Source organism: Centroberyx affinis, unplaced genomic scaffold, assembly GCF_046629955.1.
Source record: "Centroberyx affinis isolate AG114_WGS23_722 - 3 ecotype Tasmania unplaced genomic scaffold, CSIRO-AGI_Caff_v1 ptg004658l_1, whole genome shotgun sequence".
NCBI lineage: Eukaryota > Metazoa > Chordata > Actinopteri > Beryciformes > Berycidae > Centroberyx > Centroberyx affinis.
In genome coordinates, this window is record NW_027282252.1 from 7731 (window position 1) to 79819 (window position 72089).

Genomic DNA, 72089 nt, shown 5'->3' on the forward strand with positions numbered 1-72089 from the left:
AACTGAATGTTTTCATTACACAGGTTATGTGTACACTTTGTGTGCATGTGTGTGTATGTGGTGTCTGTCCTGCCTTGTTCCTGCAGTGTGTGTCCTCCTGCCAGCTCTTCTTCTTTGTTCTCTGCTGTGCGCTGTCGGCGCGCCATCAACTCACATTAACTACAAACATACATTTTCATTTCTTGCTATGATCATGCTAATCCTGCCCAAGCACAGATTCATGAAATGAATACAATAATTTGAAAAGTGTGTATGTGTGTGCAGGGGGGGGGTGCTGTCCCCCCCACCCCCCATCCAACCACCCCCTGCTTTAATATTGTACTGTATACACTTGTTCAAGATGCACCATTTGCTGCAATGCAGGTAGAATGGGAGGAAGAGGAGGGGGAACAATGTGAGACACACATTCGTATGCACGCACACATACACACACACACACACACACACACACACACACACACACATAACTATAGCTACCTGTCAATCTCTGCCCACAGGTGCCTCCCTAGTGTGCCAAGACTGCTGAGAGATTGAGAAAAAGCGGGAGGAGGGAGAGAGGAGGTGAAGAGACAGACACAGGGGGAGAGAGAGACAAGGAGGGGGAGAGAGGCTTTGTCCTACTGTGATAAACCACACACACACTGTTAGACAAGACTGATTCAACATAGAAAGTGTGTGTGTGTGTGAGTGCGCCTGTGTGTGTTGAAAATTGATACAGATGAATACAAAGCCACCACATCTCATTCTCCCTCCCACTCACGTTATAAACAGAGCTTGAAGCCATGATGCTCAAAGCCCAGCGCCCATAGCAACACCTCTCTTCTGATGCCTGTGGGTTCAGATCTTCAGTGTTGTTGTTAAAAGTGCATCGAGTCTGAAATTTACTGATTCTGAATCAAGAATCTGTCACTTTTGGAATTTTGTGTTTACTGAAATTACCTTTAAGCATCACTATGTGAGGAATAATAACCAACAAAGTGTGCGTTAAATAAATTGAATGGAAGACAAAGGGACCAAATCCATATAACAGAAGAATATTATAATGCTTATACCATGGCCACTTATTTTTGATTAATTATTAGATTAAATATCTGGAGTATTCATTACTATTTTGGAGAAATTGCATTCAAAATGAAAACCTTTAGTAAACATTATCTCTGTTTCTCTGGTAATATCCAGTATCACCAGAAGGCAATATCTACCAATGTAACCAAAAAACTATTGTATTTTCATAAAAAGCATTAATTTCTGCTTTTTTACGCCCTTAAAAAACCTTATTCTCATAACTTTCATCAGCTTGATGCTATTTAGAACTATTTAACTATGAATTATAGAAGATTATAGAGGTCAAAGATGTATATCAGCCTAAACAGCTGGGTAAACTGAGTTTAACAACACCTCACATTTAACATTTTCTTATTTTCTGGGTAAATGCATGCTTTCCACAACTGTATCTGTTGTTCAACCTCTTTTTCTATCACACACACACACATACACACACACACACACACACACACGCACACACACACCTGCCACCAGACTCCTCCTATCCACACACTCCTATCCATGCACTCTTTCTGCCTCTTTTTCATACAGTATATACACAAAAACACTTACGCAAGCACAAAAATATATACACACACACACACACACAAATATGTACATTCAAACACATACACACTCACTCTCACACAAACACACAGAAACACATGTATGTGTAAATTGCCTCAGTGACACAGGTAATTATCGAGTTCCAAATATAATTGACATTATCAACAGGATTATACATGTTTTACAGGCAGTTAACACAGTCTTTACATCCATCTCTCCTGTTATCAATTTACTCTAAGTCTTTCACATCCTGTCATCCTGTTGGAGATATTGGCGTCAAATATAAACCTAACAGCACGTGAAAAGGAGTTGGATTAGGTGGAATAAATTATCAGGAGGTGTGGTAGGGGCTGCTTCACTCATGGCCAATCAAATCAGCTCTTCTCATTCCCTTTAAAAGCAGTGCACTCCCCACCATGGAGAGGAGAGTCCAGACCCAAATATGAACGTACCGTTCCCCAAATATGCTGATAAAATCCCTTCTTTATGCTGAATTCATTCATTCATTCATTCATTCATTCATTCATTCATTCCATTTATGGAGATACTGAAATCTCTGTCAGCATGTTTTCCATGTGTAATAATGGGCACTGAAAGTTTTATGTTGGAAGACAATGATTCACACAATAATCACATGTGCAGCTACAACTAACTTTGTAGAAGCCTACAATAAAATGTATTTTGTCGGTTGCCTGTGTGATTAAGAAGGTTGCATTCAGTTAGTCGAGTGCAGAACAATGCAACTATTGCTAATACTACAATTAATGAAGGCGTTTGCATGTGCATCAAATGACAACTCCCCATAATAATCCTGTTTACATGATTGAAGTATTTATTTCGATTATCCAGAGAGTATTGTGACATTTTTTTTCCCTAAAAAAAAGTGTCCCACCACTATCAAATTTAACCGAAACAATTACAGCCATGCATTCTGCTCTACCTCTTCTTACTGTCTGTTGCAGCCATAGGCCTTTCCTCTGCTGCAAATGCAAATGCCGTGCTTCAGGTGCTACTTTTGGGAAACCTTATGGAGAAAAGGAGTTGACGCATGCAGTCGTGGCATCCCCAGCAACCAGCTGTTTTTGGATCAGGACACGGAGCGAGGACTGGTGGGAACGGGAGGTCCTGAGAGAGTTCAGTGAGGTAGAGCGGAGAGAGAGAACTGTAGAATGGAGCTGTGTGATCAGTGTGTCCAGAGTGTCTTCAGGATGTACTCCACAGATGTTACTGTGATTATGCTTAATTAAGAGCATAATCACATAGTTGCATCCTATCATGCATTCCCCATGTTCCCTTATGTGTGAAAGACTGGAGTAAGAGGGGAAACATCATGTCTGTAGCTGTGTGTAGCTAACCAGACAGTTTGTTTTTCAACCAGTGACAGCAGCAGAGTGTGTGATGGCATGTTGAGTGTGTGTCCAGCTGTGACGATACAGAAGACAAACACGCGTGCCAAAAAGACACGCTGAGGGTGCGGCTGGCAAATTCAAAACTCATGCGTGAAAAGGTTAAGATAATTCATTCATTCCACTTTTACACGTGATATGAGCCAAAGACCTGATGCACTCACACACACACACACACACACACATATTCATATGTGTAACCATGAAAAGACAGCAGAGATTAATTTGAACCAACAAAATATGACACAATATCTCAGTGTGCGGTCCAAGTGTGTGTGTGTGTGTGTGTGTGTGTGTGTGTGTGTGTGTGTGTGTGTGTGTGTAGTAGGTGGAGACCCAGGGGGTGTTTGAGTACAGCAGATATGGAACAGGGCATTAATTGAGCTTCAAACTAAAGGGAATAGAGGGAGCTGGGAGGGGGGGGAGCAGAGAGGAAGATGGAGAGAAAGATGGAAAGAGTGTGTGTGTGTGTGTGTGTGTGAGAGAGAGAGAGAGAGAGAGAGAGAGAGAGAGGGAGAAAGAGAGAGAGAGGGAGGGAGACAGAGACAGATGACGTGTGAGAAAAAGGGGGGCTGAGAGAGAAAGGAAGAAAGAAAGAAAGAAAGAAAGAAAGGAAGAGGAGAGACAGACAGATGCAGAGAGAGAGAGAGAAAGAGAGAGAGAATCATGCTGAAGGGAATAACAGAGAGACGCTCATTAAAACTGATTATTAAAGCAGTAACACTGAGGAGCAGCACTCAAGCGTAGCCACAACATCCCAAATGAGTGTGTGTGTGTGTGTGTGTGTGTGTGTGTGTTTGTGTACATGTGTTACAATGTTACTATAAACAGATATCCACTGAAGTATTACAGTAGTCGAGTACACATACAATACAAGCTGGTTTTCATAAATTTAACATTTATCCCGTTCCCACATTGTTTCCATGCAGTGACCTTTCCTCATGTCTGTCCTGTGTGTGTGTGTGTGTGTGTGTGTGTGAATGAACAGTGCATACGCTGCTTTTTACCCAGATGTTGGGATTTAGAGAAACAAACTTGAGAATGTGTGTACCTGTACGGAAACTTTGACCACATTTTGGACACACTGAGAAATGATAACTCCAATGCAAAGCAATGGAATAAAGTAAAATGTTCTGACACTTTTAATTAATTCTTTATACTGCATATCAAATTCTAACCATATCTCTGAGGGACATCCAGGCCTTAAAGGATAAGGCCTGGATACTATCCATATCCGATACTAGCCATAGAACTCCATTGTATTAAAAAAATGGTTAAAAACACGTCAAAGAGCCGTGCCGTTGCTCTGGCAGCGTATTTCATCATCACAATGCACCGGGCCAGCCGACTTTTTCCTCAAACAACTTAATAAGCCGGCTGTAAAGACGTTTTCCATCGTAGGAAAGTAGTTCCGTAGCTCCCCGGCGTAATGAAGAATTTTTTCCCATTTGAATTTGATTTGGTAATGACTACAATAACCAATTTTTAAAATTGAAACTATGTCTTTGTGAGCTGTATTTAAAGGTTTTTAGCTTACAATTGGAGCCAATGACTTCCGGGTAGAAGGCTAAAAAGGGAACATGGGAAGTCGCAAAGTAATGGGAGTAGAGCAAACGCATTGTTGATTTTTCATAGGATTTGTTGATGGTAACCTAACCTAGGACCTATTTTTCATGGCTAGGACTAACACAAGCCAGGAAGACATAGTTGTGGGAATCAAACGGATGTTTTATTTACTTCGAATGGTCTCTCTTGGTGAGGGGGTCGATGATGATGAGCACACAGTGCAGACGTTTTTGAATGGGGACAGATGTGTTTCTTTTTACAGCGACATGCATGCAGAAATATCCCCGGTGCAAGCACCCGAAGCTAACATGGGCATGGCTAATGTTAGCTAACTAACAGATGTGTTTTAATGGAGACGTGGACCCCTGGGTGTGGAGGATTAATTTACGCACGACGAACACAGACACACGCTTTTTACAGGTCTGGTACCATGTTAATACATAGGAATTACTATTGAATTGTAGAAAATAGGCACACTTCACTTTACAGGTCCGGTACCATGTAAATACAACAACTGTGTAATAGTGTTTTTTTTGTTAACATCAAATTAGAAATAGTTCATATGTTGTTGGGGACCTGTAAAATGAAGGGTTACCCAGATTAATAGTTTAATATTACTCTTAAGCTTAGCTTAAAGCTGCACTAGGCAAGATTTTAATGTAAAAATACAGTCATGTTATTAGCCTAAATCACAAAGTGGCCCATTGATTGATCTTATGGATTTCTGGTGCTGGCTGTACTTCTCTGCCCACATGAAGTGATGAATCCAAACTTATGAGTGAAATACAAAGTTTCTCCTAAACAGCAGTAAGCAGGAGGAAGCTGAATATTTTGTCTCTCTTGTGCCTTTGGTTTCCTTTGGTATAAAACATCACATGTGCATGTTCACAAAGTGTCGGGTGGCATAGACACTTTGTGTATCCTTAAATCATGTTGACCCACTATACTGTATGTCAATCTTGAATAAATCATAACATTTAAAATGTGTGCATGTACATGTATGTGTATACATGTCGTAGCTATAGGTCATCTACAGTATTGATTAGTATGTACCATCTGCACTCCAACATGCCCCACTCATTCATTAACAACCCAAGGTATCAGCACCATATCATTATTCATCACCAAACCACATTCATCTTCCTCCTTGTGTACATAAGCCCATCCTGCTCTTGTCCTTTCCTCCTCCTCATCTTTCTTCTATTCCCTCCCTCCCCTCCTCTTTGCATTCTCTCTATTCCAATTGACCCTTTGCTCACGTTTGAATCCCTGGCGCCGGTTGTTAACTCGGACGAGCCGTCGTGAGACACACCTGGAATTGATAGGAAGCTTATGGTATTTGCTGTCATAAAGCAAGGCAAAAAAACCCCATTATTGGCTCAGGTAGAGGAACGGCCGATGTGCTGTTTAGGATTAAATCCACCAGAAAAATCTCACAAGAATGATTTGTATAATTTATAAGTGGAGGGAAATAGAATTCACCATCCACTGTTAATTAAAGACACACTTAGACCAAATGTTATGGTTTCTAAGGTTGGTTGATATTTGAGAAATCTGAGTGCAGCATGCATTCACAGGAATTATATGGAATGAGTGATGAGTGTGCATATGTCAATACAATGACAACAACAGATGGAATGAACAAACAAAAACACAAACACAGGCCTAGGTTTTTAGCTGTGTGGCCCAGTTTAGTTCGAGTTTTGTTGTTAAATCAGAATAAAAAATACAAGAAAAAACATCTGGAAAAGAAAAAAAGAAGAAAAAAATCTGGGTTGCATGTGTAAAAAACTATTTGTATGTGTAAAAAACTAAAAACATATTTTACTCTTGTGTAATCCAGCATATTATGCTGATTTTGAATAGGAATGATCAATTTTATATTCTACCCATATACCTCCCTCTCTTTTTCCTGTTTCATTCCTCTCTGCTCCTCTCTTTCAGTGCTTATACCTCTCATCACATTTCCTTAGATTCCGTTATTTTTTTTCTTTGTCTCCTCTCCAAATTTCAAGAAATGCACCAAATTTCCTGGCAAATAAACTCTTTGATCAACTTGAGCATTTTTGGACAAGACATTTGTACAGTATCATTGTTCCTTCTGTGTGCTTAGTATTTACTGCACTACTGCTAAAGTAAATACTGGACACACACAGCCTGTTGAGACTATTACTGTACCAGTCTTCTTGTTGAACAATGGTAAACTGATCAAAGAGCTAAAAAAATCAGCCAAAAAGTTAGTGTCCTTTTAATCAAACGCACAAGTATTCCCCATGATGACTAACCAGTAATGACTAAACACCATCTCACACACACACACACACACACACACACACACAGCCCCTGTACAATGGCAAATTCAAAAGGACGGTAAAAAATTGAGGATCTTGTCAGGATGAATCTGAAAAAATCTGTACGCTTTAAGTCCTGAAAAAAGGTGCAGACAGACAGCAACAAAAGCTTTTAGCGGAGAGATGAGCACAATATGACGGTGAAGGGAATAGAAAACAGGAATGCCATGCATAGACACCCTCACCCCCTCTCCCTCCCCCCCTCCCCCAACCGCCCCGTCGCTCCTTCTCATCTGTCCATCCCCTCTCCTCCTTTTCTCTTTCTCTCTCCCATCCCCATCTCTCTGTTGAAAGGTTAGTAAATGTCAGATGGGAGTTGTCATCATCTTCAATGGCGTCATCTTTCTTCATAGAAACACTGTCGGCGTGTGTGTGTGTGTGTGTGTGTGCGCGTGTGTGCATGAGTAGGTTGAAGGGAATACAATTGAACAGAATGAAATAGAATAGGATATTGAAAATGGGAAATTACTGCTTGCAACAAAGGGCGGACACACACACACACACACACATGCGAGCACACCTACAGGCACACACACACACATGCTGAGAAGGATTTGAAAAGGGTTTTTGAAAATGTATATGGTTTCACAGTGCACAATGCCCTCTCTCTTTCTTCCTCTACTTTCTCATTTACTTTCTCTCTCCCTCTCTCTCTGTGTTCATCATGTTATGTAAAAGATATCTCAGACCTTCAATAGACAACTTAGCATCACTAAGGCCACCTTCGGTTTATCTAGTGCCCACACACACACACACACACACACACACACATTCTATCCGTCTCAGCGCTGCGTCTTCATCACAGCCTGTATTTGCCTCTCTATATATTTTATGACTAATAGAAGGAACGGGCCTTTGTGGCGATGACAAATCCCCACACTCAGACAGTTTTACAGCCCCTAAAGAGCCCCTTGACAAACGGCTGGGCTGTAAACCCAATATTCTAATGCTGCATGTTATTGTAATGGCGTGTGCGTGCGTTAGCGTAATGGCCTGTGTGTGTGTGTGCGTGTGTGTGTGTCTGTGATGAGCATGAGTGAGTGTTTAGGTCAGGTTAACTATTGCCAATTATAGAAGCGCTTTCGCTTCAAAAACAAATGTGGGTACAGGCGCACGCATACACACACACACACACACACACAGACTAGTTTATATGGATGTGCTTATGTTAATACACACACATACTGTACACATACGCATACACACACAGTGACAGAGAGACTCATTCATATAGATATAGATGCTCGTTGGAGGCCACAAATGCAGCGTGCACACAGAGATGATAATCACATTTTATGAGTGTGTTTTGAAACGGTCAGCTAGCTTCTGTATGAGAAATCGGGAATCTAAATGAGGAATCTGTTATAGCAAATGAAAGTCTAACAACATAGCATGTCCTTAATAATACTGTGTTTACACCTACAGCACTGTGCTGGTCTGTGGATCCTCCAGACCTGAAGGAGAACGGTTGCTTCACTCTGATCTGAAGTACCTTGAAATACACTGCTCCGTTTCTCTCTTGGTTGTCACAGAATTGCCATAACAATCTCAATCCTGAATGTATTTATTATTAACATATCAATTTGAGGCATAATTGTAACAATTCTTAAAAAAAAGTTTGATTGCAAGACTTTGAGAATGTAAAAAAAATGCCTCCACTCCTGTCAGTGGCAGCGGCACATTATAGTTTCGATGTGAATCATGGATCGGGCCTTTCCTGGTCGGGCTTGATAAATCATGAGTGAAGGGAGTCCACTGGTACATCGATAAGGCCTCGGGGCCCACCTCAGGCTCCGTCTCACACTGTATACGCCTCACACCTTTCTTCCCCCCCCCCCCCTTTACTCGTCCGTAATCCCCCAACGGTTTACACGCTCTTATTTCCCCCGAGGGCCGGCGGAGCGGCGAGCCACTGCGGGAATGCATTAAATTCAAGTGTTGTTGACGCACGCTCAAACGGAAAGCAATAACCTGCGCCGGGTCATTTTTTTTTCTTTCCCCCCTTTCCTTTCATTTTCCGAGGTCGAACAGAATTGCCTTTCGGTGCTAGTGTGATTATGTTCCGTTTAACATGGGAATTATGAGAATTACACACATAAGTGTAGTGTAGCATGCCTCGACAAGATTAAAAACAGCTGCGCTGGGAGGGAGAGAGACGCGGAGGACGGGAGGGAGGGAGAGAGAGAGAGAGAGAGAGAGATCCAGACAGAGAAGATAGAGAGATGTGTAACTTTACGGCTTTTAATAATACCTAGCCTTAAACTTTCTGAGCATGAGCTACAGTATTAGGATGAGGATCATCAATCCTGTGTGCTGCACCAACTGACCGCTGGCTATTTAAAACAGCTTGAAAACCCCTAAAACCCAATGGCCGATGTGTTCAAGTTCCTATTTATTTTCTCAGCACTTTGCCTCAAGTCTGTTGTTAGTAGTACATATTTTATGCTAACAAGGACGCTTCCCACCACATGCGGCCGCTAAAGACCCCCTGCATAGGCCAGAGACAGCATTAAAGGAATTAAGCTCTATTGTTTGTGCTAGATCTTACAAGAAACGTCGGCCTGCACCGAAAAGCCCATCCAGGAATTTGCACATTTGCAACCCCGACGTGTGACTTGCAGTTTTTTAGTCTTCGCAGCGCATCATCAGAGATGTCGAACCATGTAAATTTTCTGGCAATTATTCAGAAAAGCTGTCTGGGAGAAATCACTTGCGCTACTTTGTGTGTGAAAAGCCTGGAGGGAGAAGGTAAAAGACGGCATCAGCGAAAGGGGAATCCCCGGTAGGCAGTAAAATGCGACACGACGGTCGGGCCTGAGCCTCGTCCCCGCTGGGCCGGGCCGGACCGGGCCGGACCGGGTCGCCCCTCGCCGGGCCGCCCCTCGCCCCGCAGCTCCGCAGGGAGCAGGTGAATTAAATGGATTGTGGGGAAAAAAAGCCTCTAATAACCTCACTATCCTCAATCTGATTTGGACTAACTTAATTATCCGAATCAGGAAAAAGAGCGTTTCCCCCCCCCCCCCCGCCGCCGGCACGAGACAGTTCATTAAAGACCCGCTACCGCTTTGTTGCCCCGGCAACTCCCGGGAATCGATGCGTAATGCGCTTTTTGTTTATGGAGACAGAAGAAAGAGGGGAGGAGAGAGGACAAACTAATTGAGCTGCTCCAATTATTATCTTGATGGCCCAGTGGCCCGCTTGATGTCAAGCGACTGGAGTGGACAGATCCGTCCCGCGAGCAATTATAGGTGCGTTTTCCGAGGCGGGATTGTCGGAGGAAGGGATTGTGGGTAATTGCACCCGTCGGCCCAACCTCCTGAGCGTTGACAGAGTGGTGTTGCAAACCCATCAACAACAAAAAAAAAAAAATGAAACCCCTTTTCTTTACCTCTCGTCCCCTCTCCTGTATAGACAGCCAATAGAATCTAATGGCAGGTATAATTGAATTCAGAGTCGTCACACTGACACACACACACACTCACTCACACTCACACACACACACACACAGACTGAGCGGCCCTCTCGGCTCTGAGCCTCTGAGTCAAAATAAACAGCGCTAATGCGGCGCCTCACACACAGTAATTACAAGCCAATCTGCGGCGTTTCGCTCATTTTCCCTTTTAATTGCTCCTCTCTCTTTCCATCAATCCCTTCTTCTCCTCCTCCTTCCTCTCCTCCCCCCCCCCCCCCCCCCGGTCTGTCGCTCCTCTCCGCCATACTGTATTTGAAGAATTAGCCGCGCTAACGTGAGCCCTAATTGGCTGTCACCGCGTGCTCTAAAATGTGAAGCCACTTCCTCGATATAATCATGTTTACACGCGAGCGCCGGGTGCCAGACTGCTGGGCCTGTCTCTATTGAGCTTGTTTAGGGAGTAATTTACTGTAAAATTGGCTATGATAGTCAGTCACGGAGAGGGAGACGAAGAGAGAGAGGGACTAGCTCAGCGTAAAATGGGTGTTGTTGGGAGACAATGATTTGCTCAGTGTGCAGTTTTTTTTTTTTTTTCTTCTCCTCCCTTTAAGTTGTTGCGGGGAAGGACCGGAGTCTCTTCTCCTGCAGCAGCATCGACAGGACAGAGTCTCATTATCTCTCGCTCTTATCTTAATCAGCCCAATAAAAATTAATGCGGGCTTTAACAGCGGATTTACAAATAAACGGGAATTAGCCCACTAACAAATCACAGAAGATGGATTACAGAAAGTCCGGGGCCGGGAAACGTGCAACATAATCATTTTGCGGGTACATTTGTTTACACACATTCTCTTTCTGCTCCTTCAATTTATCACACTAATTGGAGGAGATAAAAACACGGCCATTTCAGAAAAGAACAAATCAAGATGCAAAAAAAAAACACACACACAGGCCCATAATTCATCCGTCGGCACGCATCCATTCAGTTTAAAAGACATTGATGGAAAAACGATCAAACGGAAGACTCCCACCTTCTCTTTCACTTCTAAAAGTATAGGCTTACTTTTTCCACGGGTGTCAAAAATATATATATATATATTATTTTTCTCTTTCAGATTAAAAAAGCATCTTGATTTGGAAGCGCGGTGACCGGAGGGCAACTCTCCCAGGAGCATATTCCTTATTTACCGGCCCTGTTAATTCCCATTCCCAGCACAGCGAGGGTTGGAGGGCCACTTGAGAAGTCTGCGCACTATGAAGTAGACCTGACATTTTTCTCCTCTAATTGTGTTTTCTTCTCCCTTTGCTGGATTATGTGTGTGTGTGTGTGTGTGTGTGTGTGTGTTTATGTCTTTGTCTGTGTGTGTGTGTGTGCGTGTTGTTTGTGTGTGGCTGTACAGTATGTGTGTAACTGTGAGTGCGTGTGTCTGTCTGTTTGCGAGTGTGTGTGTGTGTGTGTGCATACTTATTCATCTCTCTGTGTGTGTACAGCAACAGTGTGTATGTTTTTGCCAATTAGGCACTCAATGACAGGACATGTGGTGAAGCAGCTAGCTAGGCTATTCATGGATCAGCAGTTATGGGAGGAAATTTCAAAATACCAACTGGATACACACACACACACACACACACACACACACACACACACACACACTCACAGCAATTTAGAATGCTCAGGGTAGGATGCAGATCTTAGTGTCTCAGACAGCAGGATGCTGTCTGACGATGCATCATGTCTTGACACAGTTGTCCTCCACTTGTGTCCAAGTTCAGTTGTGCCTTGGGATTTACAAATTTCAAAAGTTTGCAAAATTGACGTCAAAGAAAATTCATACTTTTAGGACGTTAAAATCAAAGTCAGGGTGCTAAAGTTGATTTTGGCTCATCTGGGCCCCATGCACACAAACATTCCATCCCCATCATTTGGTGATCCATGGAATTGTGTTGTTTTTCATTAAAGTGTGCCTCAACACCAAAAAGCAACGTTTGGTGCCGAGACAACGCAGCCCACGACAACATGGCAGCAGGTCCTGACAGCATCGCCCTAGGGTGCTCAGAGCATGTGCCAGTCAGTCAGCAGGGGTGCACCAGCACCTCTTCAAACCTGTCCCCCCAGATTGGAGAGATTGGAGCCAGGTCGCGGTGCCGGACGACCCAGTGACTGACACCTCACACTGCGGTCCTGCTGAACCTCGAATCCCCCGGTGAACGACACCCTGGACTCCCTCTAATTTGCATGCCAGGCCCACATGGGTGTGGATGATCATCCACCTAAGTAATTCCCACCTGAAGAGGCCGGCAAGCACGGTGACAATGAGGTACTTTGATTTCTCCGGTGCTTTTAACACCATCCAGCTCCGCCTGCTCAAGGATGAGCTCAAAGCAGTGCAGGTGGACAAAGCCAATGTCTCCACAGGGATCCCTTGTCATCAACATAATTCATCAATGTCATTGGAGGAACAGAATTATTACTGGGAACAGAAAGGAATTGTTTCAACCCTCCGCTCTTAGAAAATAAAGTGCAGAGTTGTACCTTTGGTCACTGTACCTTGGCAGGTGAGAGCAATGCCACTGGAACTCTGAAGCAGACCAAACAACTGCACTGAACCACCTGAAAATCTCAGCCCTCTTCTAAGGTAACTGTGGTGCTGTTTATTCAGAGTGAGAACATAATCATAATAGGTTCCCACATTCACTTGGACATCGAATTCAATGACTTTCAAGGTCTCATTTGGTTAGACTCAAAATTATCATGTTTTGGGGTGACACACGACAATTAGACATCATAGAGGCCTTCAGAGTTTACCCATGATCTTGTCAATCAAGAAACCCTGCTCAAATCATTCTAAAACTGAACACAGTTCTCCTCTTGATGTGAAGTGTCTAGGTCTAGGTCTAGAGAGCTGATTGATCAAGTCCTTTCAAGGTCATCCACTCAAAAGGCCTTTTTTTCAAATTCCGAAACTTTAAAGGAACTCTGTACCAATTACATTGAACAGCTCCAAAACATAGAGCTTTACGAGTATGCTGCTCATTGACCATCGCTCCATACGGTGTGATGGGACATCTAATGTAGTCTCTCTTCTCTATGTGTCGAGTATTTACTTACTTTACTGTGGTATGTGCTAATGCAGTAGCAAACTGCATATATTTAACAAATGGAAAGAATAATCTTGAAATCACTGTAGTGCACTAAATACGACAGAGGGAACGCTACTCAAAAAGCTTACTGACCAAAAGATCGACGCACTCCTTTAACTGGGGAAAGGAGGAAAATACAGAGGGGGAAATGAGAGAGAGAGAGATAATATTGGAATCTAAGGAAATGTGATGAGGGAGGAGTAGAGAGGGATGAAAGAAGAAATAGAGAGGAGGGGATTGGGTTCAATAGAATGATGATCACTCTTCTTCAGTGTCAGCATCTAGCTCAAGAGTAAAATATCTGTTTCATATTGAACATGTTGGGGGTTTTTTTTGCTTTACTTTTTCAGTGATTAAAACAACTCATCCAACCCAGGACAGTGTGTGTGTGTGTGTGTGTGTGTGTGTGTGTGTGTGTGTTGTAATGGTCACTTACTGTACCGAATGTAGACTAAGTCACCTCCACCTCGATCAATCATTATCCTAGCCCTCCTCTCCTGAAGGGATGCCATATGGCCTCTCTCTACCTCTCTCCTCTCCTTCTCTGCCCATCTCTCCCTCTCTCTCTCTCTCTCTCTCTGTCCTGCTCAATTTCTCTCCTACTCTCGCTTTCTCTCCTTCCCTCTCTTTTCCTCCTCTCCTCTCACCCTCTGGTTAATCGCTCTCTCTCTCTGCCTCTCTGTTTCTCTAACTCTCTCTCTCTCTCTCTCTCTCTTTCTCTCTCACACACACACACACACACACACACTGCCCAGCTTGCCCTCCTGCCACCAATCTTCCAGAGCCAGAGTGTACGTGAGTGAAAGCTTTGCCAGCATAGAGAGGAGATGGAAAGCCATGGCTGGCATGATCTCTCTCTTTCTCTCTCTCTCTCTCTCTCTCCCTCTCTCTCTCTCTCTCTCTCTCTCACTTTCTTCCTATCTGTCTCCCTCTCCTTCCCCTTGCCCTGCTATCCCTACCCACCTGTTTCTCTCACTCCGTTCAGTCTGCCTCATTGGCATGGCTGCTGGATGAACAGCACTGCCAAAGCACCTATAAGCACATGGAATAAAATAATGAAACAAATAACAAGTACATGACAATAAAAATCTTCTCCGCTTGTATAACTGCGAGTCTGTGTGTTCTGCTCTTCCTTGTTAATGAAGGATCTGAGTGTTCAGTGTGTGGAGTAGTAGTGCGATGAAGCTGTTTACATGCTTCTATGAAGTGACACCTCCCCTAATAATCTGATTTACATGTGACATGTGCTCATTGCAAGTATTCAAACAGAAATAACAAAAAAGCAGACCATGACACATTATACAAACTACACATGTACAACTTCATCCCATTTAAAGAAATGGAATGAAGGTGCAAACATGTTCTGACTGGTCTCTGTCAATGGAAATAAAGTCCTGCAAAGAGTACTGCACATTAACTTCAACTAGCATAATCATACTAACAGTATGGTGTTTCCATGGGTCTTAATCGCAAATTTGTGTGCATGTAAACATGGTCGGTGACGGTTTCTATGTTCTATGTGGATGGGGCTAGTATCTCTCTCTCTCTCTCTCTCTCTCTCCCTCCCTCTCTCTCTCTCTCTCGCTCAGTCGGCCCACCAGACTGGGCGCCTGTCCAAGCGACACACCTGCTGGATGCCACAAAACACATTAGTCTGGAACGAGAAGCTTTCACTGCAACCCTCTACTCCTCTCTCTCTCCACTCCACTCTCATTTCCCTCTCCACTCCTCTCTTCGTGAAACCCGTCTCACCGTGTTTTTGCCTCTTCCGTCTCTCCTCCTCTCCTCCTCGTCTCTCTTCTCTCCTCTCGCTCCTCCTCTTATTTCTCCTCCTCTCACCTCTCTTCTCCTCTTTTGTCCTCCCTTCAACTGTCCTTTCCTCATTTTCCCTCTCCGCCTTTTCTTCCTTCTCCACTCTTCTTCCCTCTCAAGGTTGTTGAATCCACCACTCGTTTCTTTTTCATATGAATAAATGTCAGTTTTGCTACTCCTTACAGCCCAACTGATACCACAAAACAGTGATTCAACCCATACCCAGTTCACAAAAGCTTTTATATTTGCTCTTCTAAACACCCAGTACCAAGTGGGTCTTTTCTGCAAGAGTAGATAATGCGTTTTACCTTTATGGAAGCAGCAACAGCAGTTTGTTTGGAATAAATAGAAGAAGAGAAAAGACAGAGGCTCAAACTTCATCATCAGAACATCCGAGGAAAAAGGAAACAGATTAATCGCTCAGAGGAAGTCAAGCTCGCTAAAAAGGAAAGCGACTGTCTCCGAGCCAGAAGTAGAGTGAACATGGGCATTGCCTTTCCAAGATGAAAAGCACTCCAATGATGAAAGGGGACTGAGGAGCGATGCAGATGTGGCTCTTTTCCTTTTGGACTGCAACGTCTCGCTATTGTTTATTAGCCACAGTCTAACATCCAGGCCCCGATTCACTGAGACTGCATGGTGGGGGAGAATGCAGATATTAGTCATTTGGAAGAAAGAATACTCCATGTATCTCTGGACCTCGCTGCTGCTTTTGGCTCTGTGCTGTATAACTTATTGTGGGAGGATTTTTTTGTCAGAGATCTCAAGTTATTAAAAGTCTGGTCAGGGCGTATTTTCAAGATATGATGTGCTTCACAACAGTGTTTACTACAGCATGGCAGCATCTGGAGATAGGCATCATGGCAGGGTAAACACTTTCCCCTGCAGCTTTTCACTATGGCAACAGAGGTAATTATTGGGGCATCAGAATGGGTGGTAGGTGGGGAAAGGCTGCAGGGAGGGCCGCGCCTCACACCCATCAGGACAAATATGGATGGCACGATAACTTAAACCGGGCTAGGATGAAAGTTAAGCCAAGTAAGTCTAGGCGGATCTCTATTGTTAAGAGGGAAACTTCTGCCAAAAGCTTAGGGAGGTGGTGTGATGAGAGCCTAAATGACAAGGGGCAGATTCAGGAGATAAGGCAGTATATGAGTATTCACTATAGTATATTGAAGTAAGTTACCACTGTATATTGTGATACAGTGTGTAGAAAATATAACTGCAGTACAGTGTTATGAAATTAACTATAGTTTCACACAGTATCTACCATAGGCACAGTTACTGTGGTATTCCAAAAACGGCTCTGTCTTTCATTTAATTAAATTTGACTGGATTGAAAATATCAAACTCAACATATAACGTCACTTACAAAATATAAAAACTGAAGTAACTCATCAAATAGATAACAGGTAAAATCAATAGAATAGATAAATACAGTTATGGAATACACTCCGTAACACATAAATCATGTTATACTATACACCAAAGTTGCAAGTACAGTATATCAGCCATGTAACTGTCAACTGTAAACTATAGTACAATAATTTAGGGTTATCTAAACGCAAACAAATAATACTCTCTATAATTTAATATTCATGATGTGCCCCCCCCTTATACAGTTGAGTGATAGCTCAGTGGGTTAAAAGTATCAACATAGGTCTATTACAGTTACCACATAGTTTTATAGAACGTGTTTGATATATTCATATAATGTAGCCTGGATATGACTGTGTCTGTGGTCGCTCTGAGGCGAGATCTGAAATTCTGTCATTCCATTATTTGCAGTTGCTTCACTAGTCTCTCCAGAACAGCCCATGCTTGTTTGTTTGGGGGTTTGGGAGCTGCTGTCAGTCCAGTGGCGTCAAAACTACCGGCGACACTGCTGGGAAGTGGTGCAGAACACCAAGGCAACTACTGCTTATCACCAAACGTGTCGCAGAAATCAAGAAAAACAGGAATATCGCGGATTATCACTTTATTTACGAGTGGAATGACGTTGATAAAGAGAGGAAGGGAAAGGGAATGAGAAAACAAACAGAAGACAGCTGAAGGAGGAAGACTGGGAAGCACAAGGAGGAGAGGAGGAGGAGGAGGAGGAGACGTGAAGAAGGGGAGGGAAGGACGAAAGAGGGAGAGGGAAAGAAATGTGAGTAAAGGAGACAAAGGAGAAGAGGTGAACACATGCAAAAGACAGGAGGGAGCAGAGGAAAAAGGAGAGGAAGGAAGAAGACAAATGGACGACCATAGATGTATAAATCTAGTTTAGTTGGTGCTGCCGCTCGGTGCAAACTAAGTTTACATTCCCTGCTTTGCCACATGAGATAGGTGCTAATAAAGTGGCAAATCATCATGTCAGTGTATATTCAACTACTTTGGTCATGTGGTGCTGGGGAGACAGTTTTATATCCAGTGTGTAGCAGGCAGAGTAACCGTGTGTACTAACCCTAATCTCACAAGTGGATGTCACTTGGTTGTTGAATGGATTCAACCAATCAAAAGTGGGAGCTTCTACATGTAAACCAGGTACGCCTGAGCCTCCAGAGTCAAATCCTAATAAACTCTGGGTCCCTAACCTCTACAGCAACCAACTGGACCACATGGGTTCAGGTTAAATTGGGCTGAATTTCTCAATTACTTACAAATTGGCTTTGGTCCAGACTCAATTTAAAAAATATCTTAAAATATTATAATTAGAATTATTATTAGGAAACTATTATCAATTTTCTGCTTTAAGGTTATTGGGTTTACAAATGCTTTTTGTGTGTGTGTGTGTGTGTGTGTGTGTGTGTGTGTGTGTGTGTGTGTGTGTGTGTGTCAGGCTCTTTAGATGAATGGTACATGTTTGATATTTCTTCCCTTGGTTTGGATGTGTCTGCTTACATCAGTGGCTCTAAACCTTTACGCCTCGCAGCTGCTAAATTTTTAAAGGATGCTTGCACACATCCTTTTTACATGGGCACCCATGCACAGAATGTCAAACTGTGGCACAGAATAATGATTTTTATTTTCCCTTGTTTTTTTTTTTTTTATACCGTTTCACTTAATAGATTATTGTAGGAATGCTGGAGGCTACAAAAATATTCAAAAGGACTGTAAATATTCAAGCGGCTGCAAATATTACATTACATACATACAAACTCACCATTTCCTAAATAAGTAAACACCATATTAGACAAGTACACCGTGTTTGTGCTCTGAAACTGTGAGACTTGAACATCTGTTTGCTTTAACACATGCACACAGTGATGCAGAGACACACAGGTTGCAAAATAATCAATTAATAAACATGTACACTGTATGCTCTCCTACTGTGACACTTGGGTTTACACATCATTATCTTCAACACCATCACTGTGGCATGCAGTCTCTCAAGGGCAGGGACAGACATCTGAAAAGGGAAAACACCATGTGAGGGAATTAATAGATTGGTTTTTTTTGCCCCTCAAGGTCAAGGACAGTTCTATTGAATTGAACTGATAAAATGAAAATGGATCTGTTTAATTGGAAAACAGTAGAATGAAGTTGCAAAAAACTTACCTTTCCATCTGCAATTACTTGAATCTATTTGGTAAATACACAAAACTGATATCCTGAAAAAAAAACTAGATTGGAGTTTAAAGGTCATATTGTCAATAAAGCATTAGCCATACACAAAAGAAGTATGTTTGATGATTGAATGGTTCAATGAATCATAACACCAGACACTTACAGTAAGTCAGTTGCATTATTCTAAAAGCTCCAGCATCCTCCAGCTCAGTAACTGCTCAACCATTGACTTTTTGCACGTTTCACTGTCCATCAATCTATCCGCTCATCTATTTTCCAGCCACCTTTTTCCAGGAAAGAACCATGGTTGCAGATTTGGAAGTGCTGACCTTCATCCCGACCGGATCACACTAAACTGCAGACGTCTCCAGTGCGCACTGGAGGTCACAGCCCAATGAGGCCAAAGGGACAACATCATGTGCAAACAGCAGAGATGCAATCTTAAAGGTATACTATGTGAGATTTTCACACATAACGCCAAAGAAGCAGTACACCTCCCAAATTGTCTGTGATAAAGCAAGATCCATAACAAGAATGATAATCAGCATTGCTATTGAAAGATGGAGGAAGCTGAGGAAGGCCAAAGGAATGATAGGTAGTGCAGTTAGGAGGGTAACTGCCTGTGGTAGCTGCAGTCTGGTAATGGAAGGTAAGTAGGCAAATGCTATCTAATTATTTACACACTTATATGTCTTCATGCTCGGTGTTAAGATACTAATGACGTTTTGTTGTGCTTGTGTTATTTTAATGTGTGTTTACATAGGATTTTTTGGGGAGTTTTCTGCAAAGTACTCAATCTGGCCCAACAGTCGGTGCAGATTATCCTTTAGTGTGAACGGGCTCAAGACGGCCAACTCTGGCTGGTTGGCCGGTACGATTTTTTCAGACATGTTTGATTTTGACAGGCAGAGTCCGGTCGGTCTCCTGTAGTGTGAAGCCTGAGACTGAAATCTGAGTCACTGGCAACAGCCAATGTGAGTTTACGCACATGAATGAACTGGAAGAGAAGTCACGTTTGACAGCAAGGACCACTCTTGTAGAGAGTTTATATTATCAAGATTCCCAACTCCACTAGCTCTGTTGATAAGTTCCTATACGATTTCATTTGAAGGAATAAATCTCATATAGTTTAAAATGGCACCATACCTGGATCAGTTCACATAAGTATGCAATTATAAGTGAAAGAATTGTCTTATAAACAATTCCTCATCAGTGTTATTCTTGTAATAGTGTCACTTCAAAATACATTTGTAATGTAAATGTTAAGTGCAGCTTCTGTAGCAAGTATGTAGCATAGAACAGCTATTTTGTATTTATATTTACAGTGAACTGTTCTGGACTAATCGGTAAACATTTTTGAATGACAGAATCAGGTAGTGTGTGATCCCTCGTCTTCATGTGTGACAGCCATCTTTGTTCTGTCGGGTAGAGTGAACAGCCTCCCTACCTGATGGCAACCTGAACTCTCCTAGACCTGGAACAGTCTTGTAGTGTGACCTAGGCTTTAAGGTATGTGCTGGACCTCAGAATATTCCAGTATTTGATGAACATGTTTTCCTTGTGGATGGTACTTGAGGTCAGTGAGTACTTTGTAGCAGGTTTTTTCCTCTCCAATTCTTCTGTTGACCTCCACAGTAAAATGAAACAACAATAGGAGCACTGAAAGGACACCCTGTGTATTTTCCCATACAGTGACAAGAAGGTTTGTTGATTTTTATTACAGCTTCAGCCTCAAATGTCGTCCATATGTGAGCCGCATATTCTATACTCTGCTCGATTATTCATCCCGTTCCCTAAAATCTCATTAGAATGTGTTGAGTTGACCTGGTCTCAGCTTTGTTAGGACAAGTAAAACAGAATTCAAACAATTTTGAGAGGAAAATATTGTTCAGAACTCTTAAATATAACATAAATAGGAAATCATGAGCAACACATAATATAAAATATTAAGCAAGTTCTTGCCCCTCAGGCAATTTAGTCCAAATCAGAGACAGGAGTGAATAGTTAAAAAAATAAAGGTATTTGTTGTTGCTGTTTTAATTCCTATGTTTTCAGACTATTTAATACTTGATCCTCAATACTCGATCAGCAATGATTCAGCAATGAAAATAATATTTCAATAAAGCCTTAGCATGTCTTTATTGAGTGGAAGAATTTCTATGTTAATTTACACCGCATGCCATTGCATCACCACCATCACTGTCATCATCTTCATCAACACATGACTGTACTCCAGTGGGATCCTGCTGCAACATCCCACTGTAAAAACAGCCAATCCCCCTGCTCACTGTTATACACACACACACACACACACACACACACACACTATCACATACTGACACGTGCACAAGAGCCCTCTTACACACATGCATGTATACATACACCAAAAAGACACACACACTCATACACATGCATATATAATTTTCTTCCTCACCCCTTCCTCGTCTCTCTTATGAACACACCTTCCCCTCTCTCTCTCTCTCTCTCTCTCTCTCTCTCTGTATTCTTCACACCTGGTCACCTGTTCAGTTGAGGTGTCTGCCAGGTCTTCAGTCAGAGAGGCTGGCAGTTGGTTAGTGATAATGCTGCCTACAGACTATAGCTACAATCATGAAAAACAGAAAAGCACGTGACAGTAAATGACAGACTAGCAGATTCCTAGTCTTTATGTCAAACTTGAAGAATAGCTGCAGATAGGGATCACACGTTTGACGACAAAGAGCTTCACATAGGACATGAATTGTCTGTGATGGGGTTCACTGAAAGAACAGTCACATCTCATGGTGTACTGTCATGGTGTTGTGGTCAGCGAGAGGCAAATTCACTATTTCCCTGCTGACACTCTTTGGCGATGCATCCACTGAGCTTCTACCATCAAATCCAAGCTCGTCTAGTGTCAAGTTTTGAGACTTCTCACTTCTTAGAGTCTCTGATAATTCACATCCACGGACACCGTCCACATCTCCCCTCCCTCTATGTTGCGCTCCAGCCTTGGAACACCCACAAACGCATTCATAATAAAGCAAAAAAAAAAAAATAATAACAGAGGCGTCCAGACTGACCCATTTTCTCAGCCACAAATGCTATTCAATTTTCACTAGTGTAAACCTTTAGTAGCTCCGGGGACTTATGCAGCGTTCGTGTCATGTCGGATTTACTGTACATACAAAGTGCCGACCAGGAAAAGCCATTAGCATCAATCTCCTAGTGGTAATTCCAAGTAGGACATGTGGGAATCTTTTTGTGGGCTTTGATGTCTTCCACTTGGCATCACAAATTGCGGAAGTGTGTCGACACATAGCAGGGAATCCACCGTCTTGCAGCTAGTGTGATATAGCGTGAGCAGTATCCCATTCTGAACGCGGACCGCCATGATTCAGATTCTCCCAGAAAAAAAGTAAACCTCACTGATGTCACTTACCTGAAATGGGGGAGCGTGTGCAGAAAGAGCATAGATATTCCAGCTGAGGAAAGTGATTGGAATAAGTGTTTACATGACAAAATTTTATCCATAGACCAGATCATAAAAGGTTTATACAGCTCCTTTCAAACGGAATTAAATTTCATTCGGAATGGGGCAGTTTATTCTGATTGAGGTGTTTACATGAGGCATTTTTAGTCTGATTGGGCTGTTATTCTGATTTTTAGCAGAATAAAAGGCTCCTTGAAAACATACTGGTGAGACAAATGCATTGGAGAGACGGTGTGTCATAAATGTCAAAGTTGTAGCATACAGATTTCCCCACAGCTGTCTTCTGCGTGGCTCCACACATTCAGCTGGTGCTAAAATCAGTTCACTGTGTGGTTCCAAGTAAATAGCAAATCATTAGCGTAGTTTTGTTTGTTTATTGTGTTGCAGATAATGTTAATAGACAACTGTGATTAGCTTTCTTGGAGTGTTGGGAATACAGACACCAAAATCGAATGTGCGGCAATATGTTTCGCCTGCTCTTACAGCAATATGTATCGTCGCTGATGGATTCTAAGGAGAGGACGAAGTATAAAATACAAAGCAGAGCTGTTGTATAATATAATGAAAATCTGTAGCCTTGAGTTTTGAGAGTTGTTGCTATGCGCTCAGCTCAGAATATCATTGATGACTATAACCTGTCCATGTTCATTATAAGATGTGATTTGCTCTGCGGCTATGTCTATCAATAACTCTGCACTCCCCCGTCACCTCGGCTCATAACACAAAGTCAACACAGTCAGCCCCGGCTTATGACAGAAGACTCCACTACACCCACTAGTACTCGCTGACCAGTCGCCTTTCCAGTATACTGACTTTGAAAACGGTTAGGTTGGCATTAAGTTTCTCCAGAATTAGTGTACTGAATATTCCAGGATCTATACTCATCCGAATTCTCAACTACATTGTGTAGTACCTGCTAATCAGACTGTGTACTAAATTTAGTATTAGTGGTTTACTGGGTAGTTAGTTTAGTGGGTATTTTTTCTCTAATATTAGTATACTAGTCATTGAAATTATCCAGTCATGACAAACAATGTCAGTGAGAGAGTATGCACCAGTGTTTTGGATTGAATGTATATTGAAACTTGATATTTGTCATTTTCTGCATGTGCTTACTAAACTGTGAGTATTAACAGTGTACAGCACAATTTAGTGTAGGTACTGTAATACATAACACAGTTATAAGGCTGTACCTGCTTAGCAGAGAGAGGACTGTTCTCTGACTGAACATGAAGTTTTAATCCTATGGTGGCACCACACTCCCAATGCCAGACTGTGCAGTTCATATTTCCCCTGTTACTTGCTGAGAAGGACAAATGACATTTTCTCAGCTAGCAAGTTCTGTTTCAGTGGTGATACGCATGTCACTGTTATTTATGTATATTGGGATATTTGGAAAATGGAATGTAAAGCGTACAAAAGCTTTTCCCAAGCGAGGATAAAAGATTTTACCTGGAATACTGTGCTTGTGCGTCAGCACACTCTTTGGAATTAGTACCGGTGTTAGACAGCAAAGAGGCAAATAAGTACAAAGTCACTTTTCATGTATGTCATTAAATTTGTTTCTCTGTGATTAATTTTTAGCAATTAAATAGCAATGAAATGTTTTTTTCTTTTATTGAATCTACTCCTGATTACAGGAGGACTAGATCTCTGCTTGGGGCACAGGGCGTCTACTCAGATTATCAGGAATATCAGGATTTTTTTCATTATATACTTCTCAATTACACGTCTTCATAGTGAATTTTAAAATCAAAAATGTGTGTTTTCATGGGTGCAATTTCACCTCCTATTTAAAAATCTGTGTGTGTGTGTTTTATGTAAAGTATCAGACCTGTTTGCCTCCAGTGTATTAAAAAATCAATTCAAATCATCAACTATTCCAAGCAACATAACTGACTTTAACTATAAATAGTCACCAATTGTATGTGTAACATTCTCACTGTGCTATTCTGATATTAAAAAAAAACCTCTTCTCCCCTCTTCTGTCCCCATTTATAAGAGAGGAGCAACACTGATACACAAACACACACACTCATATGTAGCCAACTCAAGTATCCAAACATTCACACTCACACTCTTACACATTCACACACACAGTATATTCTATTCTATTGAATTCTGCTGTATTATATGATGAACTAATATGCACTATTTCATGACCATTTGCAAAATCTCTGTTAACTCCCGCCCCTTTAGTGACAATGTCAAAGGAGGTAGATGGATGCCAAACACGGATTGGTGGATTGCTATGTCAGTCATTATTTTGCATACATTCAATTGTGTTTGTCTTCTCCTTTAACATATTGTGCAGCACGGCAAGAATTTTAACAACCTGCCAGATATTCGGCGAGACACCAGCCAAGTAAAACACTTTTCAAGCAAGCAGATGTTTGTGTGTGTGTGTATCTCTCTGTTTGTGTCTGTGAGTGTTGCTTGAGTGACAGGGGGTGAGAAGAGGGGGAGGGCCTTAGGGGGAGGGCGACTGTCAGAAGATACAAGACTGTGTGTGTGTGTGACCTTAGAGGAGTGGGTGAGGTGGGGTACAGGTCAGAGGTCATCTGTCAGAGACAAATAAATTAATAAAAGAAATCGCTGGTCTGTACTTTTTCCCTGTCTATGTGTCAGTCTGACTTGCTTTCTGTTGGACTTTCTGGCTGGCTGTCCGTCTATCTGCCTGCCCATCTGTCCGGAGTGAGAGGGCACTGGGAAAAGTGTGTATGGCAGCAGGAAGTGTGTGTGTGTGTGTGTACTCTTGGCAAGTGTAAATAAGTGTGTGTACTTTTCCATAGAGCTGAGAATATAATGCTGCATCAGACCCAACTGTCAGCTTTTTATTGACATTGAGAGGAGAGGAGAAGAGAGGAGAGGAGAGGAGAGGAGGGAAGAGGAGTAGAAATGAAGAGAGGGGAGAGGAAGAAAGAAAAGAGAAGGAGAGGGGATGAGAGTAGGAAAGGAGAAGAGGAGCATAGAAGAAGCACTGAGGGTGGGTGGTACCACACACATTCACACACTGTTTGCTATGCGGTGACCTGCTGCAGACAATTATGTCTCCCTCGCTCTGCCACAATCAAATTACTGCTAGAGGACAAGGCCTTTGGACCGACCCACTGCTGTGAGGGAAATAACACACACACACACACACACACACACACACACACACACACACATTCCTTCTTTCTCTCACACACGTACTTTCATACACGGTCACTTACACACACGCACCCACACTGTTGATGTCATGCACAAATCTTACCGTTCACATGCACTTACACCACAAACAGAAACACACAAGCGCACACACACACACACACACACACACACACACACACACACACACACACACACACACAACCTACTGAATACTTGAACGGGTTAGGCTGCAAAGGAGCAAAGGTCAAGTGTATGAATATTCAAAGAATCAAGGCAATATTATAATTAAAATGCTAACAACTATTGTTAGTGGGAGAAAAAAAAAATCCTTGCCCTTGACTTTAAACTGTGGCAGCTGAGAGGGAAAAGGAGGTAGAAAGAAAAGTGTGACAAGAGGATGAGGAGAGTTAAGAGAAAAAGGGAGAAGAGAGGATAGGGAGCACAGTTGAGAGGAAAAGGAGAGATGGGAGGGAAGAGAGAGGGGGATGAGGAGAGCAAAAGACAGAGAGGGGGAAGAGAGAATAGAGGGGGAGATGGAGAGAAGCGGGGATGTAAAAGAGGGAAGAGACAGAAAGGAGAATAAGGCAGGAGGGGAAAGCGAGACGTACAGAGAAGAAATGAAATCAGATGAAGAGGAGGAGGAAGAAGAGCGGGAGGAAGGAGGGATAGGGAGGAAGAGGGGAGATGATGTTGATGTTTGCTTGTTATTCCAGCACTAATTTTCCCCCTGGAGCTCATTAGAGTCTGGAGAGAAACGAACCACAGAACCTTAAAAACCAACAGAGTGGGGAGAGAGAGAGAGAGAGAGAGAGAGAGAGAGAGAGAGAGAAGGGAGGAAAGAGAGACGGAAAGAAAGCTGGAAGGGAAGAGAGAGAAAGGAAAGGACATAGTGTGTGTGTGAGAGAGAGAGAGAGAGAGAGAGGGAGACGAGAGGGTGAGCATCCACAGAACATTAAAAATAAATGGAGAAAGAGGGATGGAGAGAGAAAGATAAAGGGGAAGGGGGAGAGAGAGAGAGAAAGGGGGAGAGAGGAAGGAGAGAAACAAACCGGAGAACCGTAAAAATCAATTGTATGTAGAGAGAAGAAAGACGGAAAGGGGAGAAGACACGGAAAAAGGAGGAAGTGATAGGATCCCGGTTGATGGGAGAGAGAGAGAAAAGGAGGGATGGGGAAAGAGAAAGAGAAAGGTGTAGAGTGGAGGAGGGAGTGAGGAGAGGAAAGATAAAGAAAGATACGAGAAAGAGAGGGAGAGATGGAAATAAACAGTGGAAAGTACAACCCTTGTCACAGGAAAGAGTACAAAGCTGGAACAGACACACACAGAGGAAAACTCACATGTGCTCACCCACATTTACAGACACACACACACACACACACACACACACACACACACTCACATTGTAAACACCACCCACCGTTACATCAACAGCCTTGCTCTAATACACCTGAGGCTGTGTATCTTTCTCTTGCTGTTCTCAGAAGTTATGCCAGCTTCATCAAAATAAATCGCCAGGCCAGGCTCAAAGTAGGTTTAAGAAAAATAAAAGTACCATTTAAATTTTATTGATTTCATCAGAGCAAATAAAAAAGAAAACAGTAGATAAATTGATTTAATTGATTGAGAAATCAAAAAAGAGTGTCGTCGTAGTCTAAATATTCACATGTATTTTACAGTCAAGTTAATAATAATAATAATAATAATAATAATAATTAATAAAATTCCTTTTTAGCTGTTGTTTTTTTCTTTTTTCTTCTGGTAAGGTATATTAGTAGTAGTTTCAGCTTTTTAGCCACAACTTGGTTTGACCCAAAAACAAAAACAAGAAGCATGGTTGTAATCAGAAGAGCAGAACGGCAGCCTCAGATTTCCACACACAATCACTAGTAGGTTTCTCTTAGAATATTTTTTCTTTTATATAACACTGAAATACGGAAATACAGATATTATAGTCATCAACCAGATTCAGTTTTCAGTATTAGTATTATCATTATTATCATCATAATACCAGTAGAATAGAAACGGTGGTTCAGATTTTGATATATTTATATTTATATATCCATTTATATATATATATGTATCTAGTTATACAACAAGAGAGTCCGCGGTTGTAAGTTGGTTTCAGCGTCAAAAGTCCGACATTGAAGAAAAGCAAGGAAGGAAGGATCCGTGCTGGGAGGCAAACGAGTACAGCAGCAGATAAAATACAGACATGAGGAGGGAGAGAGGGATGGACAGGTGGAGTAAGGAAGAGAGGGATCGAGGGGATGACGGGCATACAAAAAAAGAAGAAAGAAATCTGCACTTGTGGGTAAACGGCATGGTCAAAGAGAGACAGGGGGAGAAAGAAATGGAGAGGAGGAGCGGTGAGAGGGAGGGGTAAAAAAGAGAAAAGCATAGAGAGACGTCTGTGCATGTAGGTGAAACAGAGCAGCAAAGTGAAAGAGAGACAGACGACAGACAGAAGGAGAAGCAAAGCGATGGATGGAGGGAGGACTAGATGGAGGCATGGAGGAAAGAGGGGTGGGATAGATTAAACGATGGTGGGACACATGGGGGCTGGATGGAGGTAGAGAGGAATGTAGGCATGGAGGGAGAACAGTCAGAGAGAGGATAAAGACAGATATAGGGAGAAAAGGAAGGATGGAGGGATGGAGAAATCTAAAAAAAATAATGAATCATATGAGAATGTGCAGTTAATGAGCACAACACTTTCTCTGCAACAGCCTCTCCTTTTTTTGTAAATAGAATCAGGGTAATGTCTCAGTAAATTTTCTCAGTAAAAATGCCAGAAACTAGCAGAAAACCTGCCAGTGATAAATCTGACAAATCCAACATTTTTGATATCCTTTGACAGGTTTGATGTCTTATAGTATCAATACCAACATTTGGTTCATTAGATACAGAGAGGCAGGACCATGTAGGGGAAGCATGCCAGAAGGCAGCATTTTCCCCCTTTCATAGAATCCCATACAACCATTTTTATGCTTGGCAGAAAGTCAAGCACCTACATACATGACTGGAGACTGGAAGATTTTCATTAGGTCCTTAGTGAAGCGTGCATGTCTGAAATGCCTGTGGTAGTAACCTTTATAGGCCAGCTGATGGCCCGTAAGTTACTGCTCCTGCTGCCACTAGTTTTCAGTGCAGCTGAATTGGAAAATCGTAGTTCACATTTCTCTACATCTCATAGCTTGTTTTGCTAGCTAGCAGAAGCTAGCAAATTCTCTAATTACCTGCTAAGTAAGTCAGGTCATTTTACAACATTAGATAGAATATTTAATTTAGGTTTTGTATGTTATTTGTTGGACATATTTCTTGTAAGTGGGCTGTATTGACAACCTATCTAACCTTACTATAGTATGCTTTGCTAAGCATAGCCTATGTTAGCAGTAACGTTGGCTAAGCTGTAGTAGGGAGCTGTTATTGGTGATTTGTTTTTATTTTTCATTGTTATGTTTTCAGGTCTGGCAACTGTTGTTTTGTTTGCTTTTTGTTTATAAGTGTCCAGCTTTGTTACCATCAGTCCATCAGTTGTAGTCAGTCACCATAGTTGAGTAGCTTGGCTTTGTAGTCATCTAGACTCACAGCTGGCAAGCAACTTGCTAGATTGGTGTAAAATTCAAAACATCCAATTTGACAAATTTGACGTGCTGACATATTCAGCTGTGACCACGTTCAACACACTATAACATTAAAAGGCTTTGTATTGCTAACAGTCATGAAGAAAGACAGGTAGCAGTGCTAGCCAGTTAGCGGTGCCTAGTGCCTAGATGTGCCATGTGCCTGTAACAATAGGAATCAGTGCAGGGCAACAGAATAAAGGGGAAGATGGAATAATAGAGATGTAGGGCTGGGAGAGAGGGAGAAATAAAAAGAAAAAATGTTTGGATGGGTTAAAAGGTTGTAGAGGTGAAGATATTGTCTGAATAGGATAGGAGAGGAAGAACAGGAAAAAGATGTGGAGAGAGAGAGCAGGGTTGTGTGGAAGGACTGAGAAATAGAGAGGAAGAGGAATTGGATAGGAGGAGAGGGGAGGGACAGATGCGTCTTAAAAGAATAAACGTCCGTGTATCTGAATTTTTGAGAAGCCAATAATTATTAATATCAACTAGAAAACACAATGTTACAGGGAAGGTAAATTTGCACCTAGCAGCTGATTTGTGATCAGTTTTGAGCATTTCCCCTATAAAAATTCTGGTTTGGCTTTGGGTTAGAAACTGATCCAAAATCAGTGCACGTTTTGACAAACAGCACAAAAAACTACAAACATGGCTAAAAGGAAGATGGATCCCAATAGTGTTAACATATGGGAGATGTGGGAAGCAGCTCTTTGATACTATAGGTAACAGAGAGAAACATTCTTCAAAGCTTATGCTGAGAGACATGGATGGATGGATGGATGGATGGATGGATGTGGAGGAAGGGAAGGGGGAAACACTTGGCCTTTAGAACACTCTGGAACAAATAAATGATCAATCGCGTTTTTTCGGCAGAGAATAAAAAAAGTTTTGGCTGTCCAAAGCTGCAGTCAAGCCACAGAGCGGCAGAGGGAGGGAAGGATGGATGAACGGATGGATGGAAGGAGGGAGGGAGGTGAAGAAGCTGGCTGTACAACTTAACACGTCGGCTCCCCTAACTCATCACTCTCTCCTTTCACCCTTTTGTGCTTTCTTTGTCACATTCTTACACATCTCTTTCTCTCTAACACCTCTCATCCGTCCTCTCCCCTCCTGTCTCTGCAGTGTCCCAAGCAGAAGTCTATTATCATATGCTCTCCTCCTTTTTTCTCTTCATCCTCCCATTCCACCGTCTTTTCCACCTCCTCTCCCCTTCTTCCCCGTCCTGCTCCTCTTCCTCTTCCTCCATCGCCCTTTTCTCCTCTCCCTTCAGCGTCCTTTCCATCTTTCACCAGCTCCCCCTCCTTCTTCTCCATCCCCTCCTCCTCCTCCTCCTCCTCTTCCTCTCCCTCGTCCTCTACATGGGGAACACCAGGAAGCCGGAGAAGGTGGAGTACTTCCAGCCTCCCATTAGGTTTCCTCTCTCCAGTTTGAGGTAGGCCCGGTCTCCCTTCTCCATCTGGATCAGAACACCGTTGCTGGCCGCCTCGCGGGTCACATCCTGGTCGCCAGCGAACGCCGAGATCACCGGCCAGCCGTTGTGCATCAGGCTCACCTGGATAAGGGGGAGGGGAGAGACAGTTTACAGAGTGAAAGGGAGAAGAAGAAGAGAGAGAGAGAGAGAGAGAGACAGACAGACACTCATCCACACAGGGAGGGAAATGTTGGGACATACTGTATGGTATGACACACACCCAAAGCACTCCCTCACATGTTAGATACAGCCTAAGGTGACGTTCTCATGGGACATTTGACATCTATCACATTCAAGTTTGCATTGAAACCACCTAGGTTGGGTTGTTGTGGGCGGGTCTCAAAACCGTTTGAAGCAGCCTGTACAAATGTCATTGGCTGATGAAGTCCGTTAGTGGATGACGTTTAGCTGCGCTCCATCAAAAGTTCAACTAGTTGCAAATGTTTTGACGGACTGGGTTGTGATATTTTCAATCCATAGTCTCAGTGGAATACATGGGATGTTGTTGCTTTTTGACATATCACAAATGTTCATGTGAGCCTAAGAATTATATTGAGGTTGTTGTCATGTGAAAACCTCTTAAATCCATGCTTGATATTTTTAGTTTTCTTAATGGAGTTGCAAGAGCCTTTACTTGCTAAGTACATTTCATGACCCTAGGACTCCTGGAATCCATTCAAGGCACATTCATATTTTAAAAATAACATACGCAAAGGAAAGGTAACAATATGCAAAAAATTAACAATATGGAATAACAATATGTTGCCACAGATGTAACACATGCAACTAAGTAGGCTGTTTGAAGCAGTTTTTATATATAGCAACCGATATATTTGCACTGATTGTATGTCCTGATGAGGGTCGTGCAGGACTGAAAGCTTGACAGTATAATTACCTCCGCCAAGGAGGTTATGTTTTTGGTGCCATTTGTTTGTTTGTCTGTTTGTCTGTTAGCAGGATTACGGAAAAACTACTGGCCCAATTTTCATGAAACTTGGTGAAAGGGTGTAGCATGGGCCACTGAAGAACCCATAAAGTTTTGGAGCGGATCCGGATCCGACTCACGAACAAGCAATAATAGCACGAACCTTGGCGGAGTCTGCGCTCTCCGAGTGCCCTTCTAGTTTTAAAAAATGTTTTGGTTTGATAAAGTTTGCGGAAGCGGTTTTCTTTTTTTAGTACTGCACCTCTGAGTCTTTTTGTGTGTGTGGCGTTTTTCCTATAGTAGCCTAAAAATAACATAATGCAAAAACTGGGCAGTAAGAATTATTTTTTTTACAGTAATATAAAAAAAGATCATATTGCTGCACAATATAGCTATAATCTACTGCAGGGTAAGCACTTACAGACACCTGGATTGAATGTTCAGCACTAGGATTGAGTGTGAGTATCATTGGGTTTATCAAGTGGGCACTTCCCATCACAATTGTTTTTTTGTTTTGTTTTGTTTTTTCAATTACCACTTGCAGAAGATTTAACAATGACTTAGGGACACATTCACTCACACACAAACACAGTCTCCATTGACTGACTGACTCAACCCCTACTTTTATGCTTCCCTAAGAAATGGATTTATGCTAGACTTGGTGCCAATGCAGTGCTAACACAAAATGAAATTAAGTCTGGAGAAAGGTCTGTTTATGCAAGAGCACACTTTAAATAACTAGTGTGAGATTACATGCCGTCCCGTGGGCGGGCTTGCCTCCAAAAGAGGGGAGAAAGAAGAACACGGAGCTGTTATACTTGTAATTGCGGTTGTGCGCTACAAGATTATGACCACATGATGGCCAGATTTAGGACCAATTAGGGAGGAAACACACATTATCTGTGGTAACACCTACATAGCATTTTGGCATAATGCAATTTTTTTCTAATGTCAGACGTTGAATCTGCCCCTGCTCAACTTACTTAACATACTGTATGCTAAAGCATTAGCATCTGCACCTGACAGAGCTAACTACCAGAGAATGAGAGATAAATTTGGTGACCAATGGACCAAACTCCCAAAAACTCCTGAAAATCACCATACTCATACTGGTATCACATTGTTTAGCTATTGTTGGAAGACTACATTGGTTGGGTGAGAAATTACATTTATCACTGTGTAAAGTAAAAGATTTTTTGGACATAAGAGGTAAAGGTGTTTTCAGCACGATCCTTTGCTTTCCACAGACCACAACCAGTATAGTGTGTGTTAGGGATGGATTTATTTCTTCATCCAGTACCTTTACAGAGCATGCTGGTTTTGTTTCAAGGCTTTATAGTTCCTAGGAACAGTTGGGAGGACATCTTGACAGACGGAAAATCACACCCAGGCTCCGAATACATCAATATCCCAGCATACCCAGGAAGTAACCCACTATAAAACTGTTGCTAACTGATGGAACACAGTCATGAACATCCCATAATTATACCCTTATCCTCCTCATTCTACCTGATGGTCAGGAGCGTGTGTATGTGTGTGTGTGTGTGTGTGTGTGTGTGTGTGTGTGTGTGGGCAGGAGATTGAGAGCCTGTCAGAGTCAAGAGCTCTCTTAGCCTGGCACTGCTCTTAATAGCAAACTGAAAGCACTAACTCAGACAGCTTGTGTCTGTGTGTGTGTGCACACGTGTGTGTGCGCGCGCGTCTGTATGTACATGTGTACGTGTGAATGTCCATTTGTGTGTGTGTCTGTTGCTCTCAACAGTCAGCTAGTAAATTTGATGAAAACACTCAGACTACACTTAAATTATTCTAAAAAATCATCAGGATGAAATCACAGCACAGCCCAAGGCAAAAATGTATATATCAAAATGGTGCAAAGTATTTTATTCAAAGTGCACTAAGAATTTTATTCCAAAACAAGTTTGAGTCCAAAACAAGATATCCATAATTTACAGTATTATACTGTATGTGCTATTGGCAACCTACAAAATAACACTAATCATTTACAAGTTGGAATCATGTGCTTTTTCTAAAATGTTGAGCCATTTCTTTTTGATGTAGCAATAACTAAACAGGACAGTCTATTGCACGGCCTTATCCCATGAACACACACACACCCACACACACACATTCACACACACATGCACACACAAATGGACAATTACATGCAAATGCACAGACACATGTACATTTGACATTCACACACACAAAACACACCCTTCTCCCATGCTAAGAACCAAGCAGACAGACTTCTTTTTTATTTATTTTTTTATATCTGATCACCTAAAGGAGAACGATCTAAAAATATCCACTTCCTCCCCCACCCAAAATGTCAAAATGAGCTCAATTGTCTTGCAATATGGTTGGCAGACACTAAAAAGAACATCGTATGTGTGGAGATGGAACCAAAGGCTTCAAGTTAGCCTCATTAACCTTGAGACCGTAATGTAAAATGGACAAGAGGCAGAGGGAGAGAGAAGGGAGAGCAGAAGGGGAGAAGCAAAGAGAAAAACAAGCTGATAACGAGGGAAGACGGATAGAGAGAGAGAGAAAAAACACTTCCCCAGCATGAAAAAGTGAATGGATAGAGAGAGAAAAAAGAGAGCAGAAAAGGAGAGGAAAGGGATGAGGGGAAAACAGATTAGAAAGAAATGCGAGTGAAAGATGAAAGATAAAAAGGAGTCAGAGAACAGGATGGAGAGATGAGGGAGAGCGAACAAGTGGGAGAGAGGCAGAGAGAGAGAGAGAGAGAGAGAGAGATGGTCTCTGTCCAGTGTGCATGTAATGCCTCCAAACAGAGAGAGAGATGGCAGACAAAGGAGAGCCAGCCACACTACATCACTCTGTTACCCTCGGGAGACACACACACATGCACACACACACACACACACACACACACAAATCATGCAGACAAAATCCACCCACTCACCTACGCAACCATTCAGCCAAACCTCTCATGTGGAACTCACACCCCCCTCAACATACACACACTTGCATATCCCCTCCACACACACACACACACAACTATCTCTTTCTCTCAGTCTGTCATTTATTCACACACATTCTCTCACTCTCTTGCTGACTACTCTCTCTTCTCTCTCTCTCTCTCTCTCACACACACACACACACACACCCACACACCCACACACACTCTGTCTGTCTCACAGACAGCCACACAGGGTCAGTATGTGGTGTGTGCCAGTGATGTATGGCTCTAATAAAGTTGTGACAGTGGCTTTGGAAGGATGAGGTTGTGGTCAACACACACACACACATGCATAAGCATAAGCATACACACAGGCAAACGATAGCTACATATGGATAAAAAGTGTGTGTTGCGTGTCTGTGTGTGGTGATCTACCCCCCCCCCCCCACACACACACACACACACACACACACACAGACACACACACAAACACACTGTCAACCATAGTCCTACAATTACCAGCCATAAATATAAAAGCATAATAGGGCTGTGCATAGTGTCAGTCCAGGATCGATCTGCATTCATTAATGCATAAGCACCAATTAACTGCCTGAGTGAAGAGAGAGAGAGAGAGAGAGAGAGAGAGAGAGATTTAAATAGGAGTCGTCCGACGTCTCGGTGCAGCACTTAATGCCAATGACATGATGACATCCTGCTATTGCATCATCATTTTCTGTCCGGCCGTCTTGACATGACAATGATACTCTTTCTCTTTTCATCTCTTTCTCTTGGTTTTGTTCTTTTCTCTCATATCTCTTTCTATCTCTTCTTTTTCTCTCCCTCCTCTCACTCTGTCTGTTTCTCCCTCTCTTTCCTTCCTCTCTCTTCCCATTTCCATTTTTTTCCTCTTGTCTCTCTCTCTCTTTACAGACTGATGCAGATGGACATGGTGATGGATACATAATGGTGTCTGTTTGGGGGCTATGACACCGCCTGTCTATAAAATGGCCAAGTTTCCTATAGCAGAAATTTGGCCAACTTGGCAGAAGTTTATAGCAAAGTTAATCCAAGGTCATTCAGCGGGATGGTTGCACAGAACAAAGCGAACCTATAACAGTAAAAAAAGTGTCCCTGGGGAAAAAACAACTGCTATCAATGGAAGTAAGATAGGAAACATAGAGTTTCTGTACAGTATATTCATTCCAACCTGAGACAGCCACCATTTGAAAGTTACAGGTAATCTTGCAAAATGATTGATAGTACAAACTTTCTACACTTTTACAGATTGTATCCTCAAAATTTTAGAAACTTTGAATGATGAACTTCCAGCAGTGAGTATACCGCATTTTGGAAAGAAGCTCTTCTCACAGCAGAGGCTACCTCATTATGGAAATGGGGAACATCTGTGCAGGCCAGGGGACTTTATTTAGGTCTTCTGGCCGTCGCTTCAGAGAGTTTGGCTGTTGGACAGAAAGCAAGCCGGCGCTTTTATTTGTTTGTTAGAACAAGCTTTTCTATTTTCAACTCCAGGTTCTCTGTTGAGCCACCTTTTGGACACATTTAGCGGGAATCTGTAGTGGGTGTCTTCCAGAAACCCAATTACCTGCTTGCGACTCTCAGTGTGCCATGGCTGTGTTTTGTAACCATTTTTATTATTCAGCCTTTCTTCCATTTGGGATAAAATGTGTAAATGGAAGATGGTGCTTACATGTTATAAAGCAATGCTTGAATATCCTGAATATTAATGGGATGTTCATGTGCAGTTAGACAGAGTTCTGTCTAATACAAATTCAACACTCTCTACAGCAGTGTGAGGCTGGATGATAACTCAAAGACTTTAAATTATCACCCTATTAATTGCTGCCCTTGCCAAATTTTCAGTCTGTAGTCACTGAGAGAGCCATTAAGAAAAACTCATGGGATTTTCACACCAATTTTAATTGGTATACAATAGGGTTAGTATTGTATACAGTGATAGCCATTGCATAAGTCCTCCCAGCCCACATCTCTTCTGGATTAGTGCTGTATAGGGTGATCGCCAGTGTAGAAGTTCCACTATCCTGCATGCACTGTATCCTACAACAGCACTGCAGACAATGGAGCTCTAGTCCCCTAATGTATTTACCCTACATCAGTGCTGCAGTAATCACTGCAGCCTCTTTTCCAAATGTTGCAAGGTAGCAGTGAATAGGCATACTGTGACAAAACTCTCAATTAACAGGATGCCAAATATCTACATCTGAACTAAAAGAAAAATAATTTTCATTTCCATTAACTCAAACTGTATTTTCTTCTAAATGCCACTATAACGACACTCAGTCCATCAACAATAAAATATTGGAATTTTTGGATGGACTGAATCCAACATGAATTCACTGGTTTTGCCTCCTTTGTCTTAGTCCTCACTGACACTGAGTGCCAGCAGTTTTTTTCTTTCAGTTAAGAGAGCTCTTGCACAAGCTGCAACTGCATATACAAAATGTCTCCTATAAATTGGTAATTTGTTGGATTTATGCAGGCACATCTGATTTTAGTTCTCTGGCACGAACTGAATTTGATTTGATTGGTCTCTGTTTAAAGGGCTATGAAAAGATTACATCTGTAGCACAGAGTTCAAAAATGAGATCTGTTTTTTTCCTGTGTAAACACAGCCTTAGATGTTCCAGTCAGATATTGTACACATGATGTGCTGTCATGCGGTCCTCTGGGTAATCATAAAATTGGCCACCAATAGCAAGAAGAGGGACTTTACTAAACTATTTGCATTATATACCCTGCATGGCACAAATCTAGGCTTTATGCATTTCAACAACAAAGTCTTCACCAGACAGTCTTCGTCAATGCAGCCTGAGGGAAAGACATCACCATCTTGGGGCAACTACTGTGAACAGAAGTGCATATACCCCTCAACCACGATGTCCCTACACTGGCTCCAGATGCAAGGAAGAACAGACAACTCAGAATCAGTTGTCTGCAAATGTCAAACTAAGCCGAGAGCATGCAGTTTCATTAAGAACAGACAATCGAGAACTTCACTGAGAGGGATACTGCAGTTTGATTGCAGCGCATAAACCCCTTATTACACCTGGAAATGCACTTTTGTACGTGAAAGGAAGGCTGAGCAGTGAAGTCACATGGTCAGATGATCCTTCACCTGTTATCAAGCGGTCAAGTACTTGTATCACGCACGCAAACAGAAGTCTGCAGGCCCAAGTGCTTGTTTCCCACAGTGAAGGCTTCTGCCTGCTCTATTATGGTGTGAGGTGCATTTTTGTGCCATGGTTTAGGTCCGCTATACTCCACAGAGGGCAAGGTAATGCCAATAAACCATATGCCATGGCTGGCCCACTCACCATGGCTGTTCTAGCGGCTCATGGTTGCACTTATGGGAGATTCTGGAGAAGTGCCTGCGACAGCGCCTGACATAAACAAATAATGGACTCCAATATATTCTGTGTAGAATCTCTGCCAAGGTGAACCGAAGCTGTTCTGGTGAGTCGTGATGCCTCAACACCCTATTAAGACACTTAGGGCCGTACTTACTAAGTGTGTGCGGTGGTGTTAATGCAGTTGTGTGCGTAAAAAAGTGTAGAATGATCTGCTAAGCTGTGTGCACAAGCATTTCACATGTGGAAATGGGGTAGACACTGGCAGGAGACTTTTAGCGTGTTTGACCCAATTAATATGTATTTTGAGGAGTGGCAAAAGGTAAGGTGCAAAAATGGAGGAGGAGATTATTAAAATATATCACTCTTTTCGATTTACTAAACCAAAATGTGCATAATTGCGCATGGTATTTAACGTCCAGAGGAAGCAGGTCTTAACTGTGTTCAGAGGCTCAACAGGAAGAGAGGACGACAAATAAGAGAGGGTTTTCCATTTGAGAATTACTTTTTTTAAATGTCAGAGGATGAGGTTATATATTGCCAATTCATTATTATTAATAACAATAATAATTTTTATATTATTTTACCACTGCTTGATGAAATAAAAAACTAACTGGAACCTCAGACCAAGAGTCATGCCATACCCACAAAACATGCGGGTCCACTACAGTGGGAATCACAGTCTGCTCTCTCACCAATGTTAAAACGGCTTGCTGTACCTGTAGTCATGCGCTCTCTGCAGTTGGATTGCACCAAGTATAGTAATTGGAAAATTAACCATCCGCTAAACTAAAAACTCAACAAGCGCTTGTTAAGCACGGTGGTAATTAGTTTGTCTCTTAGTAGATACTACCCCTAATGCTGGTGTTACCTTTATTTGACTGTTGTCTTTAAGTGCAAGTTCATTTTTGTTAAGAGTGTTGTTTGTCTGCTCATAGAGCTGATATGGCTCTGGGTTCCAAACTGCTCAAACTGTTCAAAAGTGTTAAATTAACTACGGGTACAGACTTACTTAAATACTGGCACTGACTAGTGTTGATTTTCACACCCTCAGAGTTAAATTTGCACTGACAATTTTGCTTTTTCTCAGAAGTAAAACATAAACAAAAAACTCGGCAGTGATACAAGCATGGAGCCTTTGGGCTTTGATCCCGCCTACAGTTCCCATAACGCACTGCATCTGCTCAACTTTACTCCAAATAAGGAAGGGACTAATTAATGAATTTCTGAAATAAGACTGAGATGTCACCCGATGTGACCTGTATTCCAAGCAAATCAATTACCTATGTTTTTTTATGTAATTCACTTATTATTTGATTATATAAAGACCACTTACATTTTGGGTTGTGTCTTGGGTTGATCTTTTCCCTTTTAAGTTATATTTTACTTTAATAGAACACTCACTGCACATTGTTAAAAGTAGATAGCTCTGCAGGAGTTCATGAAAGGTTCTCTGGGAGCCTGCACCACTTTTTTACTTTCATTATGAAAACCTACTTTAAAAATCATACTTCTCCAATCTTCTGCAAACAATAAAAATTTGACCCACTTATTACATTTTCTTCTCGAGTGTCCTGGGTTTAACTTTTCAAGAAGTCATTTTGCAATTATTGATTTTGAAGTAGGGGGGAAAAAATTCTGAACGGTGGCAGCGGATCCCCAGAGCCGCTGATGTTAAAGGATCACTGCTGAACTATGGAGGCGTCATGTTGAAAAGTGAAAATGATCCAAAGTGTAGTATAGCTGTAAGCCTAAAACTGAGCATTTGGCAGGAAATGTGACCAAGCTAATTTCTCAAACTGTGACTATAATCCTAATGACTCACTCTTGTTGGGTCTTTGTGACAATATTGTTCAGCTAAAAAACACAATGAATATTCAAAGAATACGCTCTCACTCTTCCTCACTTTCACACATGAGCACAGACTAACACAATTGTCTGTAGCGTTCTGCCAAAGTTAACTGAAGGAGACTGAGCAAAGGGTTTACGGGCTAAAAATGAAACTAAGCATCTGGCTGGCAGACTGTGTAGGCCTGTGTGTGTGTGTGTGTGTGTGTGTGTGTGTGTGTGTGTGTGTGGGTGTATGTGTGATCACATAAAGTGTAACAACAGGAGATGTAGAGATGAAAGATGAGAAGCTTCACCACAGATATCACTGAACCAGACAGTACAAAAAAACAATATGTAGACACGCACACTCACTCACGCACACTCACTCACGCACACACACACACACACACACACACACACACACACACTCACACTCCCAGGAAATTATCACATTAATTTACAGATACATACGTACACCCACAGCATTGTGAGGAAACTGTTTTAACAGGTATACTTAGTATATTTATTTTCCTCTTTGTGTCGGTCTCTCTGCTCACTAAAAGAAATATTTCACTATGGAAGAATATAGACTTTTTTTTTATCAAATACCTCAATCTCTGACAATAGTTGACTCCAGACTCTTTAGTCACCACCAACAGCCAGGCTTTACTCCCCAACTCTGTTATTTTGAGTATGTTAACTATGGTAAAACGTTTGTCACATAATGCAGAATAAACAATGGCATGACCTGAGCTTTATCATCCTGGTTTGAAGATGTGGTTTTATATTTGACCTTTTGGAACAGGTTTTCAAAATGAAACACATGAATGCATTCCTGCATTTCTAATGGTTACTGTCCATGAACTCATACTGTATGGGGGTATGTGTGTTAAAAAGTGCAAATTAAAGTGGAATATCACTCAATTAAAAAAAATTACATATCATTGTTGTTGGGTCAAAATGTAAACCTTTCATGAACTAAGAAAAACAACCTTGTTTTTAGCTTGATGTCAACGCATTTTTCAGTTTATCTAATTGGTTTTAAAAAGGTTTCATAAACCCAAGGGTTGTGGAATGTTCTAAACGCAAAGAGGAGCATGTGATCCTTCAACTGAAGTTAAAACATGAAAATCACCTAAACTGGAGTTACAAGGTTTTCACCTAACAGCGATGATATAATGTTCTTGTGGTTTAGGCCAGTCTAATCAATATCTGTGATCATCAAAAAGCATTTTCCAAAGTTAGATGTTATGTGAGGTTATACAGATATACAACCTGCTACCTAGTGTTACTATTATTAGTTTTCAATTAGGAAAAGTGTTCCAATGCCCAGAGAATCCTGTCACTTGCATTGCTGTGCATCCTGATGTACCCAGCTACCGCCTGCATAACCACCTCCACTGTGCTTGGCTAACAAACAAGGCCCACAAAGGGCGGCAGAATGGAACATGGGCTTCAATATAAAAATGGGGGAAAATACAAGAAAAAGTAAAATAGATTTCCTGAAGTCCCAAAAGCTGCCTCAGCACAGCACAGCAGAATTACCTACACTTGTCCTTGAAACAAGAACACTAACAACCGGCTAAAATACACCGTCTGTCTGTTGGTCTTTCTGAGAGGCCTGACAACTCCCAGAATTCATTGCCTCTCTGGCCAATTGCAGACAAACCAACTCCATTATTCCATCCTTCCTTCCCTCTCTCCTCTTCCTCCATTATAGAAGGCAAGAGAACACCGATGCACGGGAAGAGATAAAGTGTTTATTTATGTCGCTTTGACTCGCCTCTCATTTCCTTGCATCTCCACAGTTTGAGATGAACGCTGATATAAGGTTTGAGATAGCAGCAGGGGACTAGTGTATTTCTATTATTCATTCCTCATAGCTTATTTCATGCTTCTCATTTCTGTTCAGAATTACTTCCTCATGGTTCAGTGGAGCAATGCAGTACTGGCAACTCACAACGCTTCTCTCTCCCTCTACACCTGCAGCTATACTGTAAACCACGTCACTCAAACACAGCTGTAGTACTGTGAACGTGTATTTAGAAAGGGGCTTGTCCGAGTATGCTGTGCATTGTCCCTTTGCACTGAATGTTTCCTGTTGTCCTTACCCCATGTGGGTCAGTTACATACTTTGTAAATAAGTTGTCAATATGTTTCTGCATCAACATTACCAACACTAATTCTCTTACATTTGTAGATATTGGCAATCAACCTGATTCTGAAAGTGGCTTTACTTTGGCTGATTTTGTTCAAAGATCACCAAAAATAGCATTGATAGATGACAGATGATGCTCACAGACTCAAAGCCATTCACTTGTCCATATGAATGATGTAGATGTTGTGTTTTTTTTTAATTATATGATACAGCAATAAATCTTTTGGAAAAAATCAGAGGGTATTTGAATTTTAGAGTGTATTTAACAAAGATGAGTTGAATGAATTTATGAGGTGTGACAGGATATTTTAGCCTGCAAAACTGTGGCTAGGACCAGCGTATGTTCTGATGAAAGCCTTATAGACTAAAAGCTCACAATAAATATGAAGATTGTATTGACATAACATCGATACAAATCATCCCTTCTAATAGACTGTTTTTTCCCTTATCATATCATTGTCAAGTCTTTCTGGATGAGCAGGAGATAATCTACAGACCGCAGAGTGAATTTATCCTCACTTAGTAGAATCTGAATGAGCACTAATTTGCAGGATTTTAGGGTCAGAGGGGTCATACCATAGAAATGGTAGCCCCATTGACCCCAAAATCCTTAGGCTCCATCCCTTATATAACCAATCAACAATGTTAATCGTATCTTGAAGCTTAACAGTATTAACACTCACACACCTATTTAAAAAATATACAGTCAAAAGCATTAGTATTTCGACAGTGATACTGTCTTTGTCTTTCATGTTTCAAGTTAGTCTTTCACATTGTCAGCTTTGGATAACAGCCTCTATCTTAAATCCTGTTCAAAAACAGCAAATTTAGTCTCAGTGCCTAATATTTGAGCTTTTCTCTGTAGGATCTCCTCAGGTAGAGAGAAAGATGAAGACAAAACTAGCAATTGTGCTTACTGTGTCACTGGGAGGCATGAGTTTCAAGGGTTAGTTCACTTCCAATTCAGTCGCTTTCTACAGGTAAAAGGAAAAATGCTATTCATTTTCTACCAATTGAGCATACACTGCATAGTCATTTCCTAATAGTCTGAAAATACGTAACCTGCTCAAAGGTTTTCAAAAGAAAATCCACTTTTTGATTTAAAGAAAATGAAGGGGCTGTTATCCAAGAAATAACAAGTGTGGGTATTTGAGCTGCAAAAAAAATCCTGTGTGTGTGTGTGTGTGTGTGTCTACACAAAGACTGCTTGGTGCAGTGACCATATTTGTATTTAGCCAACGTCTGATCGTCTGTAGGCTGTAGTGGAAAGCAGCGCAGGCAGTCAGACTGTATTAAATGGACTGTGTTTGATGATATTTAAGGATGGCTAGAGGGGATGCAGCTTAACTAAATTTCATCTCACTGGTTGTGTGTATCAATTTTTAAAAATGCATGTTTTTACAAGAGAATTTGCCAACGCTTTACTTGAAGTGGTGCTTATAGATCAGGACATCGTAAGCACATTGTGAATGCACTATAATCATTTTAAGCTTTTAACAACCTCACATAGCACAGTCATGCCATATTCATATTGTATTACAATGCAAAACATCTTCTGATGTGATTATATTGAGGAAAATATACACTTAGAATATTTTTATAATGCACTTACAAGTACACATAATTCTGTCCTCAGAATGATTATTGCTTGGCAAGCATAGTCTAGTCTTCAGGTAGCTAACAGCAGTGGAACTAATATTCTGTATTGTATTGTATTTCATGCCAGCAATCATATTGCAAGAGTAGGTGCCATTTTTGTTTTTTTCAAATGGTGGATATCTTGCCTTGAAATGAAATCCTTTGCGATGTTCTCTCACTTGACCTGTTTGGATTGTTCCCCCAGCCCCACCTCCCCCACTTCCCCCACTTCTATAGTACCTATTGATGAGCAGTCTACTTGAGTACACTTCATTTAAATTTTAGTAGGTGATTGTTTCTCCAACAGTACAATGAAAATACTAGGATGGTCAACTATTTTCTTTATTTAATAGAGTATACATATTATATAAAATGAATTGGATAGTACCTGAGGAAAAAGAAAGTACTCACTACATGGTGCGGTGAGTGACGGTAACATTGACCACTTACATAAAACAGAAATAGCATAATAAGTGCATATTTGGGTTTCAGCAAGGTATAAATGTAGTATATTGAAATGATCTTGCAGCATGTTGATATTATTCACTGATATTATTTTTTCCATCTACAGTATACAGTACAGTTAAAATAGATAGTACTTACTGTTAGGCTGTGAATGAAGTGCACAGTGTATGTTTGCTATTTCCCAGGGGTGAAATGTTTCATTACAACATAGCATGACCCCAGTGACCCAGGTTGCAGAGTAAAATCTATCTCCTCTTTGTGTATTTGAAACCAAAGTAGACACACTGCCGGCACTGAAGGAAGTGAAAGGATTCTACTTTGTTGCAGGCAGATGCAGCTACTCTGTGTCACATTTTAAAAGCACAAGTTCAAATAACCAAAGAGTTGCAGGTAAAAAAAGAAAAGCAGTAAAGTCTGTTACTATAAGGGCAGTGTGCTGTAAAGGGCTTGGGGCAGTGCCTCCAGGGTTTCTTCTCTCAATGGGCGAATGATAGAAGCGTAAAGGCCTTGATGCTCAGGCAACATGAGGCAGTTTTAGGATCACTCGTAGCATCGCTCTCACCCCCTACACAGCTGCTTTGAGCTTCTTTTTCCCATTGCAAGGGCAAAATAAACATCACCATTACATTTCTATAAGTATGGATGGTAATTGTTGTATGCATGTTTCTGGGCCATGGCAAAAGTTCTTTTTGCTTGCATTAATGAAAAATAATGTTTTGAATCTTGAATTTTGAATACTGGTGTGCTGTAGCGGGGCAATTTTTCAAACAGGATTCAGACTGAAGGCAGGTTAGCCCCTGTACATTATCTCAAAATATTTCCGGTGTATTACGGCCTCTAAAATAACAGTGAGGAAGACTCTCTGGTGAAACATCTGTGGATGAAACAGCTCTCAGTGGCGGTTTAAAACCGCACCAGTCTCTCCAAAGAGCACCTCACATTGTTGAGTATTGACTGTCACAGCAGCACCTCATCTGTTTGTTTTTCTGATCTGTGAGCTCAATGTTCCAAGCTGCAGGTACAAGATGTTCTCTAAAGGAGATGGGAATTTATTTATTTCTGTTAAAATTTGCACAGGGAGAAGTGGCACGTTCAGGTAATGTAAACAGTTGCAACTCAATTGATTTGACTTGTTCGTTGCTATTGACTATATGAAAAGTATTCAATAATAATAAAGTAAGCTACCCATTAGTGGAAGCATAGGCATAGCAATTTTGATAGGTCGATATAGCAATTAAGAATACATATTATTCCATTTGCGATGCTTGAATTTGGGTGCTATGCAGAAGCAAAGGGACAGGTCCTGTTTTGACGCAGACACCCACATCACACCCCTCACCCCTAGACAGATCCCTGCACAGAGCAGGATTGATGAGAGATGGAACAAACTGTTTATTCTTCCGCTTTGACATCTACCCAGCATCCGCTAATCAATATTCACTCATATATTGTCTGTCTTTCTTCCTACCTCTCTCTGCACCCTCCCTGCACCTTCTACTGTATCTCTCTCCCTCCTGTCCTGTCCCTTGCTCTTCCCGACTCGTCCCTCTCTTCCTTTTCTCTTCCACTCCTTCCCTTTTCTTTCCTTCCTCTTTCCCCACCTTTGTCCCATCTGTACTTTTCAGTTTTCCAACATCCTTCTCTTTCTTTTTCCATGTTCCCCTTCTCTCCACTTCCCTCTTTTTCTCCCTTCCACGGCCCTCTCTTTCCCTTCCCCTCCATCCCTCATTCACTCTTTACTTGCCACTTGTCCGCTCACTCTTTTTCCCTTCTCCTCATCCTTTCCCCTCTCTTTTCCCTTCCCCTCCATCCCTACTGCGCCCTCTTTTTCCCGCTGTCTTCCGTCCCCTCTATGCGCCGCAGTAGTCGCCTCTAAGGCAATCAAACAGTGGGAGTTTTCAACACAACAGATGCGCTGGATGGATGGGAAGATGGATAGAAGGGGTGGAGGGTAAACAGCACACAGTCTGGAGGCTTGGAGGAGAGATGAGAACTTACACCTGCAACTTACACCTTACACTTTCATGTCAGAAACATGTCACAGCGATGCTTTTTTCTAGCAGCATACAAGGCTACGCTTTCAAAATCAGTTTTTAATTGTTTCACGATACATATTTTTCACGTTTCATTGCTCACAGTGTGCAATGGGTACACTTTAACAAGAACCTCTCTGGTTGCAGAAAAGAACTGGGACACTAACACCAGCTTTGCCTGGCAAATGTTGTATTGCAATGGCTTTATACTGTGTAATCTAACCAGGGTGCCTGCCTGTGTGTGCCTACAGATTCTGTTTGCCAAAACCAGTCAGAGTCAGCCGGTTATTAAAATGACTCAAAACTGTTTGAAATGAGCTATTTCTATATTTTTTCTTCTTCTTTTTTTTACTTCCCAATACCAGCACTGTGCATCTCAGTTATGTTCTTATTGACAATAAAGCAACATTACTGCAAATGGTATTAACAATAGTGAGGTGACGGACATTATCACCATTGTGTTCTATATTGTATGACAGACTTAATTAGCTCAATGCCATGATCCAAGTGTTCGCCATCCATGGTCTATTTGCGTTCAGTGATACATCGATGATTGGGCTCATATGCCGAGCTTGACATAGCTTTCCCCTCAAATATCGCCCGCCCTCCTCGTTGTTGTTGTTGCTGCCGCCGCTGCCATGCTAATTAATTCAAGACTCCAATAATAAAGTATAAGTAGCATAACATAATGCCAAAGCCCCGGGGAGCCAACAGCATAATTACACAACAGTTTAATTAGCAAAAGATACACTGTAATTAACGCTGCGTGGCTTTTAAAGTGTCGTTGTGTGCATGTTAAATGTTGTTTAAAACGGGGTGAAGTCTAATCAAGTGTTTTCTATCACTTGGTGCATCAAAAGGATAAGGAGACTGCGTCTGAGGCATAGTGAGAATGGGCTGTTTGTAGGATGAAAGGATGAGCAACGCTGTTGGCAGGCAGTGTGTGTGTGTGTGTGTGTGTGTGTGTGTGTGTGTGTGACAAAGGGAAAAAAGTGATTGTTTCATTACACATACATTCAAATTCACACTACATTAAAATGCCTGTGTGTATGTGTGTGTGTGTGTGTGTCAGACAGAGAGAGAGAGAGACAGAGAGAGAAAGATAAGAAGGGAAAAGGTTCTAGTTTCTTTCCTGGTTTAAAATTACTTTCTGTGTTTGCTTGTGAGCCAATAAAAATGCCTGTGCCAAATCATCTAATCATCAAAATCATCTAAAAATCTTGTTTTATCTGCTCCTCTTTTCATGTGGTGAAGCCAGAAATGTGTCTGGCCTGAGAGAGAGCGAGAGAGAGAGAGAGAGAGAGAGAGAGAGAGAGAGAGAGAGCGAGAGAGAGAGAGAGAGAGAGAGAGAGAGAGAGATGGGTTGCTGTCCATGGTGCTGAACAGAAAGCTGCTTGAGCCGCTACCCTCTCCTCACGCTAAGCAAAGCCGCCCCTCCTCTTCCTCTTCCTCCTCCTCCTCCTCTCCTCCTCCTCCTCCTCCTCCTCCCGCCGGCTGCACGCGCTCCGGTTTGGCTCTGTGCACGTATCGATTAATTATGATTGGGCCGGCGGGTGGTGGGCGACTGGCTTTCATCTGCTAACGCCTCCCTCCGCCGTTGTCTCCCGGGAAAGACATCTCAAACATCTACAAAATGACTTCCAGTACTGGATGATATTCAACTTTTATGAGGGGAAAGCAGCATGGGGGCCCAGTGGTCTCGTGCGCGCGTGAGCCCACACACACACACACACACACACACATAAACACGCACTGACCTGTATGGTTTGGCGGTTGTAGACTTTCACCACGTGGAAGTTAAAACTGTAAATCCCTTTGCGCGGCGCGATGAAATTACTCCTCTCCTCGTCGAAATTCCTCCCAACGTTTACTAGGATCTGGAGGAGAGGAAGGAACAGCAGAGAGGACAGAGAGAGAAAGAAAGAAAGAGCGAGGAGGGAAAGAGAAGGAGAGACATCAAAGAATTCCTCATTGTCGTATCATAAATGCTTTATGTCTTTTACAGTACAATTCATCCCCGAAAGTCAATGTGAAATCACTCGGTGCATCAAAATTTTATTAAGGGCATCTTGACAAACAATAAACAAGGGTTTAGCATATAAGTTGCATCTTGAAAAGCAGGGGTTCTTAAATGTTTTCATGTCATGGACCCCCAAATAGACGCATATTAAGCCACGGTCCCCATTTCATAAGATTTATTCCCAAGGACCCCCCATATGGTTTGTTGATTTAGTACTGAATTGTGATCAGTCATTCTCATAGGCAACATGTTCTTTTTGGGATCATTTCTAGTAATAGTAGAATTAAAACGCCCCTTGTTTTGCTACTGGAGGACTCTGGCGGGCCCCTGTGGCCCCCAGACCCCACTTTGAGAACCACTGATGTAGAGAAATAACCCTCGACTTTCCTTCAGGACTTTTTACCGGTCAGAACTTCCAAACTTTACGGGGAACGAGAAGGAACTTAATCAATCTTTCAAATGCAATTTCCAATTATGCATTTCTGCAGCCAAATGTCTGGTTTTATGGGTGGAGGCGAACTACGGCGTGTAATTGAACGGCAGTTTGAGGGGGGATTAACCTTTAACGGCACGCGGGTAGGACCTCGCCCTCGCGACCTGCCGTTACTAAATTATTTGGCGAGATGTCAGTTCCCATATCGCGTATTGTCAGCTCAAAAAGTTGCAATATTCAAAAGGCTTGCCTAGCAGGCTATACTTCCCCCGCCACTTTGGAAATGTATTATCTATAAAAAGGAATCGTTCCCAAGAAAGTAGATTCATTTCCGTTCCATTTTTAGCATCTGGAACGGAGCAGCTCTCCGTTGTCCGCTACCGTTACCGGCGACGCACGACATGCTGCCACGCTGTAGATTCAACGCCTAATTTAGCCTAGATTCGGGGGTTTAGACTACTTTTTTGAGATTTTTAGACGAGCTACTTTTAGACCAGTTTAGCCTGTATTCTATAATACATGTTTTAAACTACATCCATGGGCGTCGATTTGGCACTGCGGGTCCAAATTTGATCTTGATGAAGAACAAAGATAAAGCAGAACCAGAACTCTATTTGGAAACCATATCTTAAAACTCACATCAGAAATGTCAAAATAACTGCTCCACTTTGTCCCCAGAAATGTATAGTGACAAATGACATTTGATTCTATACAACCGCACAAGCTCCTCAGGCAAAAAATCACACCCTTTCAAATCTGTTTTTTTATTAGCCCATTATTTCTCTTTATCATATATTTGATCTTTTACGGTTCCATCCAAACAGCGAGAATAAAAATCAGTGGAGCTTCCCCCACACGTTAGACAGCAACGAGACCATAAGGCTATACTCGTGCCACACATGATAGCTACACACACAAACACACACACACACACACACACACACACACACACACGATCTGAAACTTCATGTGCGCTAATTTTGAAAGACAGAACTGTCTTGTCAATGTAAAACTATGGAAATCCAGTCTCAGATCTTGGCTAACAAAGTTAGTTGTTTTTTCACCTGACGGAGGTAGGATAGAATATAGGCTAACAGAACAGAACAGAACAGAATAGACCAGAATAGAATAGAATATAACAAAACAATAGAATGGAATATAATGGAATAGAATAGAAAAGAATAGAACAGAATAGAATAGAACTTTTCCCTCCTACCTGGTCGAAGTAGATCACCATGGTCCGGTTGCTCATCTCGGAGGGCTCGTGGTTGGTGTTCCGGACCGCGGAGAACGCCACCTTGGCGCTGCCCGAGCGCACCGAGATCCCGAGCGCCGTGCCCGTGGGGTCCGAGGTCGGGTTGGAGTCGCACACCACTAGGCACTTCCCCTCGAGGACGATCGGTTCCGTCTCGTTCTGAGCGCGGGCCGGGCTCGCCGCGAGCCACACGGCACTCAGCAGGCAAAACGTCAACATAACGGAACAGAACGGTGGACTTCTTCGGTCGTCTTCACACTTCAAAACCGTTAGGTCTATTCCCGTTAAAACAAAAAAAGTAAGGTAGGAAGAGTTTCCCGGTTTTTCCCCCCGGTGGACCTTAAAAAAGCGGTGGTTTTCACAACTAGGTGCCACTCCGTTTTCTTGGACTTGATGAAAGCCGTTTGTCCCTCGCGGAGTCTTCGAGGGGAAACCAGACCGTTTTCTTTTACTCTCTCTCTCCTTTTTTGGAAAATCAGCTTATAACCCTCTTTTATCTCCGGTCGTTTCCCCGGTTTTCACTTCTTCTTTTTCCCCTTTCTCAGAAGTCTCACTTCTCAACGGCTTTTCTGTCACTTGGAAACGGAATAAGCGGGAGTCGCGCGCGGTGCGGAGGGGCCCTGGTCGAGTCGCGAGGCAGTAGAACTCATAGCGCGCGCGGGGGAGCTCCGTCTGCTCTCTCTCTCTCGCGCGCTTGAATTATTGATATGTGAGATATGAGAGTTTCAAACACAAAAGGCTTGGGAGGAACGGACGCCGTGCGCGAGCGCACGATGCTCCCGCCCTGCTCGTTTTTTTCTTTCTTTCTTTTTTTTTTTTTTCAAGAGACCCCTCCCTCCCTCCGGTAACGGAGACCCATCACCGGATTAGCGCGCGCGCGTCTTCGATATTTTCCAATCACCGCGCGCCGGCCCCCCCATCCTCCCGCCCCACCACACTCCAACACCTCACCCTCCCTCCCTCCCTCCCTCCCTCTCTCTCTCTCTCTCTCTCTCTCTCTCTACCTATCTATTTATCTATCCATCTCTCTCTCATGTTCCTCCCTCTCTCACACACAAATTCACTCTGCTTTCCCTTCCCTCTCTCTCACAAACACACACATTCTCTCTCTCTCATCTCTTTCTCTCTCCATCTCTCCCCCCCCCCCCCCCCCCCCCCCCCTCTCTCTCTCACACACACACACACACACACACTCCTCTCAGTCTCCAGCAGTAGCTTACAGGTGGGCTTGGCAATACAGAGAGCAACAACAGCATATTCTCGTCATTTAGTACTCACCAGATGTGCACCAGAGTCCATAATACACACTTATGGTGCGAGATGCTCATCACCATCACCACTGTCATCATCATCACCATCACCATCATCATCATCATCATCATCATCATCATCATGGTTTCTGAGAATGCCTGGAAACAGAGATGTTCAACTGCTCTGCCACCAGCAGCACAGTAGGCCTTAATGCCTGTATTACAGTGATGAATCCTCTCTAGGATCTGCAATTAACTCCTCAAGCTCAAACTCCATTTGTAGTGAGATTTAACCAAAACATCAAACAAGAGCCAAAACAGGTGGAGTAAGCCTAGTGGGGGGAAAAACTAAAGAAAACTCTGGGAAGGTGCAACAACATAACAGCTGTGCCAAAAGAGCATTACTGGGAAACAAACACACACAAAGCAGGTACGTCTGCCACCTGCAAACCACTGAGCACCAACAGGCAATAACTGCCAGTGCATGCTGTCCACTCTCTAAGACCAAAGCATGGACATCAAGCTTATACCTTAGTTTTAAAGGGTAACATTGGTGTTTTTTTAATGCATTTGTTACCGTCAACAAATCCTATGAAAATAACAAAATCAACAATGCGTTTGCTCTACTCTCATTGATTTCCGACTTCCCACGTTCCCTTTTTAGCCTTCAACCCGGAAGTCATTGGCTCCAATTGTAAGCTAAAAACCTTTAAATACAGCTCAAAGACATTGTTTCTATTTTATAAATCGCTAACTGTTACCATGAAAAGTCAGGCTATTGTAGTTATTACCAAATCAAATTCAAATGGAAACAAATTCGTCATTACACTGGGGACTATTTTCAGTGCAACGGAACTACTTTCCTGAGATGGAAAATGTCTTTACAGCCGGCTTATTAAGTTGTTTGAGGAAAAAGTCGGCCGGCCCGGTGCATCACGATGATGAAATATGCTGCCCAGAGCAACGGCACGGCTCTTTGAAGTGTTTTTTTTGTCATTTAAGTTTTTATAAAATTTTTCACATAGAAATAATGAAACAGATAGAGATAACTATGGAAACATAAGCACAAACAAAAACAGACATAAAATGAAAATAATAATAATACAAAAAGTAAATAAATAATATAAAATAGACTATAAAATAAAATAAAATAAAGAGTGGCAGCCAATCAAAGCATCCAGTCAAGACAGCACCTATAAGTCCCTACCTGAAACTCACAAAAACTTGGTGTATTCCTTTTCTTTGACGTGTTTTTAATCGTTTTTTTTAATACAATGCCGTTCTATGGCTGCTGGGACATGGCTGCATTGGGCATCAGCTACATGGACGAGACTTGTTAGCAAAACAAATTCATTGCCGATTTTGTTATTTTACATAGGATTTGTTGACAGTAAGAAATGCATTAAAAAACACCAGCCTTATCCTTTAAGTGAGTCCACATTTTATCATGTAGTTTCTAAAGGTGATGATACCCAGGCACACTATTAGGGCAAATTGAACTGAAAACAATGTATCAGTCATCACCTGACGAAGGTCCCACTGGGATCGAAATGTTGTCTATGTAACTAAATAAATTTGTTGGGAGCATTCAACAAGAGTTGTGAGCCATTACTCTACAAACCAGATGCCTGTGATACACACAGTTTGGCTCAGCACCAAAGAAGTGGGATGTGTGTAAGGACTGTTTGAAAATCAGTTTCAAATGTAGCCAAGCTTGATCAGGGAACAACATCAACCAATCAGAGACAAGAAAATTGGTCAGCCCAAATATCTTCAAAATAATGGCGGACGGTGCAAACTACAACTGCTACTAAACACAACTAGGAAATAATAGCTGTGATTCTTTTTTATATAACGTTTAGCTAGCTGTTGGATGCAGGTAGATTATTATTTTTTGCTAACAAAACAGACCCATACATAAGCCTATAATACACGTTATGAAATTGCAGTGGGTAACCTTGATAAAATGAATAAATTATTACATTTTTAGTGGAAAAGAGGAGGCCAAGATGACAGTGATGGCAGCATTATCTCTTATTATTCATCCATGTTCACTCTGTCAAATCTGTCAGTTGCCATTGCCCATTGCCTTCTTTGCCCAGTCGCTCATACTCTAAACTAAAATTTGTCTGTGAATCATCATTTTAACATTATGATATAGAGAAAAGACCAACCAAAAATAGCAAGGGAAGCTGTCAGGAGTAATGTTCCCTCCATGTGTCTGTGCCAGATAGTTTGGTGACTCACATCTAATAATTTATCTCATTGACCAAATAATATCTTTCAGTCATCAGCAGCTATTTTTATAGAAATTCAGTGTATAAAAGCAGGTCTCAATGTTTTGGTGGCTGTTAGATGCAGGGACGTTCCCTGACTCCCTGACCCAAAAAGCATGGCACTACGAAAAAAGTGTAAAAACACAAGAACACTACACAATTTTTGTCTTCTTTTTTTGTTTTTGACAAACCCCTAATTACATTATAACCTCAATAAATCAACACAAGATGTCAACACATGAGGTCAGCAACATATAACAACTCCAACCCGAGTCTGAAAAAAAGTAAATATTTATTTTACAAAGATCCAGAATACAAAAAAGGAAAAATAATAAACCTGAAGGGTCAGGGAAGTGCAGCCAAACAGAACAAAAGGACAGCGATGCGTCTGGGCCGACGCACTGGGCCGTCAGAGCCAGAGCCAGGAGGTACGAGCAGAGCTGAACCTAACCAAGCAAAGCTGAGAAAACAGGAGGACCAGGAGCCGCTTCCCAAGAAGAAAGAAAAGTACACAAAACATCCCTCTGAACACAAACAGCAAAGTGAGGCTGCTGCCATACCAGAGGAATGAAATGGAGAAATGGGAGAAAAAGGAAATGCGTCACAATCATCATCATTATGTCTGTTGTTTTTTTTAATTGCGTTTTTATTAAGAGTTTGTCTCCGGTATCTATAGTTTGATTCATGACATTTCCCCTCGTCTGGTCTCTCTACTTGTCCTTCTTTCCGTTTCCCCCTCTCTCTTCCTCTCTCTCTCCCTCCCCTCTGTCTCTTCTCTCCCCGGCTCTCTGTCTTTCCATCTAGCTCATCTTATCAATTCAATTCAATCAGCTTTATTGGCATGACAAGTAATTTGATTTCTTATGTCTTTCTCTCTCTTCCTTCCTCTCTTTCCTTTCATCTCTTTCTTTCTCTCTGTTGCTCTCTTTCTGTCCTCCCTCCTTTACCTCTCTTTCTCTCTCCCTCCCTCTTTCTTTGTCTTTTTCTTTCGCTCCATTGTTCTTTCTCGTTCCCTCTCTCTCTCTTTCTCTATCACTCTCTCCCTTCCCTCTCTCCTCCTTTCCCTCTTTTCTTTCTCTCTCTCCTTCCCTTCTCTCCCTTGTCTTTCGATCTCCAATCTCTACCCCTCTTTCCTTCCCCTCTCTCTCTCTCTCCTTCCCTCTGTCATTTCTGCTGCTCTCTTCCCTGTCTCTCCGTCGCTGTTTCTCTCTCCCAGGGGTTTCCTTCAGCCTCTAATACAAGCTGACGGTGAATGACAGGCCAAAAGGACTTCTCTCAGATGCAGCACGCAGGGGACAAGACACATCTACCCACTCTCTCTCTCTCTCTCTCTCTCTCTCTGTCATACACTCAAATATACACACTGTCGCACAGTCAAATCTCTCTGTTCCTCTCTCTCTGTCCCCCTCTCTCTCTCGATCACACACACACACAGTTGCTCTCTTGCCCACACTCTGTGTGAGTGTGTGTGTGTGTGTGTGTGTGTGTGTGTGCATGTGTGTGTGCGTGTGTGTGTGTTTGTTAGCTGTCTGCTGGTGTCACAGTCACAGAGGAGGAACAGAGCTCATTGTTTCCCAGGGTGACTCCGGCCTGACTGCAGTTTAACTGGACTGACAGACAGGAGCAAGCTGCTGCCACACACCTACTCCTGTGTGTGTGTGTGGTTGTGCATGTGTGTTTGTGCTTTGGGGGGATTTCAGAACTCTCTCTCTCTCTTGTGTGTGTGTTGGTTTGTACTCGGTAGGGATTAAGGAGCTATTATGGATATCATATTCATCGCCTGCGGACCAGAGGGCCTGTCTGCCTGTCTACCAGCCAGCCTGCTTACTTGTCTGTCTGTCTGTCTGTCTGTCTGTCTGCCTGTCTGCCTGTCTTTCTGTCTGTCTGTCTGTCTGTCTGTCTGTCTGTCTGCCTGCCAGCTGATGATGCTCTCTAGCCTCAGACTCTGAGGCTGCGCAGTGCCGCCATGACATTTAGGTAGGGAGATCACCAAGTTCATCTTTTTAGGGGCAAAGAAGGACAGAGAGAAAATAAACAGAAGCTATTGTGAGTAAAAGATACAGTCTGAATCTGAACTATGAAGGTAGCATCAGGAATACAGCATCATCAACAGCCGGTGTCATGTAAGGAGAAATATGGCCTTAGCTAGTGGGCACATTGCCTGAAAATAGTCCTATTGTTGTTGTGGACTAAAATATGCCGTGTAGCTAATTAAGTGTGAAAGCTAAAAGGAGCAAAAAGTATCACTTATCTATTTGTGGGCCTTTTTCAGTTTGTCTTATCACTTACAGTGTATAAAAGACATAGGGATACAGTACATGATATCACATCATATCTTTCTTCTAATCCTGTGTTCTTGTCTTATTCAATGGACCAAGTTGTTTGGTGTCTGTTACTTACGGAAAGGCAAAATGGGTTTTGTTTTAAAGCTGCTATTTGCCTAAATATATCAAATTCCATTTGATAGCATAATATAATGGCTATAGAAAAATTAGACAATCACTGAGAAAATTAGCTTATTCTACTGTGTTGCTCTCCATGGCCCAGATCTACTAACATGTTGCAATTCCAGGCGCAGCGCAAAAGCAATTGCAGGTAAAATTGGTATCGCCAGCGCAAGGTATTTACTGAAGTAGCACAAGCAAATGAGCGGAGGCGCAGATAATTAATTATAATTGTGACTGCCCAAATATAAGGGCCAATGCGCACAATAGCCCATTTGCTTAATGATGGGCAACACGACAGCAAATGTCTCTCTAGTGGAGCTGGAAGTGTTGGTGGCAGAGAAAAGCCCAAGGAGCTCTCTGCTGCAAAGATACCAGTGTGTAAAACACTCTGCAACGACATAACAAATAAAGTGAATGCAGTCGGGTACCAGAAACGATTTAGTGGAGGTAAAAAAGTGCTGGTATGATATGAGGAGGTGAATCAAAATGCTTACCACAAATAAAGCCTCTGCTTGCACTACAGGTGCTGTTCAATTGGAAGAAGAGCCTTAACTCCCTTGGAGGAGCAAGTGCAGGAGAGCCTGAGACACAGGTGCCGGTGTGGGAGGGATGGATACCTTGTGAAGGTACGGTTAAATATAGCTGGAGAAGCCACACACACCTCTCCACTGTCGTGACAGTTATTACGCCCAAACGTTTTAGCAGCATTGTTTTCATCAAGGCTCATAATAAGTATGAGCAAATTGAGAAAAGAGCGCGCAACTTTTCCTTTTTGTATATGTAGGAGTGCACCTTCTACTGCTCTGCCAATGAGGCTTAAATGGTGCATTTTTAAGTCAGCATAATCATTTAAACCTAATTGGAATTGTAATAGGGATGCAATCTAATGAGCGCATGTTATGCTGTGTAGATGACTGTGTCACTTTGATCTTGGAGCCGGTTCCAGAGACAGACAGAGTCTTGGTGGAGCCACCCTATGCGCAAAATGAAGACATGCTTTTCCAAGGTCTTAAATTCTGTGCACAATGAACAGGTAATTATTCAGCACATCACAGCCAGGGAATGAGCTAGCATTAGCTTGTGAGCTAGCATTAATGACTAGGAAGATTTTGGCTATGTCCACACTGAACGCAAGCGCCCAAAAAAAATCTGGTCACTCAAATTCCCATAGTAACAAACTAGTTAATGGAACACATTAGAAGCAATATAGACATGGAAATGTTTTGCCTGGGGTTATGGGTAGATCAGAATTTGAAATTCTAGCCTACTGGTAGCAGCTTTAAGGTGATGATGTAGAAAAATAATTTCAAAACCCTGTACAGTAGATTTGTAGTCGTCAGCAATTCTAATGGTTTTATCCTGACAGTTTGTTCCTTACAGACTACTGTGTTATCTGCATTGATCTACATTGATTTGATCACATCTACCAATCTACATCTACGCTGCAGGTAATATGGCCCATGTCCACTGCCTTTCACGTATCATCACCTTTATTTCAGCAGTTCTGCATTATCAATAGAAAGCAACAGGCCCATAAAGTTCAGAGTGTCAGCTTCTCAACCAGAAATACTCAGGGGCGAATTCACAAAGAATGGACTGCGGCCGCTAATAGCACCATGAACTGCGTATCATTTGCAACCGCTATTTGCTCCGTCTCAAGGACCAATTCACAAAAGATATTACGCTAATGATATGCCAGCGCAAACACGCCCATAACGTGTTGCAACTGAGTGCAATTTGCTCCTGTTTTGCATCTGATTGCAATTATTAATGTGGCAAAATATAAATGTTGCCTTTGCGCCAAGAACACAGTAGGCAGGACAATGGCAGAGAGAAAGAGAACATTTTTTAGACCGCAAGCTGCAAGTCCTGACGGACGAGGAGCAGAGGCATTCCTCAAAACTTCAGGCAAGAAATTTAACCAGGACAGCGAGAAACCATATTTGGGATTTAATATCCCAGTCTGTCAGTGCTGTTGGTGTTTCCAAACGCACACCTTCAGACTGCAAAAGAAGATGGCATGATTTGAACGGAGAACAAAGGAGAAAATATCATTCATTCTCAAGAACACTGAGAAATTGAGTTGTATTGATTGTTTGGTTGTACTGATTTATTTGCTTTTGTTTATGAAGAATCTGTGTTAAAGTTCTATAGTAATAATAATAATAATAATGTCAAAATATTATTTACAGACTGTATTTACAGACAATTTTATTTTTTAGGTCACGTAAAGGTGGAATTGTTGCAGAGACATTTGCAAGGTCAAATTAATTCAATTCTCAGTTAAATCAACAAGTGATATTCTCCTTACAATCACTGCTGCCATGATCAGTGGAAAGTTTGGGCGTGACTCCCCTTATAAATGCACTTCAATTATCACCAACTCTCTGAAGACACTCATAATTTCACTCTAACTGCATGTGGCAATTAACGCCGATCTTTGTGAATTGGACTGTTTTTGCAATGAGGCTCATTTGGATAGAAAGGGGCCAATTTTGCGCCAAATGTAGGCATATTACCTCATTTAAATACGTGCAAATACCGAGATGCTATTTGCATGGCAGCACAGTTAGCGGTGCATTTCACCCTTTGCGAGTGCTTTGTGAATTACACGCTTTCTTTTTGTCTTATTTGCACAGGTTTAGCGCCAGCAAAAGCCGCGTAATCCTTTTGTGAATTTGCCCGTCAGTGTGTTAAAATCAGCAACAGGCCTTCATTTCCCACTTACAGGGTATAGAAGCAGGCAAATCATAGACAGGGTGTGGAGAGGATGTGTGAATAAAACTTAATGGAATGCAAAAATAAGTATATTACATACACACACAGACACACAGACACACACACACACACGTGCACGCACACACAAACAGTGTGATTTTTCATCAGCCAAAAAAGGACATCTCACTGGAAAAATCTCCAGTCCCACTGTTTCCTGCAAAACAACACGCCCACGCACACTCTCACACACGTACACACACCGGGCTCGTACAGAGACACAGGCAGTCTTCCAGATCAGAACACACACACACACACACACATACACACACACACACACACACACACGCAGGCAGGCAGGTAAACACTGAGGGAGTGGGGTTAACTGAGCATCAGTAGAGGTGTACTGTCTGGTGACGGACAGCCTCCCACCTGGGGCCCCGTGTACGTGTGTGTGTGTGTGTGTGTGTGTGTGTGTGTGTAATATATTTATGTGTGTGTTCTCATTGTGTCATACCACTGCCTCAGGTACAGTATGTTTTCTTCTCAATATCAGAGAGAGATGGAAGATGGAGGAAATAAGTTAGTGCCCTCTGCTTTCTCTCGCTCTCTGACCTCTTTTCCTTACTGTGTGCACCTTCATCTCTCACTTTCCGCTCGCTATACATCTATATGTCATATGTCTCCAAGAGATAGGGGCGGCTACAGAGAGAGATATATAAAGGACAGAGGCAGAAGATACAATTAGCCACAGGCACACACTACGCAGCAAGCTTTTAGAAAATGGTGTATGATCAAAATGATTCCATTTTCCAACGCTCGCTCTCTTGTTTGTGCGGCACCGGACTGGTTCTCAGTCTCGGCATGATCAAAGCGGCGGTTGAGATAGTTGTGAGTACGAGGGTCAAATCACAAATGTTAAAAATTTTAAATGTTTCAATTTTTCATGGAGTATCCAGAGCATCCATGCCTTGAGCTCAGGCAGGCATTCGTTTCTGTGCTGGCTGGGAGCGAGGTGGTGTTTGTGGGATGGAGGTCAAATTGTAAATTGGCAAATGTTTGATTTTACAATTCATAACCACGTTTAAATCCTGCCAAAGATAACCGATGAATACAGGTATGAGATATTTAGGGAAAGAAGTATTTAGACGTTCCAAGCCCATCAACTTAGTGTAGTCGCAAACAAGCCATGGATGAAAAATATCTATATCTATATATAAAAGTAGCTGTTTTTGTAACCATCTATTTTTCATGCGATAGACAGCAGCAAAGCGCAGAAAACCTTCAACTCAAATCTTTAAGTCTATAATCAGACACGCAGTCATCCCCGGTCATAGCTAAAGTGTAATGCTTTTCATTGTTCCAGGCTTTGTGAAATCAACTTTTTTCTTCAGTAGGCATTTACATCGAGTGATCAGAAGTTTCACTGCTGTTTGCTGCCTGATTTTGAAGGCTCTCTCTGTGTTTGTCAGCAATAAATCAGAGAAATCAGTCATCTTTATGTGCGTTTTCCCTGTTGGTGCAGCAATGATATCACCTCACCTTCCCTCCCTGATATATTCTCGTCAAGACGGCCATATACTCTTGTCAAGATGTCCATATTGTTGTCAAGACGGCCATTATAGAATCTGCTGATAAAAGGCAGAGGAGCTGGACATGCAGAAGTATCTAGCACCACGCATTATCGGGTCCACTGTTTGTCCAGAGTGTTTATTCAGGTGGATGTGCCTGTGGGTTTACAGTGAGTTGAAATCTTATGAAAAAACCTAATGAAAAAACTGATTGTTTCAGCACAGGTGTAGTCACTTTCTGAAATCATCACATGTCCTTCCCCGCCATGGAAGATAAAGTTTTCAAAAGTGTGTGGTTGGTCCACTTATCTAACACAATTACTGGTAAGAGCACCTTTATTTAACTGGCATATTACTCAGTAATTACCAGTCATTCTAATGCTATAACTAGTTATTATATCCATTTTACTTAGATATCACTTACTTATTTACAGTCATTACTTAATGGCCTGTAATTTAAAGAGATACCTTTAAAGGGATACAATGTTCCAAACAGCAATAGATTGCTCCTTTCCTTTTAATTCTTTATTGTCTAATGCCAAAGTCATGCAGCCAGGGTAATTACACAGAAAATAGGCCAAATGCTGGTACATTTTTTGCCTAGTCATTGGCTGACAGTGGCCAGAAATGTTAGTTTCCTTTACTGCAGGAGGCCCATAAACTCTTTGGAAATATAGCATAGCCAGTGGCTTTAGGTGCCACTTTCTTCAAAATAACTTGGATTTTTATTTTCCTGTGGTCTGGCACTTTGTCCTAACCTCTTTCCAAAACACTGCATCATTGCCTTTCCCCATTTTTATTGATGCATCAGCGTTGTGATGGTCTGATGCAGCAGGTTGATACAAATCTAATAGGCTATGTAATATACAGTCGTCCTGGCATTAAGTTTAATTAACATACTCTCTGGCTATTTATAGCCACTTTTGGAGAGTGGCTGAAATTAACTGAATTATCGCCTATCACCACGTCCAGCACTTCTGCCGTAATAATCAAATCAGATATGTAAAGTGCTGCCTATAATGTCATTTCCTAAATCTGATTACATTTTGTTGACAGGACATTGGTAGGTCTGATGGCTGCTGGGTATGACAGCAAGGTCGTCATGTCCTTATGTAGAGGCGGCAAATTGAATGTTTATATAGTCCTCTATTTGCTGAGTAATTTTCAGGACCATTGGACCCATGGAACGATTTGAAACTGTCTGCATAGGGTTAGTATCACCAATTCCTCAGTTCAAAAATGTATGCAGGTCCTTTTGAAATTAAAGCTATTTTCTAGAAGTCCTGAACAGCTGACTTTTGGATCTATGCAAAACAGACAAAATCTTCAGGCATCCAGTCTGCCATAGGCCAGACTGTACAGCAGATACACAGTAGGGCAAATGGAATATACTATATACATATTTGATGCAGTTGGTAGTAGTCATGAAAATATGATGAAAAATGCTATGGTTGCCATCGCAGAAGAACCAGATGACAATCCATGAAGCCCTTTCTACCTCTTCTCTCTTCTCTATACCCTGTGCAGTAAAGCTCATATACAGAGCAGGGAGGGCCGTCTCATTTAGTCTTGGAATGGCTCTAGATATGTAATGTGATATTAAATCATGTTGAACCAAATCCAAGGAACAATATATTGCTTTTCCTCATGGGGTTTTACTCCAGTTTGCATTCAAACAGATGTCTCATTATCACCCACCTCTTGATCTGTCATGGAGTACAATAGCTGTTCTTTTTTATTTTACTATTCTGTCCACTTTCTCTCTGCTCCACTGTTCAGCCGCTGTGCTCCGGTCCTCTGGCGTGATATTTGATGTCCCATAAAATGATTTCCAAAATGATATTTATATTGTTATTTTTAAAATGATTCATCAATAATTTTCTATCCTGAAACTTGGCCATTTACTGGGAAGTGAAAGTGTGTACTTTTATCCATGTTGTGTTGTAACTGCAGATATGTGGTAAGTGAGTGATATAAGAGCCTTGTGGGATGCTGAAAGAAATGACGCTGGAAAGAGGATGACAATAAACAACTGCAAACAAGTTGACAATTGGCATCAGCTTTTGGAGCTTTTTAAAGTACCTTCAATGCGATTTATGGTTTGTCAGTGGCTTCCCCTTGGTATTGTGTTTTTAGTCATTAAGTACAGTTAATCTATGATGTTAGATTTATTGAAGAAGGGTTTTTTGTTTATTGTGCTGTAGCTAGTGTGCCTTTTACAGTGGAGAGAGCACTCAGCAGAAACAAGCAGCAAACTCTCTTGGAAATCTGCCATCAATATTAAATGATATCCATCCACTATCAGCGACAAAGTAAGCCACTTAGGAGCTGGCGTGCTTCGTATCTGGAGCTGTACCTTGAGTGCGTATGTTTTCTCTCCATGTTCCAAAGAAAAGTCTAACCCACGAAGACAAGTCTGGTTTGGAGCTCCATGTGCGCTCCAAGTTCATGTCGCAACTTAATTCACACTGTGCATTACTGTATAAGACAGAGAAAAAATCAGCAGCGCCTGGAGGGAAGTAATCAACCTGTTAAAGTTGCCCAGTGGCGGTGACATTAACTACATCCTCATTTGGAATGGCCTCCTCATCCTCTTTTTCAAGAGCAAGCAGAGCAATCGCTCTCTTCCTCTTGCCCATTTTTATTTTCAACAACATTATCCGCTTTGTTGCTTCAGGTTAGCTAGCCAGCGCTAATTAGATACAGTAGTTGCATAGCAATGAGTAGGATGTAACACTGCTTGCGTCCATTGAGCAGTGGCTCTCTCTGTTACCGGCGACGCTCACAGCTGCACTTTGTGTTTGAGCGTGAGAAAAAAGCGTCCTATCTAATCACGGCCTTAATGGCTACAGGCCAGCAGCAAATTCATGATAACAGCCTTTGAGTGCCTGGTACTGCTCACACGGCTGATCCTCAACCTGCAGCGGGGTTGCCAGGACAGAGCTGTCAGTGGTTGCTGCAGTGAACTTGGACCACCTGGACACTCTGACTGCTACACCAGCATCCTCTTCATTGACATTCAGTTCCACTTTCAATACCATTATCCCAGAGACACTCCATGGTAAACTGTTCCAGCTGAACGTTGCCCCCTCAGTCTGAGTGGATAAATGAGTTCCTGGCCCGATCTGTCCGACACGCTTGCTGTGAGAAGAGGTGCACCGAAGTGATGGGTGCTCCCTCCTCACCTCCACCCTGTACAACATGCCAGATTTCCTGGCATGTCACTTTAGACCTGAAATTTGACCTGAGAGTTCTGTGATTCATGTAAATCTTGGTATCTTCATGCAGGTCTTGGTAGACTTCTTAACACTGTTCACTCGGGACATCTATGCGAAGACTGCTCATGCCACCTTTTTTGTGCATAGCCACCTGCTAATTGGATAAATCTCATCTCAGCAACATCGATCATCAGCTGTGCACGCGCCCACACATGCCTTGTTATCACCTCTTTAGGGCTTTTTTCTACCTCAGCCTCTGTCCGACTAAACTCTGACGTAGCTCTAGCAAGATTTGCCATTTCTTCCAATGTTGACTATAGTGTTGGTTTCTCTCATTTGTTAATCTTTGCTCTACATTTAACTCACAACTAACATTATCTAGTGAGGTTTTGCCTCAATTGCCGATACTGTACTTCCTGCCATCAAACTGCTTAAATTTATGGATGGCCAATGATCTATGCAGAGAACCATGTCACATCATGGAGTACTGCCAACAACCGGGTACTGAAAACGCTCAAGGCCTGTTGGATGAACAGTGAAACAACTGTAGCCCTCTTTCATGACAGATCAAGATTATATTCAACAAATCAAGTCATTTTTAGTATTAAGTCAAAAATTCTGCAAGCCATGAGCGTCATTCGAGTCGGCATTTCCATTTTCCGTTTCCAGCCTTTTTGCGTTTTTCAGCTGTGGCTCCACATGGCTCTGAATTACACTGAACATAGTAAATGACTCTGTACGGACCGCATGGATGGAGTTAATAACTACTACGCCATGTGTTCAGCCAGACTGGGGGTGGCTTGGTGCGGCTTGGTTGATAAGCCAGACAGTCACAGAATGTCGGCATGTGAAAACGACACGCGTATGTCACAGGAATCCACATTTTGTTTCATCACACGAGAGAGGGAACAGTGTAAGCATTGACATCTGACAGTTTTTCCGTTTGTTATTCTTCCCTCAATCCCTTATTCTTCCTAATCACTAATGGAGAAAAAAAAACGTCAGTAAACAAGGATCTGAATTGTTGAACCAGTCTTGAATCATCATGTTCAGCGGCAGAGCCAAATAATTGACATGAATAACAAATGTTTGTTTTTCCCTGCTAATTTTAACAAGGTGGAAACCCTTGGCGGAAACAGCTAATCGCCGCTATTTACAGACATTTTTAACTGCAGTGTGGGTGTTATTGTGCTGAAAGGAAGTGTTTTAATCGCTTTTGGGTTCAACTGCTGGAGATTACATTGGCCCTGTGTGTGCGTGTGTGTCTGTGTGTTGGAGAGCTGTGCTCCCGGTGAACTGAGGCTAATGCAATCTGTGTAATGTTTCACAATATTTAAGCAACAAAATCCAATTATCATATTTATCATGCCAAATATCTTGGCATTGGTGTCAAATTTGACTTGTTGAAATCTTAGCATTAGCATGGATTGAAACCCTTTGTTTGGTCTTGGTCTTGATTTGGACTCTACAACAGTCAGTGTCAGTGATGTGGTCCTGACTACAGCTCAGGTAAAATGTGGTAAAAAAAAACTATTTCTCACCCATTTCTCAACAGTCATAAGTAGGTAGATAGGTCATTCTAGTTTCCTCTGGGTGCAATTCAATTGATTCTACCACCCAAACTAAAGTTATTCAAAATCATGCAATGATTCAATTTCATAATTCAACATATTTCCGGTGGAAAGAGGATGTTGGTGTGGTACATAACACTGGGAGGGACTGGTAAAAGTGAGTGGGTTGGGCCAGAACAAACATGGGAAGTGACTCAGAGGAACTGCATACTAGCTTCTATTGTAGAGAACCACTGGACTCCTCCAACACCTCCATTACATTGGAGCAGCAGTGGACAAAACCCTCGGAGCACAGGAGGCAGAGGAGGAAGAAGGAGAGGAAGAAGGAGAGGAGGTTGTGTAAGTTGTAGGTTTTATATGATGGGAGGGACAGAGGCATGGTATGGAATGATTTAACCACAAAAAAGTAATGGGGTTTTGCTATGAGACAACAACACAATAAAATGTATTTGTTTTTGGCATTCATTGTAAAATAGGTATACATTATGATATGGAGAATTAGCTAACCAGGTGGAAAAAGTTATTTTTCATTTCAAGAGGTTTAGACAGCGGTGAGATCATCAGATACGATTTGCAGCAGAAATGTCTGAGGAGGAAGTCTGATATTGACCTTTCCCACTCTCTCTCATTCACGCTCATGCCCCCAGTGAATGCAAAAACTCAATTTCCCACAGTTCCCAGGGTGCGATCCCTCTCTGTGTCATGATAATAGACTGAGATAACCCGATATTCGTGGTGGCGCATTAAGAGGGACGTTCACCTTGACTCTCCTCCCTCACACCCATCTGATTAGCTGTCATCACCTCTCTCTCTCTCTGTCTTTATCTCTTCCTCTTTATTGTCTCGCTCTCTCTGAGTTGCTCTGTCTTTCTCTCTGTGTCCCACTGTCTGAATCTCTATATATCTGCAAGTCTTTTGCTTTCTCCAAGTCTCTCCCCCTCTCTTTACGAGTATCTATCTCAGTCTCTTTCTGTATCTCTCTCTCTCTCTCTCTCGCTCTCTCTCTCTCAGTATACACAGTGGTATCGGCGTATACCAGAGTATGGAGATCATACTACCAGTGCGATGTGAATGGGGGGTGAGGGAGAGGAGGAGGAAGAAAATGAATAAAAAAAGGGGTGGGGAGAGGAGACAGGAGCGCTAGAATAATAATTTAGAGCACTCACAGAAGCGATCTTCAGTGGGGCTTTTATTTTTATGGCCTGACGCACACGGCTCTCCGGTGTGTGCTTGCGTGTGTGTGTGTGTGTGTGTGTGTGTGTGTGTGAGAGAGAGAGAGAGAGAGAGAGAGAGAGAGAGAGAGAGTGCATGTGTATGTGCGTATGTCTCCAGTGTATGCACTCAGCCTTGTGAACAATAATAAACCTCTGCAAACTAACAGCCAAAGAATTAAACCTTCACCTCACACTGTCCCCCGTGGCGTTCACTATTAACATGGACACACACACACACACACACACACACACACACACAGACAGACAGTACAAAAATGCTCATACAACAAGCATGCTGTAACTGACACACACCCACACAAATACACATACTACACAAAATTAATAATACACAGAGTGAGAACTGGGCACATGTGTCTATTTGCACACACACGCACACACACACACACACACACACACACACACACTGCTAAGTGATGTAAAACGGTTGATCTGTCTGTCTGTGCTACAAACCCATCCTACGCCTTACAAATGCAAAGCAATTGTGTGTGTGTGTGTGTGTGTGTGTGTGTGTGTGTGTGTGTGTGACGTGTGACATTGATGTCGTCTTTGTGTGGTGTGTGTCTTCCTACTACATGTGTGTGAGGGGCCTCTTTCTACTCTGTGTGTGTGTGTGTAGTGTAATATATCTTCCTATATTATGTGTGTAAGGTGTGTTTCTTCCAATGTGTGTGTACATTTGGAGTGTATGCGTAGGGTGTAAGGTGCATATGTGTGTGTGTGTGTGTGTGTGTGTGTGTGTGTGTGTGTGAGTGTGTGTGCCGCGTGCGGTCTGTGTAAGCTGTATGTAATAAAGGTTTTCATTTGGTTACGGGGCTTCAGAAGGGCCGTCCAGAGAAGCCTTAGATTGGATCTTCTGTGTGTCCAAGGAGAATGGGAAATAACATCAGCCGTCAGGAGAGGAAAGGTGAAAAATAACCTGTCATCACTTCTCTCTCTTTCTTCCTCTCTTTCTCTTCCTCCCAGCTTTCCTCCCGCTCCCTTTTGTAGCTTTCCCTCTCTCGTTTTTTACTCTGACTCATAGCGCTGCCTCTCACTCTCAAGCTTACTTATGTTTCTCCCTCATAGCTTTTCTCGCTCATTTTTACTCTCTCTCCATCCCTATCTCTCTCTCTCTCTCATTCTGTCTCTCTCTTTCTCTCTCGCCCAGAGTTATATTTTCCTGTCCCTTTCTCTTTTTAGAATCTTTCTCTCGCGTAGATTTTTTCCTCTCTCCCCTCATTTCTCACACAGCGCGTTCATGTCGGAGCGGTTTTTCTGAGAGTGTGCAGCAAAAACGGACCATCTGTGTGTTTGTCTTTGTGTGTGTGTGTGCTCGCGCGTGTGTGTGTGTGTTGAGAGAGAGACAAAACAGACTGGCAATACCACAGACAAAAGCTAGGGTTTAAAGGGAAAACAGACATGTGAGAGAGGATGAAAGATGGCGATAAAAGGAGAGAGGAGTAAAGCAGAGAACAGCGCGCGCCGTGTGGCATGAAAGTGGGAAGGCGGCGGGAGCTGCAAAGGTGGGACGTGCGAGACGAGGGCAAGAAGGAGGGAGGTTGGCAAATTGAAAGAGAGCGTGTGGGAGAGGTGAGAAACACCAAGACGGATATAGTTTTAAGGCAGGCACTGCTTTGATAGAGAGTGACTTTACGAGGGAGAGGAATTGTTTCTGCGTCTATGGAGCAAACATGCAATATGAAGAGTTAAAGATTGATTTATTGACTGATTGACTGTTCAGACTATTTCGGTCGATGAGGTGAATCTGCTAGTACTCCTGTAAGACGTGTGGAGTGGGCAGAGAGCAGAGAAAAAGCGGCGAGTGCAAAAAATAGAGCGACTCCTCTGCCACAGCCGCTGAATAGAGCGGCTCGAATAGACGTGAATGGGAGGTGTAAAGTGGGCGGTCACCGAAAAAAACAGTGGCCGTTGTGTTCACCGGAGGAAGCCAGACGTGTCGGAGAACATTCGGTACGCGGCGCACCACGAAAAAAAAACATGTCAAGGTGCCCAGAATAAAGCGGCGGATTGCTGTTTTTTTTTTTGTTTTTTTTTTTCCCCTCAGATAAGTAGGAATTTGCCCCAGAGAGAGTGGGCGATGTGTTCGGTTCTAACAAGGTGGGCGGGATATGGGATTGTTTTGCATCCCTGTTTACCTAAAAGAAAACCTGCTAAGTTCACAGTATCAGTATCAGTGTGTGTGTGTGTGTGTGTGTGTGTGTGTGTGTTTCACCCTTCACCGTTCATTTTTTGATCGTGGATGTGTGTTTGTATCTGTGTGTAAATATCAGAGAAGTGTGAGGTGTTGTGTTGACTCTGGAGATCGATGGTTGATCTCCCAGGGAGAAGAAAAGGCCAATCTTCTACTGTAATAACACCGGCACACAACTAGACATGTATGTGTGTGTGTGTGTGTGTGTGTGTGTGTGTGAGAGAGATACTAATACAGAACATCACACCGACTAGTCTCCAGTCAAATCTTGTCTCAAGTGAGTTTTGTAACAGCCACTGTATAATTTCTAAATGAATAAATACATAGACCTCCTATCAGGATTGTGTCTAGATGTCATTTAGCTGGATTACATTGACACCTGATGTGATGTTCACAGGAGTGTTATGTGTTGACAGTGAAACTACGCCACCTGGTGAAAGTACACAGGACACAGGGAGTCAGTGAGACGGAGAGATAACTGTGCGTGTCCAAACCTCGGTTAATAAACCATGTTGCTGTTCAGTAAGTCGTTGTTCGTTTGGTGTATAAATTACACAACAGAAACATTACACCTGACATTAGAGCGTTAAAGCAAAGTCTTCTGTGCATACATTAACATCTGATTTCTCTTTCCTCTCACCATATTTAACTGTAAAATTGACAATAAACACAATTTCTCACTTCCCCATTCTCATCCACCATTTTCCTAACAATCCATTTTAATTGGAGACACGCAGTATTAAAATCTTGTATGTCTAAAATGTCAACTTTTCAAGAACTAAGAAATACAGCCTTGTTTTCAGATTGACCACCACAACTCATTTAAAGACCCTATAGACAACTTTTTTGCTTTAACTTATCATTATGAAGTAAATGTTGATTGCACAGTGTAATGGCTATAGAATAATGACACCATCTGCGTTTAGATTGGTTCCCCATAAGCCTCGCTTTCACTATGCAATTCTGTCTGCCACCAGGTACGATCTCCCGGGAGAATGAAAGCTCCATTTACGGCACAAAGGAAGTGTGTCATCCATTGCGCAACCAAAAGGGTTGCTACCGCTAGCAGCCAGAAAACGAACTAGGAGCTACAAGGAAGCCAGAACCAGTCAGAAACAAACATGTATGTTTGTTTCTGGAGCAAAAGAAACAAACATCTAACTATGTTTGTTTCTGGCTGCTAGCGTTAGCATTAACGCTAACGCTAGCAGCCAGAAACAAACATAGGCTGCGTTCGGAATGGTTCACTCATTCCCTCACTGACTATTCCCCATGTAGTGTTTATCATATAGTGAACTATATGGGCAACGACCAAACGAAATTTCGGACACTACAGTAAATATAATTGCGTCAAAAAAATGCGCTGGATATTCGTGTGACGCACCGGGATGCGCCCAGCATCACGTAAGTAAACCAAGCATCATGACAGCAGGTTGAAATGGACTCAGGTCGTATTGATTTTGACAAGTTTTCAACATTAAATTACAAACAAATTGTTGAAATTCTAATCATGTGCAAGTGTGGTTTTGTCAACTTTGGTGCCGTCTGCTTTCATATCACCTCCTGTCCTGTATTGGTGGATAAAGTACCTGACCTGTAATGATGATTCCTGCAGTTTTGCTGCTCTTGGTTCAAAACGGAGGAAACTCGACTGAGGAGTCTAATACGTCTTTTGTTGATTTGCTAACGCTGTCAACCGGTAAATAGACCAGTTTCTATTAGCTAACATGTTAGCTAGCTGTTTCTTCTTCTTCGGTAAGACACGATCACATTGCATTGTGGTATACAGGAGAAATTGTAGGGTACACTGTCTGTTCACTACAATTTGTAGTGCATTGTGGGTATCTTATAGTGGACTATTTAGTGAATCAAATTAACCGTTGAGAATTCGGACACTAGTAGAAAATGGCGGATACACTATATAGTGCACTACTTCTGTAATAGGGAACGGTTTCGAACAGAGCCAGAGTCCGTTTGATAATCTAAACAAAGAACACGTTTTCTTGCAGTGGCCTTTCTAAAATGAGCAGTGGTGAAAGTTACTATTGTGTTATGATCAAGGAGTTGATAAGCAGACAGATGGTTTGTTCTGTTGCACAGAGCTAGGCTCTAACAGAAAGCGATCTGGTTGTCTTTGCGACGGCGGCGCAAACAACAATAGCACTTGGAAACACTAGGGGGCGACAACGGGGGGAAAGTTGAAAAGTTGTCTGTATCCACTTTAAGTATTTAAGTATTTTTGTATTAAAACAGCTTTGCCCACCCAAATGCTAACATTTGTGAGGCTGGAAAACATCGACATTTTCAAACAGTCGACTGATGAAGTGTGAGTCCCATTGTCCCATTTTTCTTTCTCTAAAAATGGAGACACAGTGATTCGGAATGAACCCCTTTTTTACTCCTCTGTAGTTGTAGGTGCAGCCTGACAGCCACAAATCAGATAGAAAAAATAATAATACACCTCTTACACTGCAGCCATCTTTACCTAGGAGGTGAAGCAACACACAGAGAGGCTCAACACACTAATTAACACTCCCAGCAGTGTGTGTGTGTGTGTGTGTGTGTGCGTGTGTCCCCGTATATTTGTATGCGAGTGTGTCTGTGTGTTAAATGCACCTAATTGGATTGTGCAGATGAAAACTTAAGTTTGCTTCTCACGCCCCCAATTAATTTAAATGTATGCAGAGAGGAGAGCCTGACTGGCCCGCTCACTTCATTCACACATTGCGGGGAAAATGGAAGGTGAGTTAGAGAGGGAGCGGGAGAGAGGGGAAGACAGATGCAGGTACATTGAGGTTAGATGCAGAGTCAGAAGGACAGAGGGAGGAAGGGAGAGAGGGACTGGTGGAGAAAAAGAGAGAGAGTGATGAAGAGGTAGAAGGAGGGGCAGAAAGAAAAACAAGGACAGAGAGGATGAATTTGGTTACATTTCAGCACATTCACTCCCTTTCTTCCCTTCCCTTAAAGGAACACACCACGTTTTGTGTTAAGTGATGAGAACATGGACACTAACATCATGCATGTGTTAACATCATTAACTCATTACAGCTGATATAGCCAAGTTATTTTTGGAACCATTTCACATGAGCAACCACGTATTCATCCGCTATGCAGTGATTGTTAGCTGCACACTGTCTCCCATCACCCACCACATTCACTTCCTGTGGAAATAAGAAAGTAGTCCCAAGTAGTGCAAAATGATGCATTATTTTTGTATTTCAGTTTGTGTACATTTTACTATTCTCCAAGACAAAACTGCCAGACAGCCGCATATCATTTAATGTTACTTACGTTTTAGGTGGTGCTCATGTGAGACATTTGACATCTGCCACATTCAAGTTTGGTTGTGTTGTTGTGGGCGGGTCTCAAAACCTTTCAAAGCAGCCTGTACAAATGTCATTGGCTGATAATTCATGCACTGCACTCCATCAATCCATGTCATCTGTCAACACATACTATAGGTCTCAGTGAAATACATGGGATGTTGTCAATTATTTGACCTATCACAAATGCTTGTGTGAACACCGCCTTAGCTTTAGAGCTGCTACAAGTCCTCATTTTCTTACTTTTGAGATAATGCTAGTCGCCTGCTATCATAGTGTATGCTAAAGTGCATGGAACACCGAGCCAATGATCTACCAGGGCCTGTGGAGGATTTTGGTGCCTCTGTTCAGTGTCTGTTTGATGTCTGTGTCATCATTTAACAGTTAAGTAGACCAATAAGTGAGCGCTCTGGTGATGATTCTTCTCCTTCTCCTCCACTGTGCGAGGACTGGTGTTTATTTTACAACTTTTCATACATCCCATACATGCCCTCCCTCATGTTGTGCAACCAATTACCAGTCTACTGTATGTGGAAAAAAAACAAAGGCCACTTTGTTTAGCTGCCATCTTGCATCCATGTGATTTTGGTGATTCCCCCCCTCAACTAATGGGAAGGATGAGACAAGCATTTACCTGAGAATGGAATCTGGAGATA

At 42.2% G+C, this 72089-nt stretch overlaps 1 protein-coding gene across 1 annotated transcript; it reads right to left on the minus strand.

Moving 5' to 3' along the window:
- Positions 1-30450: 30450 nt before the first annotated feature.
- On the minus strand, positions 30451-49855 carry cbln1 (cerebellin 1 precursor). Its single transcript, XM_071544779.1, has 3 exons — positions 49598-49855; positions 47686-47805; positions 30451-30648 (listed from the first exon to the last, which is right to left on the minus strand). The coding sequence occupies exons 1-3, from the start codon at positions 49853-49855 to the stop codon at positions 30451-30453; spliced, it is 576 nt and encodes a 191-aa protein (XP_071400880.1).
- Positions 49856-72089: the final 22234 nt, after the last annotated feature.

What these genes read in the sequence shown, in the direction of transcription:
- cbln1 (XM_071544779.1), bottom strand. Translation starts at nt 49,855, where the DNA reads ATGTTGACGTTTTGCCTGCTGAGTGCCGTGTGGCTCGCGGCGAGCCCG. An exon ending in TGGTGATCTACTTCGACCAG is followed by an intron (nt 47,806 to 49,597) that starts GTAGGAGGGAAA and finishes CCTCTCCTCCAG; the next exon opens with ATCCTAGTAAACGTTGGGAG. An exon ending in ACAACCGCCAAACCATACAG is followed by an intron (nt 30,649 to 47,685) that starts GTCAGTGCGTGT and finishes CCCCTTATCCAG; the next exon opens with GTGAGCCTGATGCACAACGG.